A 65,995-nucleotide genomic window follows, 5' to 3' on the forward strand; every position below is an offset into this window, starting at 1 on the left:
GCATTGCATTTTATATGCGTGGTTATCAGCTTGCTGCCAAAATCATATGTACGAATTTCTCTGTACTTTAAAATATCCCCCCTTACCTTATATTAATAAAAACGCCATTCTTACTCGAGTTTGTTTAAGTCAAGTTTGGTCTAGTAAGTTAAGTCTTTGTTCACGCTTTGAATGGGGTTTTGAATTTACGAGTATAAATACAGTTATTACCAAATCGAGTAGCGTAAGTTCTTTGTTTTCCGAGTTAGTTTTCGAAACAACTAAGCCGAGTTTGAGGAGGTAGAGAAATCTTCGGTGAATATCATGGAAAATCCCTGGGTGGACTTAGCGCCAAGATATTTCGAAAAATCGCATTTAATAGAAACGCTCCTTCTAGTTGATGGTACTTTCATTAGGGCCCAACTAAATTTTCCAAGATTTGTTTAGGACGGAAATAATAGGAAAAGAGGAGGCGGGGTGGATTTGAAATGAAGTAAAGTGGCATATATCAGGAGGCGCAGCAAATAAGTGAATGCCCGTTGCCAAAATATTAAACCGGCGAAAGAAAGGCGGCTAAGGGGAATATGCCAACTTATAGTCCATACAACTGACATGAAAGGGTAAGTCCTAGTCTCAGACCACGCATACTTCTCGAACAATATCTGAAATTCGAGAGCCGGGGCTTTGTGTACTTATCCAACGTTTCCTGAGTTCACGCGAAATCCACTCTTCCTGTCCAAAAGATCCCGTCCTTTCATTTCGCTGCAAACAGGTTGTCTGCCTAGCTATCTCTTCTGTTCTGCAGTGTCGTAAAATATTACTGTGACCTGGTACCCAAATGAGCCAAATTTCAAAGAATTCAGAGATGATCGAAAATGAAGTCAGACATTTCCCGACCAGTCCGCTATTTCTCTGATCGGTGCTGCGTAAGCTTGGAACATACTACAGCGGACCGGTAGCCTAAACATGAGTGTAATGGAGAGCTCCTTCCAGAATATTCCTCTTCCCACCCTCTTTATAATACCATTATAAAGCCATAATATAACTGCAGGTCAAAATCCCCGGCTTTTGCATCCATAAAAGATGATTATTGTCCTTTTTATTCTCTCCTCCTTTGTACGATGGATTCGCCTATTTTATATTTCCTCAGGAATAGGGCTAGCTCTGTCTTGAGAGATTTTACTAATAGGTCGCAATTCGCGGCTCCTTCACTCTATCAATAAGTTCCACGTCACCCTGTATTGCCTTCTCACTGGTTCCTTCAGCACGAAGTGCCGTACTCACCTGCCGCCGAAAATAGAGTACCTTTTGAACTCAACTCTGATTTTCCAGTCTCAGAACCCTGCAAAATAGTGACATTTTCAGATGATCCATGAGTAGTCGCTGTTGTTGAAAACGAGTACGTATCAATCGGTGCACGTAAATTTTACAATCCGCCTACATGCACCGCAAAGTACTTCTACATGGCGTTAGACGCTAAGCGTATGAGTTTGGAAAAACCGAAGTTGCTGAACTTTATTTCAAATACAAAAAATAGTTGGTTTATCGGCAGAAGATAAAGACTGCGTATCTAAAATAAACTTTTATTCTATTATCAAATCCTTAAGCCCGTATGAACCCATGCAGCTCAACTGTGGGGATGCACTGCGAAATGTAAAGCTGAAATCATCAAAATAATGTAATCTGGGATGTCGCTAAACCCCTTTTGTATGTATGAAATGACGATCTGCAGTTGCACGCAATCAATGAAATGATACATCTTTGCGCTACTAAGCATCGCAAAAGGATTGAGTAACACATTAACGCCGAGGCTTCATCTCTTTGCGATGACGCAATTTATACAAGAACACTGAAGAGGCTTAGGCCACAGGACATAGTGGTAAACAATGTCTGAAAATGCATGAGTTATGAAGAAATATTACTGGCCAGTTTTAGTTAACTAGATTTAATGATAGGAAATGTATTTAATATTTTATCGTTTCAATAAAAAAAGAAAAATTTCATCAGGATGGATCCGCAGAACGCGAACTAATCGATTTAGTTAAAAGTTAGGGAAGAAAATTGGCTCGCAAAATGACCTCCAAGATAATGCCACTTGTCGAGCTATTTGAAGTGATTAGTTAAAAATATTGTAGCCTTGAGCGCAGGTCGTTCCCATATTCCTGAAATATTTTTAATGGGGAGTTACAAACCACCTTTGGGGTTACATGACCTTGGCGCGATTGGCCTTGAAGTTTTGGTCGTTAAACACATTTACGAAGAAAGCGGCTGATTAAAATATTCTCCCAAATATCGAGCAAATTTACATAAACCTGTTTTATTTACTTCGACAACATACAAGTTCGTACTCGTATATCTACCAAAATATTAAGTTAAGCAAAATTCTCCATAAGAAGCAATTCAAATATTCAAAACACTTGTGAATACAATTCAAGTTCAATATTTGCGCCGATACATTAATGCTGTTTTATTTCGTTTCCATAAACTCCAGCTGTATGCCTTTGATTTGGCTTAACCATGTTCACACCTTTTATACCCGCGCCTACTCGGGCACCGGGGTATTATAATTTTGTTCACATAACGGTTGTATGCGATTGCATAGAGGGATTAAAATAGATGTTGGTTTACTATTGGCGGCTTTGATTTACGAAAAATTTTCACATAAAAGTAACAAAAAAGTTATCGAGTAAGATTTGCCCGTGAGTATGGTAACTCATTATTTTCAATGTTGCCAACTGTCGTTCTAGAAAATTTCATTAAACCGCGCTCATACAGGGATACCTTGTTTGGTCCAACATCGCGAATTCTCTTCTGATGTTGCCCATCTTGTTCACACAGTTGTCAGTTTTCGCATTGCAAAGAGAGAGAACATAAAGGGTATTGACAGAACATCACAAGTAATGAGTTGAAGCAATAAATGTGTACCTGTGTGAACGTGGTCTTATTAATACTTATTGCGTACTTCCAATCAAATATAATTTTCACAGCTTGTCTAGTGCTGCCAACATGTGTTTATTTACACCAGTTTCTTCATCTATTCGCCACTGAGACCTATTTTGAGGCAAAAGATAAATCGTTCTACAAAAGTGGTACTGAAATGTTAGAGTGGCGCTGGAATGTTCTTGATGGAAAATACGTTATACTATACAAACGAAAAAAGGTTAGGTCCGGGACTTTTCAGGCTATGTGTTACTACCCTCTGGCCAAGATAGGTTGGTTTGAAAATGGGTGAAATCGGTCCGTAACCAAACTGTAAACAAACTGTTCGAGAGCACAGACGTGTTTCTTCTAATAAATTCTAATTTTCTTGCGAACTATATCCAGCTTTGCAAAGTCTCTTTGTTGTGCCAGAATAAGTGGTGATTTCTATACAAAAAAAGAAAAAATTATTAAAAAATTACAAAATCTTGTTCTTCGGTTTATCCGTCAAATGGATTGTTTATTTCGCAAAATTTGAACAAAGATGAGAATTCGCCTAGATCTGCGTATGTCGTACAACTGGAGCCAAAATCGTAGATCAGTGGATGACTCTACGAGAAATCAGTTGAACGGATACTGCTACCCATAGGAGAGCTTACGGCTGAGCTCGCAAGTCTAAAGCAAACCGTAAAATTTCTTGAAGAAAGAGTAGAGAGAGTGAAACGTGACTTTGCTAAATCGCCGATCTTGTAAACTCAGTGAGAAATATGGCTCTCTTCTTAACCCACTAACTCTTAACCCTAAGAAGTATCAGAAGCTTCTAATATTAATTATGTGCATACAACTAAAAATCTCGGAATCCTTTTCATCCAAAGATTAACTTGGGATAGTCACGTAAATTTAGTCGTAGGTAAGTTGTAGCCGAATGTGAAACACCAAAATGAAATAAAAGTTTTTTCCAAAGCGGTCGCCCCTTGGCAGGCAATGGCAAATCTCTAAGTATATTTTTGCCATGAAAAAGCTCCTCTTAAAAAATATTTCCCGTTCGGATTTGGCTTAAAACCGTCGGTCTCTCCATTTGAGGAACAAAATCAACACGCACACCACAAATAGGAGGAGGAGCTCGGTCAAACACCCAAAAAGGGTTTACGGGCCAATTATAGGTATATATAAGGTGAAGTCCAAAATAAAAAATACTGAACTAAAACAGAAACACCAGGATCCTTGTTCTGATAACTTCGAGTTTATTTATTCAAAATAGTCCTCCCCTCTGGCCTCGATACATTGTTTTGCGAGATCTAAAAGCTTTCGAAAGAGAGTTGCAGGTCATTGACCGGAATGTACTTCAGGATATGGGTACAAGCCTTTTGGGAGCCATATCAGGCGAATACGGTGAGTGATTGATGGTTAAAATGCGATTTATAGTCAAAACATCAGTCACAAGAGTGGATCGATGAGATGGCGCATTATCATGCAATGAGCGCCAGCTTCCTCCTTCGCGGTATTCAGGGCGAATTCGACGAATGCGATCCAACAAACGCTTCAAATCGCCAAGATAGAAAATTGCATCGACGGCTTATAATCGTAAAAATAAATGAACATCGACTTGATTTTTCACTTCTCCAAACGCGATTTTTTGGATGACGCCTCTCTGGGGCCTTCCATTCGACTCTTTGGCGCTTAGTTTCAGGTTCATGTTGGAAAAACCACGTTTCATCATGACTTACAATGTTGTAAAGGAAGTTTTCGTGTTTTATCGCCTCTGTAATGTGATCTTTCGAATGTTGAATTCTGAGCAATTTTTGGCCCTCAGTTTACTTGTGCGGATTGAAACGTGCACAGACGTTTCGTAAGCCTTAATGATCAGTTAAAATGCGATAAATCGATGGTTTGAAGATATTCGAAACTTTTTCCATGAATTTCAGCGATGATTTCGGTTTGATAAATGTACGAACAATTTCGATGGAGTTTTCGGAGATTTGTGATTTTGGGCGGTCCGTAAGTGCATTGTCATTTATGTCCTCACAACCATCTCTGAAACGTGTAAACCTCTCACAAACTCTGAAACGATTATTGATCCGAACTCATTTTGTACCGATGACAGAAATATACTGACACTTTAGACGCAATAACTTCGGTTCCGGTAAACCGAATGCTACCATGCTTTCACTGGAAGTCCACTGGGGATGTAGCTTCCAACGCACTAACTCATTAAAATGATGGTGACATCAAAAACATTTTTATGGCGCCACTCTTGTTTATTTTGGACTTCACCTTGTATACCCTATGATCAAAAAGTACCGGGAATGTTTAAATAAAACAAAACAGAGTTAAATTTCAGGCACATTTATTTTATTTCCTTCAAAATATGACCCATGTGAAGCAACACATACATATGTGCCAACGTTTAACCCTGTCCTCCATGCAGCACTGGTAAGCCGACGAAAGGATGGCCTTCAGCTCCTTCGTCGCATTCTCTTGGATCTGCTCTATGGACTGAAATCTCCATTCACGAAGTGGTAACTTCAACTTGGGAAACGAAAATACGTCGCCCGGGGCCATATCAGATGAGTACGGTGCTTGCACGATGGTATTTACTTGGTGTTTGTTCAAATAATCCAGCACAATTTGGGATTGGTGCGATAGGGCGTCATCATAATGCAAAAAACAAGAATTGTTTGCCCACATTTCCGGCCATTTGCGAAGTAAGCCTCTCTCAAACGCTTCAAAACGGATAAATAATATTCTTTATTGACTGTCTGACCCAATGCAAGATACTCATGGTGCACTATGCATTTGCAATCGAAGAAAACAGTCAACATCACCTGAGGGTATATATAAGTTGTATGGAATACTTCGCGCGCTCTGAACTACGCCATCGTTAATATGTTGTTGTGATGTCGCCAATTATGATGTAGTCGCGGTGATGGTTGAGAAGCAAGAGAGCTTTTATTTAGCTAACATTACAGGAGAATGGTTAGTCCTTAAATTTATGTACTAAAGTGTGTCAAGTAAAGACAGAAACATTTGTGAAAGGGGGTTATGCGTGTAAACTTACATAAGCTCAATGTATTGTTTGATTATATTACTCGTTATGTGTTGGGAGTTAAGGCAAAATACTACGTTTCTCATCTTTCTGACACAATCTACTCCATGTCCTTGGAGAAGCCTTTTCATTAAGCTTTCCCTCTTATTTTTGCACAAAATCTACTAGTCGAAAGTACCTGGGTACCTCGCCCTCAGCATAATTGTCTCGAAGTCAGTTAGAAACTCAAAACATTTCGCTGCTTGGTGCATGTGCCTCGACTTTGGAATTCTCTTCCCCAAAGTTTAGTATCTGTAAGTAGCATGGAGGATGGTTCCATATGTAGAAGTCCACGCAAGGGGGGAAATTTACCAATTCTAATTCTATTACTATTCACTTGGGACTGGCCAGGACGATTCTTCTGCATATGGTTCAAGCAGCTCACAACTCCCGCGATTAGCACAAGTATCCTCTGGGTAGCTTCCCAACCCCCCCTCGGGAGTGAGCTTAAGTGAGAAGGCGAAATATTCCAGAATAGCTGGGGTTGCAGTGAAAACATACACAAAGCCTCGGATGAGAACTTCCAACACTGATGACGACTACTGCAAACGAACTAAGGACTATGATTTGAAGGCATGCACCTGAAATGTCCGTCCCCTTAATGGGGAAGGTGCCTCTGCCCGGCTGGTTGATGTCCTTGTGAGAGTATGGGCTGATATCACTGCCATTCAAGATATGCGATGGAAGGAGCAAGGCAAGAAAACCATAGGACCTTGCGACGTCTACTATAGCTGCCATGTAAAGGAGCGCAAATTCGGTGTCGGATTTGTTGTGAGAGAGAGACTTCGTCGCCAAGTACTGTCGTTCACTCTGGTGGACGAGCGTCTCGCAATAATCCACATCAAAGCCCGTTTGTTTTAACATTTCGCTAATTTGCGCCCACGCCCCGACGGAAGAGAAGGACGATGTGACCAAAGATCCCTTCTATGAGCGCATGGAACGTTCCTATGAGCGCTGATGGAAGACACGCTTCCAGTGTTTTTGATGTACCTACGTGCGATCCATCGACTCGGATCATTATCTTGTTGCAGTCAAACTGCACACATGCCAAAGAATGTTCGACATCGAAAAGCTGCAATCACAACAGACATCCAGAAGATTCACCATTCGACTCTCACTCCTGCTCTCAGAGAGTACTGCCCAACAAACCGGCATGCACGAGCAATGGAGGACCATTCCTCGTTCTCTTCGTACCGCCGCCGAAGAAGAAATCGGATTTCGGCGAGCCTGAAAAAAAATTGGTATGACGAGGAATGTTATGCTGCCGCCGAAAGAAAAGATGCTGCCTATAGAGCCACGCTGCGATCGGGCGCAACGCGAGCCATGTGGAATCGCTACAGAGAGCTAAGAAAGGGAGGTATTATCCGACAGAATAAACAAGAGGCCGAAATACGTAAGTGCGAGGAGCTTGAGATGCTGGCCAACAGGAACAGCGCCCGAAAATTCTACCAGAAAATTCGGCGGCTTACAGAAGGTTTCAAGACCGGGGCGTTTTCCTGTAAGAACAAAGACGGCGATTAGGTGACTGACTTCCAGGGCATTCTTAAATTATGAAGGGAACACTTCTCGAACCTATTAAATAGTGAAAGCTGCGCATGTCACAGAGAATGTGAAGATCCCGAAACCCCAATCGTTGACGACGAAATTGTCGTTGCGCTACCCGGCCATGACGAGGTGAGAATAGCTATAACGCGTCTAAAGAACAACAAAGCCGCGGGCGCCGACGGACTGCAGGCTGAGGTGCATGCATCAGCTTTTTTTGCAAGATATGGTCGGATGAAAGCATGCCTGCCGATTGGAATTTAAGTGTGCTCTGCCCAATCCATAAGAAGGGCGATCCTGCAATTTGTGCCAATTACCGCGGGATTAGTCTTCTAAATATCGCCTATAAGGTTCTAGCGAGCGTATTGTGTGAAAGGCTGAAGCCCACCGTCAACTAACTGATTGGACCTTATCAGTGTGGCTTCAGACCTGGAAAGTCTACCATAGACCAAATTTTCACAATACGCCAAATCTTGGAAAAGACCCATGAAAGGAGAATCAACACACAACATCTTTTCGTCCACTTCAAAGCTGCATTCGACAGTACGAAAAGGAGTTTCCTGTATGCCGCGATGTCTGAATTTGGTATCCCCGCAAAACTAATACGGCTATGCAGAATGACGTTGCACAACACCGGCAGCGCCATCAGAATTGGGAAGGACCTCTCCGAGCCGTTTGATACCAAACGAGGTTTCAGACAGGGTGACTCGCTGTCATGTGACTCCTTTAACCTGATGTTGGAGAGCATCGTACGAGCCGCAGAACTTAATCGCTCAGGCATAATTTTTTATAAGAGCATACAATTGTTGGTGTATGCCGATGATATCGACATCATCGGCCTTAACAACCGCGCTGTTAGTTCTGCCTTCTTCAACTGGTTAAAGAGGCAAAGCAATCAAACAATCGGCGCACGTCACTGTTGACAGTTATGATTTCGAGGTTGTAGAATACTTCGTATACTTAGGAACCAGCATTAACACCGAAAACAATGTCAGACTTGAAATCCAACGTCGAATCTCTCTTGCCAACAAATGCTACTTTGGACTAAGTAGGTAGTTGAGTAATAAAGTCCTCTCTCGACGAACAAAACAAACACTCTACAGGACTCTCATCATGCCCATCCTATCGTATGGCGCAGAAGCGTGGACGATGACAACATCCGATGAAGCGACGTTTGGAGTGTTTGAGAGAAGGATTCTGCGTAAGATTTTTGGACCTTTGCACGTTGGCAATGGCGAATATCGCAGGCGATGGAACGATGATGAACTTTACGACGACATAGACATATCGCAGCGAATAAAGATTCAGCGGATACGGTGGCTGAGTCATGTCGTCCGAATGGATACTAACGCTCCGGCTCTGAAAGTATTCGATGCAGTACCAGCTGGTGGTATCAGAGGAAGAGGAAGGACTCCTTTGCGGTGGAAAGATCAGGTGGAGAAGGACTTGGCTTCGCTTGGAGTGTCCAACTGTCACCGGTTAGCACGAGAAAGAAACGATTGGCGCGCTTTGTTAAACTCGGCCAAAATCGCGTAAGCCGTTGTCGCGCCAATTAAGAAGAAGAAGAAGTAGTAGCAAGAATACGTTTAGACGCAAACTTCAGAGATATATTAGTACTAAGGGAGATCATTTTAATTTTAATTGCCGGGCTCCAGATACAGAGAATTGTTCACAAGTGTCTGTAGGCTCCATGTTGCAGATACAGACACCAACCACGTTTCACAGCCATATAGTAAGACGGATTTAACATTCAAATTAAAAATGCATAGTTTGGTATGCGTTGTGAACTGGTTGGAAAACCAGGTCTTTTTGCGGCTTGCAAAAGCTACTTTTTTCGTTGTCGCATCGAGAACTAGATAAGTGAAACTGTCTACGTTATCAATAGGTTCTCCATAAATTGAGAACCTCTTTTTGTAGCAAGGTGTTGATTTCCATAAACTTAGTTTTCCCGATATTGATTCGCAATCCAACGTTTTGGAGCTTAGGTCATTAAGTTTGCTTTGCATGTGTCCCCCATTCCGTGATAAGTGTGCAATGTCATCGTCGTAGTCAAGGTCGTTTAAATGCTCCATACTAATAGCATTCCAGAGAGTTTCCCTACTTGAGTTGGTATCGATAGCGCTGTTTAAAACGTCGTCAGGTTCAATAGGCCAGGAGAGGGCACCGTCGTGTAGCACTCTGCATTTGAATTTCAAGTCTTGGGCTTGAATAATACTAGAGATTTTATCTGGGACTCTGCCGCTTAAGGGCGTCCCAGATACTTGATGTCACAACCTATTGAAAGCCTTCTTAAAGTCCACAAAGACGACGTGAAAGGTCTCCTGTAATTCATTTACATGGTCTGCAATGATTCGGAGAACAGCTATTTGGTCTACACATGATTTTCCTGGCCCAAAAACAGCCTGTTGCTTACGAAGTGTGCGATCGATCTTATCGCCTATGCAATTTAGAAATACTTTGATTGGGATTTAAGGGCCACACAGAGCAGTGTGATATCCCTCCAATTGCTGCACTCCGTTGGGGCTCCTTTCTTGGAACTTTCACAAGCATCCCCTGCATCTAGTCGTCTGACAGTGTTTTTAACTCCTATATAGACTAAAGAACAGAATTCGGGTCCATTTTTAGCATCTCTGCTGTGATTTTCCATCCCGCTCGATTTTCCAGAATTCGTGCTTTTTGTAGTGGTTTCAATTTCATCCCTAGGTGGGTGTTGGGAGGTAATGTGAGAGATTCTTTGATTGCAGTACGAGGGTTTCTCCTGCGGTAGCACAGGATCTGCAGATGTTGATGTCACAAAAACTTCCTCGAAAAGTTCTATCCAACTTTAATCATAAGTATTTCATAAGTAGTGTTAACTTGATTTGTTTTTCTTTGAAACTTAAAATATGTTTGTAAAGTTTACTATGAAAGTTGAGACCTATTGTGACCATCACTTATAGTTATAAGGTTTATCTTTGCTGTGTTAGGGTTGAATGATTACATAAATAAATAAATAACCACACCCCCTTCATATAAGTCCTGCAATTCTCAAAAATGAAAAAATGTATTATTTCTGTTACAAGTTAAACAAAATTACTCCAAAAGAAAAATCACGCAAGTGAAATTCTCAAAATTGGTGGTGCCTTAAAAAGGATTTGACCGTCCGTTTCTTTTTGTTAAGATTAAATTTCCGTTCGTTGTTTGATGTTACAAAACTATAAATCACATTATCAATGAGTTTATTTGACTCCAAAAATTCATAAATTAATAGGAGTGCGGATGCTGCTACATAATTTATTTTATTTTTGGGCGGATCAGGCTATTTTATTCATTGATTTTATTTATACGCAAGAAGTTAATGTTGCATAAAAAATTGCTGAACTTTCATTAAAATTTGATCAAAATAAAAGCTAATTAGGCTTACTCTCAAGTTGGTCTTGAATAACACTTGCATCCTGTATATGAATGTATATTCTCTCGCCACATTTCTCCTGTAAAATCTAGCAGAAGGCTGCCGCAACATAACGACCGCTCGGGATCTAAAACTTAATTGCGTCGATTTTCCTTTTAATCGAGTAAATAAGTAACATCCCAGTAAATACTTCATGAGATAGGAAAAAATCTAATTTTGTGGACCATTCCACCGACAGCAGGAGATCAGCAACAAAAACAGTCGGTGGATCATTGATGATCAAAAATATATAAATTTAATCACGCCAAAGAACAAGAAAAAGACATTAATTCTGAGTTTAATTATATTTCATTGATTTAAGAAAATAATATACGTTTATACATATATTTCAAAGAGGATTTAAATTTGAAAATGAGGTTTATATTGAAAAGGAAAGTTTTTTTGCTTTTAGTGAAACTCGAAGGTTAGTATTTGTGTTCCAATTAAATTTAACCAATTTTGATTTGTAATATAATTTGAAGCAGAGCAGAGCAGGTTTGGGATAGAAGAGAAGTATTATCATTGCAGAGTACTGCGTCGGGCGATGTGCATTGATCCAGATTTGCGTCTGTAAAATCTGTAGATGGAACAAAAAATTTAATTGATAATTATACAATCACATTAATTTACTTTTGAAAAATAAGTTAGCAAATGCATTTAAATAATAACTCACCTGGCACAGTTGCACAGCTTGGCAATGCCTGATAAACTGCATCACAAACTGAAATACAACAATCGGCTTTTGGATCTTTTATACAACGGGTACCGCCTGCAGTTCCTCCGATGTTACCAACTGGATGTGGTAACAAACCAGCCGATGCAAGACCAATTATGGTCAAAGCTAAAGTATTTATAAAAAAGATTTGCTGTTTCAATAAAGTGAACGCTTAAAAAGGATATCAACAGGCGGTTAATTTACCTGAAATTATTAAAACGGCGAATTTCATTGTTATTTGAAAATGTGACAAGTAAGTAACTTCAGAGGTTTAACTGTGAATGAATATTCCATGGCCATGGGTATGGCTTTTATTTAAAAAAGTGTGCTGTGCTGAACACCAACACAAACATAACACCTTTAAGAAAATGCTATTCAAAGCCGCATGCAGAACAAACAGCAACACCTGTTTCCATTTTAACAGTCGACCTTTTTTATGCACGCTCACTTTGTTTATAATACCAAAAAAATGCATTTATTTAATTTAAATAATTTGGTCATTTTTGGCACAAAACCAAACAAGATGGAAAATAAATATTTTGGGCTGCGTGATCTGGTACTCAAGGCATTTGGAAGGATTGCACTGAAACAAGCTGAACAAACATTTTGGTAGCAAAAAATCAAATATTATATAGGTACGTGTAACAAAATTGTATGTATTATTAAGTATATATCTAGTTTATGTCAGTAATTCTTAAATTTAATTCATCGCTCTGTGCAGAAAGTGAAATTTTCAATTTGACAATCTAGGCTATACTTCAAGCACAATAGTTTGAATTTAAAAATAATTTTAAATCTTGTGCGAGGATGCCACATTATTGGCATTGCATTTTATATGCGTGGTTATCAGCTTGCTGCCAAAATCATATGTACGAATTTCTCTGTACTTTAAAATATCCCCCCTTACCTTATATTAATAAAAACGCCATTCTTACTCGAGTTTGTTTAAGTCAAGTTTGGTCTAGTAAGTTAAGTCTTTGTTCACGCTTTGAATGGGGTTTTGAATTTACGAGTATAAATACAGTTATTACCAAATCGAGTAGCGTAAGTTCTTTGTTTTCCGAGTTAGTTTTCGAAACAACTAAGCCGAGTTTGAGGAGGTAGAGAAATCTTCGGTGAATATCATGGAAAATCCCTGGGTGGACTTAGCGCCAAGATATTTCGAAAAATCGCATTTAATAGAAACGCTCCTTCTAGTTGATGGTACTTTCATTAGGGCCCAACTAAATTTTCCAAGATTTGTTTAGGACGGAAATAATAGGAAAAGAGGAGGCGGGGTGGATTTGAAATGAAGTAAAGTGGCATATATCAGGAGGCGCAGCAAATAAGTGAATGCCCGTTGCCAAAATATTAAACCGGCGAAAGAAAGGCGGCTAAGGGGAATATGCCAACTTATAGTCCATACAACTGACATGAAAGGGTAAGTCCTAGTCTCAGACCACGCATACTTCTCGAACAATATCTGAAATTCGAGAGCCGGGGCTTTGTGTACTTATCCAACGTTTCCTGAGTTCACGCGAAATCCACTCTTCCTGTCCAAAAGATCCCGTCCTTTCATTTCGCTGCAAACAGGTTGTCTGCCTAGCTATCTCTTCTGTTCTGCAGTGTCGTAAAATATTACTGTGACCTGGTACCCAAATGAGCCAAATTTCAAAGAATTCAGAGATGATCGAAAATGAAGTCAGACATTTCCCGACCAGTCCGCTATTTCTCTGATCGGTGCTGCGTAAGCTTGGAACATACTACAGTGGACCGGTAGCCTAAACATGAGTGTAATGGAGAGCTCCTTCCAGAATATTCCTCTGCCCACCCTCTTTATAATACCATTATAAAGCCATAACATAACTGCAGGTCAAAATCCCCGGCTTTTGCATCCATAAAAGATGATTATTGCCCTTCTTATTCTCTCCTTCTTTGTACGATGGATTCGCCTATTTTATATTTCTTCAGGAATAGGGCGAGCTCTGTCTTGAGAGAATTTACTAATAGGTCGCAATTCGCGGCTCCTTCACTCTATCAATAAGTTCCACGTCACCCTGTATTGCCTTCTCACTGGTTCCTTCAGCACGAAGTGCCGTACTCACCTGCCGCCGAAAATAGAGTACCTTTTGAACTCAACTCTGATTTTCCAGTCTCAGAACCCTGCAAAATAGTGACATTTTCAGATGATCCATGAGTAGTCGCTGTTGTTGAAAACGAGTACGTATCAATCGGTGCACGTAAATTTTACAATCCGCCTACATGCACCGCAAAGTACTTCTACATGGCGTTAGACGCTAAGCGTATGAGTTTGGAAAAACCGAAGTTGCTGAACTTTATTTCAAATACAAAAAATAGTTGGTTTATCGGCAGAAGATAAAGACTGCATATCTAAAATAAACTTTTATTCTATTATCAAATCCTTAAGCCCGTATGAACCCATGCAGCTCAACTGTGGGGATGCACTGCGAAATGTAAAGCTGAAATCATCAAAATAAAGTAATCTGGGATGTCGCTAAACCCCTTTTGTATGTATGAAATGACGATCTGCAGTTGCACGCAATCAATGAAATGATACATCTTAGGGCTGCTAAGCATCATCTCTTTGCGATAACGCAATTTATACAAGAACACTGAAGAGGCTTAGGCCACTGGACATAGTGGTAAACAATGTCTAAAAATGCATGAGTTATGAAGAAATATTACTGGCCAGTTTTAGTTAACTAGATTTAATGATAGGAAATGTATTTAATATTTTATCGTTTCAATAAAAAAAGAAAAATTTCATCAGGATGGATCCACAGAACGTGAACTAATCGATTTAGTTAAAAGTTAGGGAAGAAAATTAGCTCGCAAAATTACCTCCAAGATAATGCCACTTGTCGAGCTATTTGAACTCATTAGTTAGAAATATTGTAGCCTTGAGCGCACGTCGTTCCCGTATTCCTGAAATATTTTTCATGGGGAGTTACAAACCACCTGTGTGGTTACATGACCTTGGCGCGATTGGCCTTGAAGTTTTGGTCTTAAACACATTTACGAAGAAAGCGACTGATTAAAATATTCTCGCAAATATCGAGCAAATTTACATAAACCTGTTTTATTTACTTAGACAACATACAAGTTCGTACTCGTATATCTACCAAAATATTTAGTTAAGCAAAATTCTCCATAAGAAGCAATTCAAATAATCAAAACACTTGTGAATACAATTCAAGTTCAATATTTGCACAGATACATTAATGCTTTTTTATTTCGTTTCAATAAACTCCAGCTGTATGCTTTTGATTTGGCTTAACCAAGCGTAAAGATCCTTTTTTATCAGACGTCAGAGATAAAATGTCGTCTCGAAAAAACAGCATTTGCGGGAAGCCGTGCCTCTTATTTATTACCTTTTAAAGTACCGCTGAAACGTGAGTGGGTGTCACATCAATTGAGGGAGAGGGATATCGAAAGACGTTTGGTGTCGTGTGAGATGCATCCTGAACGGCGAAAAAGAAAAGGTTTTCGGCATTGCATCATGACTGGCGATGAAGACTGTATCTATTTGATAACCCAGAGTGCCGAAAACGTGGGAGCCTTAAAGGTGAACCAGGTGTTTTGTGCATCGGGTGCGATCAAAAGAGTGTCATCTATTATGAATTCCTTAAGCCATGTGAAAGCATCACTGGCGTTCGTTACGGACTGCAGCTAATGCGTTTGAAACGAGTTCTCAAAGAAAAGCGGCCGAAATGTGACGGTAGACATGACTTCGCTGCATGGTAATGGCAGACCACACGTTGCTAAATAGATCCAGAAATATTTGAAGGGACTGAAAAGGGAAATCTTGCCTCATCCGTCGTATTTCCCAGACCAGTCATCTTGGACTTACCATCTGTTCCGAGTCAGCACTCGTTGGGAGAGCGGTTCACTTCTTACGAGAGCATCGCAAACTGGCTCAATGAATGGATCAAAGTAAAAGAACTCGAAGTTTTCGCCAGAAGAATCCATATGCTGCCTGAAAGATGAAGTAAAGTTGTAGCTTCCAATGGCACATCCTTCACATAATATCATGAGTCGTTTAATTGTTTAAATATAAATTTACCAACAGAAGGGGTGTTGGTTTCCATCCGGACAACGCAAGGCTACGTCTGCAGTGACTTGCCAAATACTCCGAGAACTTGGTTGGGAAGCTTTAAGGGGGTATTCTAGTGTAGAGGCATGAATTTGAGATGTTTTTGCGGGTGCCATTAATAAAATCTAAAAATATTTTTAACATCCATTTAATTCCATCCATTAATCTTTAACAATAAAAAAGTCAAAAACATTAAAAACTGAAAATCGTATAAGCTGTTAAAGTGGGGGGTCCAAAAAAAACATGGATCGCTAAATTTGCCATGATTGCATTAATGATCTGAAAGAAAAAAATTAAACAGATTATTAATTTAGATGAATGCCACAATCGTACTACTTAAGAAAAAGTGGAAAGTTTTGCTAAATTGCGACCGACCGAAAAAATATTACATTTTTTCTGCTTTTTTGGACATTTCTGAATTTTTTAAATAAATACGAGTAATAAATAAAATGTGGTTTCGAGAAAAACGCGTTAAAAGATTCGAGTAAATTACGCCGAGTATCAACCAACCTTGCCAGTTTTAATTAAATAATTAAAATTTTTACGAATCCTTTTGACAGAATGTTCTTAAAAGGTTAAAAAAATAGATTTTTTCATATTTCTACACTAGAATACCCCCTTAATGCAGCTACCGTCTAAGCCGCCCAGGAACTAAGCGATTACCACCTTTTCTCTCATTACAAATCTTCTTGAGTGATAAGAAATTCGAATCAAGAGAAGATTGTGAAATTCGATTACTAGAGTTTTTTGGCAATAAGGATCAAGACTTCTATGAATGAGGCAACACATTTTGCAACAAACAGGACAACAATAAAGATCAAGACTTCTATGAGTGAGGCAACAAATTATGCAACAATACGGTGCCTGTTTGATCCTAATCGGACAATCCTAAACATCTTAAATAAAGTTTTGAATTTTACGCAAAAGTAAAGAATTTTTGTTTCCCCAAACTAATATTTCTGTGTGTTCCAAAGGCTGACTTACATACGAGGTGTGTTCAAAAAGTATCGCGAATTTTGTGTTTTTTTCAAAAATTATTTATTTAATCTTTAATATCTACGTAATACGGTGGCTCTGGCATCACTAGCGCGTTGTTTTTGGCCAAAAAGTCGCGCACAAGCAACGATGTGTGAGCAGAGGCGTTATCGTGATGCAATCGAAGAAAACGGTAAGCAAAACTTTTACATTCGACCGAACTTGGCGCGCCTTTTTCGGTCTTGGTTCGTGCGGCAGCTTCCATTGAGATTATTGAGCTTTGGTTTCCACGTCTTAACCATAAACCCACGATTCGTCAACAGTTATGACTCTCTGGAGCAAATTTGGGTCGTCGCGGATAGAGTCCAACATCTCATTAGAATGTTCATGCAATGCTGCTTTTGGTCGAAATTGAGAAGTTTTGGTACGAGTTTTGGGGCGACCGACTTAAGCTCAAAAATACCCGTCTCATGAAAAAAATCGAATGGCACGAGCCAATCGATATGTCAAGGTCCTCAGCAACTTCATTAACGGTGATTCGACGATTGGCCAATACCATTTTCTTCACCTCATCAATTTTTTCGCCTGTTGTTGAAGTGGTCGAGAGTCCGGCACCAGCACGCTTTTCGTCGTTCACATTTTCTCGGCCTTCTGCGAACATTTTGTACCACCGATAAACGTTGCTTTGGTCCAAAGGAGCTTCTCCGTATGACACAGTCAACATTCGGAATGCATCCGCGCATTTAATTCCGTTTTTCACGCAAAATTTGATACAAGTTCTTTGAACCATCTTTTTAATAAGTAAAAATCGAAGACAAGCCGAAACACGTGCAAGCAAAGCAGCTGTCTAGAGTTAACTGAACATTCAAAATGGCCGAACTCGTCGGCATGAGCGAAAATTCAAAATTCGTGATACTTTTTGAGCACACCTCGTATTGGTTAGCGCATTTGTGCAGATTTTATGTTATCCTCTTTTTTCTTTGAATTTTCAAAAATTCAATTCACCAAAATCATGCAGTTTTCACGCTAAAAATCTTTCCTTTGATGCCTTTCTCTTTGACGTCATCAAATCCCCTGAGATTCCAACACTCAATGAGACTCTTATCTATTCAAAGCTTGTACTCGTATACGTTGCCCTTGTTTTTTGTTTTTTCTTCTTCTTGGTTTTCTCTTTTTACCACATCACTTAAATTTGATTTAAAGTACTTTTCTGTAAAACGCCGATAGAAAAGGTGCGCATTGCATACTGCACGGCGAAGGGTGGGAGATGTGTTGAGATACATACGACTGAGCAGGAAAGCATAGAATGGAAGAGGAGTGATGGCAGTGCAGAAGCAGCTGTCAAGTGCCGATAGACACGAGTGTTGCACGGCGAATTCGTATTTCCCTATGCAACGTTTAAGGCAACTAAAATGACTGAAAGTGTGCGTGGAGCTGTCTGCTAGAAGATTGGCAGAGTAGGTTTCAGCTGCTGGAGGAGACTTAAGACATTATGCAAATGCCACTTTTTACATACATACGCACATAAATATACCCCGGCAATGGGATGCACTCTTACACATAGAACTTAAGGTTTGCTGAAGGATTCTTTTGAAAATACATATGCGTTGGGATGTGATATGTGGGCAGAAATGGTTTTGAAACTACACTTTGTCATAGGGACTCAAAAAATTATTATTTATGGTATATGCGTTATTTTGAGCTTTGAATGCATTAATAAAGTACATAGTATGGACATTTAAAAAAAATTTTAAAAACCAAAACCATATTCGAGGAGTCAAACTACATAATATAGCAGTGAGCAAAGAAACATACTGGTAAGGTCGTGAAATCTAGAAAATTCTTTATTTAAATACGAGGCGTGGAAAAGCTGGATTTGGGTAGTGAAAAATTTTAGCATACAGAGAGTGAGCCCTTACAATGCGAGAGATGAGGTGTTGTATTACTTCCATTTGAAAGGAAAGTACGAATGTTCCAAGAGAAGTGGTGGAAAACCAAAACTTAGCGCTAGAGATGTTCGCGAATTCAAAAATTTTGCTATAAATAAATCAAATAGCCCTGCTTAAATTAAACACTATTAATTTGAAAGCTTCTACGCGTTGTGTGTAACAAATTTTGCCAGCGGATTCCAGTCTTGAAAAGGTAAATCGAGTACCATACGACACAGACAGGTCAGACGGCCATATTTCACCTGATTTTGTTTTGCAAAACGAACTGCCGTAAGACTTGTCAAAATTACGAAAAATATAGTAACTGTTGTAATGGCGCCACCTTATGTACTCTATTCGCCTTGTGTTTTATGTCCGGATCCAGCAGTTTGACGTTCAGCCGGTATTTCAAAAGTAGTGACTTTACTTTACTTTGCCACATTATTAAAAAGGTCGCAGATAGCTATGCGCCTTCAACTCAAATAGAATATTTTGTGTTGCTGCCTAACACGTAATTCGTAAATTGCTAATATTCTTTTATGGGCCTATACACTTCATGAATATGATAGCCCCGTCACAAAGGGTTCATCCTGTCCGTTGCGACAATGTATTTGACTGACAGCAAAATAGAATATGCGTACAGTCCAATCGTGATAGTCCGACACATACGGGATTATCAAATATTCCGGACTACCGAAGGTTCCATTTAATCAATGTTAATTCGAAAATTATGATCTAAATGCATAATGCAAAAATAATCTTTTTATTAATATCTCTTTTAGTGGGAGAACAAAAACGTAACTGCTAAACTTAAAAAAAAAATTACACGAAAAGACAGAAAAAAATCACATCAACACCGTCAGAAATCGCGAGAGAACTGGCGTAGTTCAAATTTAATGACAGATACGATTTGACCGGGAAACAAAACACAACCCCCCTCTCCTGCTCTGCTACGACTGATCAAAATAAAATAATGCCAATTGCATCCATAGACGTTATGAGGTTGTCGGATTACCGAACGTGTCGGATTAAGAAATGTCGGACTATCACGATTGTACTGTATTTTGTCGAAAGGACCACATACATGCCGTACGTCATGCCAGAATGCACAAAATGGGGAAACTTTCTACTTTTGCCGTACGGCGAAAATGAGAACTCTTTAAAAGAGAACAATTTTGTATCGCGCAAATTTTTATCGATAGTGTTTTTTATTATATCAAATTAAATGCAGAAAATAAATGGAATTTAAATGAATTGAGTCAATTCAAATTCTTTCTTATCTTTTCAATAAAAGCTTGAAAGATTAGTTTAGGCTTAACCAAGTTGCCCTGCGAAATGAATGTTAGCCCCAATCTCGAAGTTATGATCGCACTCGCGGCCTATGGCTACCACAAGTTCTATTAAATCTCATTTTCGCTTCAATAAGGAGTAGTTTTATAATATATTTCACAACCAATAAAAACCTGTTTATACACAATGAAATATAATATTTGCTTTCACGACAAGAACATCTGCTGCTTTTTTGTTCATATGCGGTGGCATACTTTCATGGTGGCACCACAGTACGTTTTACATGTCCCGTAAGTCAAATTGCGTTGCCGCAAAGGACGCAAAGGACCCATTGTGATAGCCCTATAAGACAGGGTTCATACAGGGTAACTTGTTGCTTGTTATGCTCGTGCTTTGTCAACACCCTTTCTATTCTCGTTCTTCGCAATGTTGTTTCTGACTGTAGATTTAGGAATTAGGGTATTCAGAATTTTCAAGAAATTGAATTTTTTTGCATTTCTGCATTTGCAGAATTTAGATTTTTTTAAGTATAATAACTTAAAAATATTGTGTAAAAATTTGAAGTGAATGCGACAAATACTTTTCGAGTTATTCAACAATGAACAAAGGGCGCTCGGGCGCTCCGGATTCGATAGCAAAACTAAATGCGTTTTTTTGATCACTGTAACTTCAAATTTATCTTGATTTTGTAAAACATAAAAATATGTGCCTGTTCGAAGGATTATTTTTCACAAATTTCGATTTTTCTTAAACAATTAACTGTCGGTTGTTTTCTCGAAAATCTGAAAAATATTTCCTAATTCCGTCATATTATTAATTTAAAAAAAAAAGGTTCGATTAGGCACCAGATTATCTATTCATAAAACTAATATCTCTTGTCCGATGGATTTTAGATGAATACCAAGGACTCGTGAGATGATCACCACAACGGACTTCTAGAGAAAGTAGCTCCACACAAACAGCGATAACTTTTGCAATTATTTATTTCTTTTTTTTTTTTAGTTTTGCTAAAGGTCATTTCCATTGTGACGGGTGTGACCGTGTAACTGACATTTTTCGTTATAATTTTAGAACTTAAAACTGTTACTTAAATTAAAGAACACTAATCCCTGCCATGTGAACATTAAAGTTGTTTGATACCAAGTACATACTGAAAATGCATCATTTCCGACCATAGCTGCCATTTGAAGACTGTGACGGGTATGACCTTACATATTTTAGCTTTCAACAAAACTTTACTTTCATTGAAGTTTTTGTAAAATTTCCCAATGAATGCGTATAGAAATGTTGGAGAAGCACATTGTTTGAAGTCTTTCTGGTTGTATGTCATACTTACTTTTCTAAAAAAATCATATTTTTCTTAAAAAAAAAGCTTAAAAAAATGGACGGGTGTGACCACTCTATGTGACGGGTGTGACCTAGTATGAAAATTCAAAAATTTTGCTGAACTAAAACTTTTTATTGAATCCAATTATGAATAAAAACACGTAAAATAACATTTCATTTTTTTATTCGCTATCATTGACATCACAATACTCTAGACCTGTATTTTTCAAGGAAATTTGTTTAAATTCAGATAAATAGGAATAGTAAGCATATACAGAGACCGCATCTGCTCTTTTAAAGGCATGCATTTTTTGAAGGTTCTTTATCATTTTAACGCTTTCCCATCTTTCGTTTAAGAAAGAACTATTCCGATCGATGCCGTCTTTTGATGCGTAAAAAACATTGATCTTATTCAATTTGTGTCTTGCAACAAGATATTAGATCTAACCCAGGCGCATGCTGTAAAAATAGGCAATTGTGGATGCTTCCAATGTGCACTTTGTATTTCGTCTTGGAAAAATATTGAAAAGTTTTCAGCGAAATCTACTTGCAGAACCACTTCGTTTTGGTTTGGTATCGCTTTCCTGTCTTTTAAATTGATCTAGATTTAATTGAAAAAGCTTCAAGAATTCTCCTACAGCTGCTTCCTTAGCAATTATATTCGTTTTTTATCTCTTGTTCTCTCTAAAGCCAAATGCAGTTCATATTTTTCTTTATTGTTTTTAAGTTTTTTCCTTTGTTCTCGCTTTCTGGTTTTCGAATCCATTAAAAAAACAAGCACTTCGCGTTTATGTGACGGGTGTGACCAAGTATTTTATATTACTGAATTGCCAAAACGCGAATAAAAAATTAGTAAAATGTCACCAAACTATTTACTACGCATACTTTGTTATCATTGCAAAGTATCAAGTGATTATAATGTACGGTACCAATTTACTTGAACTTTTTCAATTTTTAGTGGGACGAGTGTGACCGAAAATTTTAAAGTTTTAAAAAATCGATAAAAATTTTATTTTACAATGTACCATCTCGAAACTTTGAAAGAATCTAAACAATAGCATATTATATTCAAATATAACGTGGTTTTGTCAATAGTCATAAAGGAAGAACAAGAAAATGTAAAATAAAGACACATCGCAAAAAGAATTTAAACTCACTTTTCAGTATAGGCGAAGTTCACAGTGTTGCCAAACTTATTAAACTTAAGGCAAAAATATAGTTTTTGATTTTCCCATATATATTATTCTCTGGCAGACATTATTTGACTGAATTTAACTAAAAACAACTAAATTAATTGTTTTCTGCATAGGGCCGTTTTAGATGGAATTTACCTAAAGTCAAGTCGAAACATGATGTATTAATGCTAAGTTTTTATTTTTGTAAAATAAAGCAATTAACTAGCAAAAACAAAAAAAAAATACCAGTCTAACGGTTAGACGGGATAGAAGTGAAACCTTCCGTAAGACAAACTGAGAGAGAATAAGACGAAAGCAGCATTAGGAGCGGGATAATTATAGGTTCATTATAATATTGCTCTAAAGTTCATATTTTATTTTCTTCATTTTATTTTATTCATCCTCAATGTTTTCAATTTCAACAAATGATACGAGTGGCTTATGATAGATAAAATATGATACAAATGCTTTGGTTTCGATGTTGTCAAAAAAAATACCCAAACGGACCGAAGAAACAGACTTACAAATTTCTTCCATTTTCGTCTACTTGTATTCATATAAAAATTTATGTCTCTTCCCACCAAAGCTAAATGTATTTGTATATTTCTTCTTGTATTTATTCAAGGCCGAAATCCCGGCGGTACTGCCATACCGGGCTAACCCGTGGCAGAGGTGGAGCAAGCTCCTAAAACACTCCGCCCATTTCCAAAAATCAGTTTAACATTTGTTGTCCTCCGATGGAGGATCTATCAGATGTTAAACTACACTTTGATCTTAGCCATAAGGCCGAGAAGCGATAACCATACACAACCAACAAACTACCTAGTCATTACATTTTCTAATAAACCTTTTGAGAATTACACGCTCACAAAAATTAATGTACGAAATATTTATACCGATTCACTTAAACACGGCGAGCTGTTTGATTTCATGTTCGTGCCTGTGTATGTGCATTTGTGCGTTCATATCGCCACAGTGCATGACTACCAGTATTGGCTGAGCACAGTAAGAAAATGCATTCGAGCGTATATATGTATGTATGTACGTTAGTGTGTTTGTACGATTGTGCTCTGCGCTCAGCTTTTTGTCGATTTTACTGTGCGCTGCGCAGGTTAGGGTATTCTTGCAGAATATAAAGATGATTCACACACTGTCGACCGACTGGGTACAGTTGTCACAAGTGATGATATTTATAATTTTTATATGAAAAATCAAGGCGAATCTTTTGAAGGTGGTAGCAATAACACAGCTGATTTGTTATTTTTTTCTTCCGCCGTGTACAATTGGAGGTCAACAAAAAATTGAATTACGAAACGTTTTACTTAGCTTAGTGTATGAATTCACCTTGGAAAAAATTCAATTTTCTTCTATAATCAATTTTAATAAAAAAAAACTGTTTTCAATAAATAATCAGAAATGTCCTACAATGCAAATTTCAAAAAAAAAAAAAAATCCATTTTCGTCTACTTGTATTCATATAAAAATTTATGTCTCTTCCCACCAAAGCTAAATGTATTAGTATATCTCTTCTTGTATTTATTCACGGCCGAAATCCCGGCGGTACTGCAATACCGGGCCAACCCGTAGCAGAGGTGGAGAGCAATTCACTAAAACACTCCGCCCATTTCCAAAAATCAGTTTAACATTTGTTGTCCTCCGATGGAGGATCTATCAGATGTTAAGCTGATAAGAACAGATACCACACTACCTGGTCAATAGATTTTAAATAATAAACCTAATAAACCTTTTGAGAATTACACGCTCACAAAAATTATTTATATCAACATATAATATAACGCTTCGTAACTAAATAACTTTTAGGCCAGCATTGACAGCATGGCGCGGTAGCCGAGCGACTAACAATGTGAGCTTCCGACCCAAAATCCTTGGTTCGAATCACAAGAAAAAATAAAAGTTATTTTTATTTAGTTCGTCGCTACGTTTATATCAACATATAATATAACGCTTCGTAGCCAAGAGGGTCGCTTTTTCGTTTCACTTTTCCTCAAATCACTCCCAACGATTCTAAAGAAGTTTTCACTTCAAAAATATTATTGAAAATCATAATTTTTTCGGGCATCCGACTATCCCTAACCCCTTAAAAACTAAATAATTGCTAGCAACAGAGCTGCCCTGTGTGAACACGGTTTAGGCCGAATCCAAAATAGCGCGTCAGCTGTTTCCGTCCTGTGCTCGTAGGTGCTCGAATGAAGACTGGTCTTCCAGCACTTGGTTATTCCACGCCTTTCTTTTTGTGGTACCAATTCGCCTTGCTGAAGTGCCTTCCTTGAGAAAATGGAATTTACGGCTTAAAAAATGGAATTTACTGCACCACCCTAAGTAAAAGCAAAGGCATATTTCCATCATGTGAAGTACTGTTAATAGATATAGATGCATTTCGCACACAGCACAAAAAAGAGCTCGTGGTCGTTTCTACAATCTTACCAAGAAAACGTCTTTTTTAGGAATAGGACACTTTTGAAGTAAATGAGCGATATTTGCCTTTTTGTTTATCTTAGAAAGTTTACTTTGTTTAAAATAAAAATGTATATTATTTCAAATTTCGTGTAATTGGTTGTTTTTATCATTATTTTGAATCTCTTTATCACAAATCTATTTTTCCAAAAAATGAAAAAAATGTGTGGCGCTGTACCATAGTGAGTCGCGTCGCTCCACCGAAACCCGAATAAGTTGAAGGACAATAGACTCGTGTGTGCGTGCATATGTACTTATGTATAATTTGATAAGAGCAACTCCAGTTGAATTGCCTCTCAACTCCATTTGCATGTACGAGTACTTATAAGATGGTATATTTACTCGTATGTACATACATGTAAAAGTGTAACTGTGCTTAGAAGTAAGTTCGTTGCCGTACTAGCGGAGTTGCATGTCGTTAAGAGCTTTTAATGCGTTATCACATTTGCAAGGGAATTAACTTTAATAGTTCGGATAGTCTACTTTATTTTGCATATAATTAGAATAAATGGAAATGCAAATCTGTTTCAGTTAGATTAATACCGGTATACGTAATTGAGCATGGTTCATGAAAATCTAGTAAAATTAGAGCAAGTTTTAAGCGGACAAAAATCGGTTATATTAAAAAAAAAAAATTCCCCCACGCCAGCCATATTGAGTCTCGTTTGATTGTGTCGAATGAGGTTTAATTGACTTATATAGGCGGGTTGCCTGGCATATTTGTCGAGCACATTTGCTCATCAAAGCACAGCCTGTGAGCATGGGAATAGCTGAAAGCCTTTCATTAATGTGCTTGATGTGGTTCACTTTCAATAATCTATCGTTAAATGTCGTTATCTAAAATGACAGCACCACAACTAGTCCAGTCATTTGGTAAAAAAAAAGAGAGTTACCTGGAAAGTTTTCCGGGAGTTTTCAAACTAGGTAATTTTTATAGATTTTGGCATGCTCTTTTCGAATTTCAACTTGCCACCTTGTATCTGCGACTCCAGCGCCGCCATATTGAAAAAATGGTGCCTAAAAACAGTTTTTTTACAATATGTCCATTGCGACGCATTTAATGAGAAAAACATATGTATACAAAATTAAACTAGAGATAATTTCCTACTTTTTATGTAATAACGATTTTTTTGTAAAATCAATAGTTTTTGGCGTATGAACGCCACGACATACATCACCACGTTGTTTTGTATACATATAATATTTCTCTACAATAATCTTCTAAAGGGTTTTTCAATTGGCGCGGGTCGATTTTGGCGCTCTGTGGCAGCCAGTTATATTAGTTTTGGTGACATCGGCCAAATCTTTTGTTTATTATTCAATTGTTTATGCCAAATCATCATGGCAAGCTACACGATTGAACAGCACTTTCAAATGATAAAACTTTATTATCAAAATGAGTGTTCATTAACGCAAACGTTGCGCGTATTGCGTTCATTTTTCGGTAGACGTGGAGGCCCTTCAAAGTCGACTCTTCAACGTTTGGTGGCCAAATTTGAGACGACCGGGTCAGTAAACAATCAGCCAACACCCGGACGTTGAAGGAACGCAATATCAGCCGAGAACATTGCCGCGGTCCGTGAAAGTGTACAGCAGAACCCGAGGCAGTCTATTCCTCGCCGTGCACAAGAACTTGGCCTTTCGCAGACTTCAACTTGGCGAATTTTGCGTCGAGACTTGGGCCCGTACAAGATCCAACTGACTCAGGAGCTCAAAGTTGATGACCATAGAGAACGCCGTTTGTTCGCTGGCTGGGCTTCGAATCGTTTGGAAGAGAACCCCAGTTTTGGCCGAAAAATCATCTTTAGTGACGAGGCGCATTTTTGGACGAATGGCTGTGTTAACAAACAAAATTGCCGTATATGGGACGACACCAATCCACTCGAGGTTCACCAGGTCATAATGCATCCTCAAAAAGTTACCGTTTGGTGTGGATTTTGGGCCGGCGGCATCATTGGTCCGTACTTTTTTGAAAACGACGTTGGTGCAGCGGTCACCGTCAACAGCGAGCGCTACACAACGATGATGACCAATTTCTTATGGCCCATATTGAACCATATGGACTTAGACGACATGTGGTTCCAGCAGGACGGCGTTACGTGCCCCACAGCAAACGCCACGATTGACATTCTGCATGAACGAATTGAGGGTAAGGTTATCTCTCGCAGGGGTGATGTGAATTGACCACCAAGGTCATGCGATTTGACCCCGCTAGACTTTTTCCTGTGGGGTTTCATGAAGTCTCAGGTCTATGTAAATAAACCACAATCGACCGATGCTCTAAAGGTGAACATAACACAGGCCATCGCTCAAATTCAGCCGGATCTATGCGGAAGAGTCATTGAAAATTGGACCGCTCGGATCCGTTCCACCGTAAGAAGCCGAAGCGGGCATTTGAATGATGTCATATTCCACACTTAATGGCAAATATGCGCTTTTCAAATAAAAAATAATTTTGTCAATAACTCACACACAGCTTGTTTTATTCCATTTCAACACCTACCCACCGTTATTGAAAAACCCTATACTTATACTTACTATAGCAGGTTTTAGAAAAGCAGGTATAAGGGTAATGTGTCGCCTTTGTTGAAGGGTCCCTTTCTCTCTCGACCTTCAACGAAACATCTGTCGGTAGAACTGAAGAGAAGTATCTAGCTTAGACTGAATCTTCAGTATACGTCTAGTGTAGTTTGTGTTTTTAAAGACATGGCTTCTGATGAAAGAAATTGTTTTAGTTGTGATAATCCATTATTAGAAAATGAAACAATTGAAGTGAAGGAAAAAGGATTGTAGAGTTTTCGTAAATCAAGTGTTAAACGAAATGCAGATGACGAGTTTTCAGTCTGCGACGTCTTGATCGGTGCCCAAGACGAACTCGCAACGCCTGGTCCATCAGGAAGGGTAAAACGCAGGAGATTGCACTAAATTTTCGAAAGTGTGCATCACATGGGCATTAGGCTTACAGGGGACACCACGTTAAAAAAGACGTGCCGCTTACTCTACCTCCAGGTGGTGTGGAAATGAGATTTTTTGGAAAACGCATATTAAAATTTACTTTGTGGCGCTCATACACCAAAAACTATTGATTTTACAAAAAAATCTTAATAACATAAAATTTAGGAAATGATCTCTAGTTTAATTTGGTTTTTAAGCGACATTTTTTCAATATGGCGACGCTAGCATCCCAGATACGTCGTGGCAAAGTTGAAATTCGAAAAGAGCATCCCAAAATCTTAAAAAATTATCCAGTTTCAAAACTTCCGCAAACCTTTCCAGGTCAAACTATCAGATGACTGGACTAAGCCCGCTGGCTATTTTTGGAAATAATTCCATTAAAAGGTAAATAGCATAAACTTAAAGATGGTTAGAAGAGGTGCCGCTTCTTAAGTACACAGAGCTTAAACGGATTAATTTACTTATATTAAATAACATAGATTTTTTACTTTTATGGTATATGGAGCATACAATTCTTACAGCTGTTTTAAGAACGTGAAATTTATTTTGTATGCTGATGGGGATACTTAGGAGATAATCTGCACCGAAGTATGCACCTCTTTTCTTCACCGACGGTTCCAAGATGGAATTAGGAGTCGGAGCAGGGGTTTTCTCTAAATCAGCCAATTTATCTACCTCCTTTAAACTGCCGAACACTGCTAGTGTTTTTCAAGCAGAAGTCTTTGCGATATTGCAGGCATGAAAAAAGCTTAAAGAACGCGGGAGCGAGGGAGATATTAACATTTTCTCCGATAGTCAAGCCGCGACTAAGGCTCTGACGACGCCATGGTGCAGCACGAAATTAGTAAATTCCTGTAAGGAGAAAATCAAATCTCTTGGGTGTGCAGGTAACATTTCTGTGATATGGTTAATTATGTAAAAAAATTTCAATCGGCATAAAGTAGTTTTACTTTTCCATTTTTTTCACAAGTTCACCTGTTCAGCTGACGTGCTTTCCCCCTCTACCGCGCAGCTGACTATTTGTTTTTTATTCTACTAAATGTCAACAATACATGAAAAAAGTTTCAGCCGGTATAAAATGAGTTGGTAGACATTTTTTCGACACGTTTCGTACCCTCCCACAATCAAACCCACTGCGGGTGCGCCACTGACGTTCACTTTCGTTATTTAGGAAAGCTAAATCACAAGTGTAGTCAAGAATTTAACAGTATAAAAACGCAGTCCAAAATCGACCCCTGTCTACCGGACTATTAACTGAGATTAGCCCTGCAATTACGAACGATGCGTCGACAGAAATTGTGCGGAAGCCGCAGATGCCTTCTTCACAGCGTACTCTAGCTGCGTTACGGGGTCATAGACGTCAACCAAGGTTAGATCCTATTCACAATTTCGCTGGCGATCCTCTCAATTTGATAGATGTGTTTTGTAACTATTCCCACAGCGATATCATCCGCTAATCCAATGACTTTCGTTCTGGGAGCATATCTAATCGAAGTACCAAGTCTTACATAACATTCCTAGTAGTAGGCCTAGAACTGATCCTTGGGGGACCACTGCTGTTACATTGTACTCCGCAATGCCTTTGTCGCTTGTAAACCTGAGTTTATGGTCCGAAAAATAGCTTCCAGTCATTCTGTTAATATAGCTAGGAGCCCCTGCTTTTATGAGGGCTTCTGAATACGCCGGCAGCTTCTGTTGGTTTCTGCTGCTAATTCCACCACGCATTTGACTGCATCCACTATTGAGCGGGATCTCCTGAAGTCGAACTGGTACATGGACCGTATACCTTTATCTTCTGAAGTCAGCAAACCATCCTTTTTTTGTTTTTGATGGCGCGTAGTCCCCATAACACGGCATTGCTTCGCTTGTACAGTATTTTTGCCCATCAAGAAGCAGTGTAAAATTAAAACACGAAATTCTTTTTGATCCAAATCCGTTTTGAAAATAACTAGCGAACTAATGAATAGAATAACTTGGAGTTTTAACAGCGGACTTTCTAGGATTAGTACTAACTGAAAAAGAGGTGAATGCAATAAAACTAGAGCCATCTATGCGTTAGGCTTCGGGCTTTTCAGCCCATGTGTTACCTGCAAATAAATAAATATACAAAAAAAAAACACAAATTCTGTGAAAAAGGACCTTTTTTCAATTTCTAAATAGCTTTATGACATAAACGACTGAAAAATAATTTGCTATATCGCCACCACGAGAACGTTTGAGCTCATCGTGCCGGAGCACTAATTTTTAGCAAATGCTTTCGAAGCATTCGAAGCTAATTAATGCGGACCAATGTCTTCAAAACGCCAACCCAAAGAAGTTTTGTGTCACAGTCACAGGCGAAGCAAAATTATTATACATATTTATTTTGCCTTTTTTATAATAAATTTATATTTTGATTTCTTTCCAAATTTACGATAAAATAATTTTTCTCATTACTTAAAAAGTTGTAAATTCATGTCTAGTATGTCTAAAATATTGTTTGCTCAACCCTTTTATGCCTTGCGGTAATATATACCATTAGTACCCTGAAATACCTCCAAGTGATCGGAAATCAAGTTGCATGATTTGCTCATTTCCTTACTGATCTTGGCTTCCTCTATGCGTTTCAGCTCATCTAATTGTTTCTGCTCTTCTGATCTCGCAAAACATAGTCCCCCAGTTTGAGCACTTTTGCGCTTTTTGTTTTCCTCTGTATCACACCTACGCTCTGAAGCAATTAATATGGGTCGTTGCGTGCAGGTAAGCTTGCCTGTACATGACAAACATGTCCCACTTTTGACTGAGAATTCTTCAGACTTGGAACAGCTTGAAGATTTGCTTAGTATCTTGCAAACATTGCGAATTTTTTCCGTCTCATTTTCTATGTACTTTCTGAGTGCAGGCAAAACCACTTTGTCCATCTTTCCATCGATCATGTCTTGCAGCTCTGCCATGGCACGCGTGAATGATTGCTTTTCGATGACAATAACTTCAGTAAATTTTTCGATTTCTTTGGCCAACGCTTCTATATAAGCCAAACGCTCACATTTCTCCGCGTAACGCCGTTGATAATCCAATAAGTCGACGTGCATCACCTCTACACGTTTTCTCATATCAATAATTGGCCCGATGAGGGGCTCCTCAATAATTTGCTTACACTTCTTTATGAAATTAGAATCATTTAGAAGTTTGCAAAATAATTCATTTGACGGCTCGAGCATTTCGCAAAACGTCTCACACGGTCCGCTATACTCCTCCCAATTCCTACTTGCAGACACCTCCTGACGCTTGGAATTGCACTTATGGACATACTCAATATGTTGTTCTAGCTGATCTGCAAACTTCATTTGCCGTTCTTCCAAGCGTGCCAACTTCTTCAATTTGTCCGAAATCACTTCGATTTTCTCAACTTTAAATGGCAATGGTGATATTCTGCTCTTGTGTAAAATTGATTGCAAACACGCACCATCCAGACCATCTAATTGCATCTTTTCGTATTGACAGTCGAGTTTTTTCAGCAGTATATCGAAAAAGCTATGCAGAATCGATAGATTGATACTCGAAATTTTCGGTGTGCCCAAAGCCAATTGCAGCATTTGCTCCAATGTCACTTCGATATGAGTTGTGGTCATTTTGAGTTTACCAACAACTATGATTGGATATGTAGAAACTGTCAACCTCTGAAAAAAATGCTTCAAAAAGATATACAAATGTTTGCGCCCGTTGCAAGTCTCAAATGTGTTTTTTTGAGGGAACTTTGTTTTTATTATTCGAAGTCATGTTTGGCATATTGGCATATCAAGTCAAGTAATATGAGAAAAAAGGAGTCAGTACAAAAAAAGAGTGCTTCAGATATTCCTCTGCACTACATAACGAAAATATGTTATTTGCTACACCCGTTTTAGGGTGTACCGCTGAACTGCTTCTCTTATTTGTGGTGTGCAACAGTTTTATGCCGCCAGAAATACAACCGGAGGTTTCTCATTGGCTGCCAAGAGGCGCGTCCGCTAATAGAAAAAACCTTTTCTACCATTTGGGGTTTCAAACTCGGGCACTACTGATTGGTAGCGACGCACGTACACATTCAACCATGGCAGCCGCCAGCGGCAGAAGTAGAGAAAAGATAAAGATGACTGAATGCAGATGCAAATTAATAATTAGCAAGCAAAAAAATACCTAGATGTTTATAAGATTTATAATTGATTATTAATTTATTAGTAGAATTTCATGATTTTGTGATGATTTCTTATGTATGTAGGAGATCGGTTCACTAAGTACCCGTGTTTGAAGGCAGAGGGCGTTCCTGACGGAAGTTGCTGTTAGCATTGTGTTCCGCCATCTATAAAACGACGGCAAAACAACGTTTAGACTGATTGACAGGTTAGTTTGAATTTGCCAGCTCTTCGAGTAAGACGAGTTGCGTGATTTTCACTAAGATGGAAAAAGAGCAGCCACGAGGCTAATATTCGGTAATTCGCTTTCTGTTTTTGAATGAGAAAAAATGCGAGGAGTTAAAAGTAAAGTTGGGCACTGCCTATGGGGACTCTTCGCCATCTATGACCACAGTTAGGTATGGGTTCAACGAATTTAAACGAGGGCGAACATCCGTTTTTGATGCGGACCGACCAGAATGCCCGGCAGATGTGGTTACGGAGAAAACCATTCAAAAAGTCCATGACATGATTCTCGCTGATCGACGAATAAAAATGCGCGAAGTAACAGAGGCCATAGGTGTGACAACCGAAATGGCAATTCAAATTTTATATGATAAGTTGGCGATGGAAAAATTGTCGGCCTAATGGGTGCCGCGATTGCTCACAAGCAACAGCAAGCCGATGTGCCTGTTAACTTCGAAGCAGTGTTTGGCGCAATTTAAGCGAGATTCGAAGGAACTTTGTGCCGAGCTGTCACTGTAGATGAAACCTGGGTTCATCATTACACACCAGAAGCTAACCAGCACTCAAAACAATGGATTTCCCACCGTGGATCTGCCCCAATTCAGGCGAAGAGAGCCCCAACGGCCCGGAAAGGTCATGGCGTATATTTTTTGGGATGCGAACGGGGTCATCCTCATGGATTTTTTAGAAAAAGGAAGAACGATCTCTGGATAATACTACAGTGAGTTAGTGGACCGTTTTCACAAAAAATTGAAGAAGACACGGACGCATTTGGCGAAAATGCAATTTCACGAATGCAATGAAGGAGCTTTTTCATGGCAGAAATACACTCGGAGGTTTGCCATTGCCTTCAGAGGGGCGACCGCTATTAATTCAAAATGTTTTTCTTAATTTTGGTGCTTCACCGAGATTCGAACCAACATTCTCTCTGTGAATTCCAAATGGTAGTCAGGCACTGGCTTATTAAAAGGTAAATTTTGCTGGAATTTTCCTTAAAGGGGGCAGCTCCTCCAGACAACAATTTTTTCAATCTTTTTTTGCGAAAATCTGAAAGTATTTATTATCGTAAAATAAACTACATATTAATATTAATGCTTAAATAAATACAAAAAAAAATAAAAATAAAAAAATGGCAGCGCCATAGCTGCTCAAACGAGACTCCTTTAATTTGCGCCGTGGAATGTACAGCCTCTTATAATCAACTGAAATCAATCAGACGAAAAGTTTTCATTAAAATGAGTAATTCCGCGTTGCACTCATCTATTTTTAATTAAAAAAAGGAAATTTCAAGTGAAAAAGAAAAAAATTACACTTTTTTACAAACAAATTGATCAAAACAATATTTTTAGCGATATTTAATATAACTTTTGAGGTACATACAAAGCCCAATACGTTAAGCAATATCCCTGCAGATTTTTAAGTTGATATCTTGATTACTTTTTGAGTTATATCCGACAACGCCGAAAAAACGTATTTCGAGAAAAAACGCGATAAAAGTTTTCGTTCGACGCTCATCACTTCACTGACTTTATACCGACTTTTTAGACTAACTATTAAGCTTAAAACATTGAAAAGATATTCTTTAAATTGTAAATGAATTTTTAAAGCAAAAAAAAAGAACAAACAATGGAAAATTGCAAAGTGATGGAGGAGCTGCCCCTCCTAATTTAATAATATACGTTTATTGCTAGTATTGGGCACACAGTTTATTACGTATGGAATAATGTTTTCCCAGGACACTGTGTTTTTTCGGGTGCTATAAAAAAAAATAAAAAATATAATATACCATCCATTTTTTAATAAAATATTTCTTAATGTTTTTAAAAACATAAAAAAATTAAAAATCTCAAAAAACGAAAATTTCAAAAAGTTATAAGTTGTTGAAGTGGGGGATTAACAAAAAATGGCGCACCACACCTACCACGGTTGCAAGCGTTCTAATAATCCGAAACAAAAAAATAAAAAAGGTTATTAATCATGATGAATGCTGCTATCGTACTCACTACAAAAAAGTCGAAAAAAAATTTGTTTGGCAAAATTACGGCTGCCCGAAAAAATGATAAATTTATTTACCACTTTTTGTTATAATATATTACTTTTCGGAATTTTTAAAAAATAGTAATAATTTTTATTTGGTCTTTAATAATATTAGCACGATAGATATATAATGCCATGAAAAAGCTCCTCATAAAAATATCTGCCGTTAGGAGTCGGGTTGAAACTGTAGGTCCCTCCATTTGTGGAACAACATCAAGACGCACACCACAAATAGGAGGAGGAGCTCGGCCAAACACCCAAAAAGGGTGTACGCGCCAATATAGATATATAATTATATTGAGATATATATATATATTGAGAAGGCTCGGTTAGGTAGAACCTGAGAAATCAAGGTAAACATTTTGAAATATAAAGTTTCGAAAAAAACGCGTTTAAAGTTTAGGGTGCAATTACACCCTGCGGCGTTCCAGCCAAGCCAGTTTAGAAGTCGTGACACTAAAATAGCTATATCTCTGGAAATAATTAAAATTTTAACAAATCGTTTTAAGCACATATTCTTGAAAGGTTAAGCTTTCAGAATGTAAAAAAAACGATGTTTTCCAATTTCTTCACTAGAATACCACCCCCTTAAGAAAATAAAGGAAAATAGTAGATTGTGCGTGGTATGGGTGTATGTTTTCTGTGGTGACGCGGCTGTTCTATGTTGGTAAGCTCTTGTGGTGCATAGACAGGCTGAGATGGCGCAGTCGCCACATAGATATATCTGTGCCTATCCAGATTCCTTGTAATACCCTCGAGCACGAGTGGACGCGCATATGAAAATGTAGAAACAGAAATGCTTTCTTTCCTATAGGATTCCCAAAACCATAGAAAAAATTTCATTTATTAAAATAAATTTGTGAAATATGTACATATACAAAGAGCTTTGAAACAGTTTCCTCTAACTACTACAGTGCCAATATTCTCAATTTTACTGCTCAACCCTTGCGATACAGCAGTCCATCGGTGCCCTCTAAAAACTCATACTTCTCATGGCATGTTAATGTGCAATCATCTATTGAAACAACAGTTGCAGTTGCGGCTCCAGCATCAATGTTTTCTTTCGTAATCAGCGTAGGAACTACATTCGCAACATCCATTTTCTTTGCCTCTTCTTTCTCTGTCTTGCATTCGCATACTCGCGGCAGATGTGTTGGTTTGAAAGCATGTGCATCTGGTAACATACCAGTTGGATGAACTCCTCTCTGGATGCATACATTTCGATCACCGCATGATAGACAACGCACTCCGGTGGTGATAGTGCCTGGATATTTTGGGCAGTCCACTGCATATTTCACGCCTTTTACGTGTCTATCGATATGTTTGAAGTTGAGCATGACGTAACGCTTCAGTGCAGGAATTTGTATTTTATCCAATTTGAAGTCTAAGATGTCCTGAATTTCCTCCATCGCACCTAAGAACGTATAGTTATGTAGCTCGATTTCCGCTCGTACCTTTTCAACCGCTAGCAGACTAGCTTCAATCAATGCGAATTTCTCCACTTTCTCTGCGACATTTGCTATTAACGTATTCATGTCTTCATTGAGCGCTGATATTTCTTGCTCAAATTGAAATAGGTTCAAAACCATGGGTTCAGCGAGACGACGTTGTAGCTTTTTGAGAAAATCAATATTGCTAGTTAGATAGCAAGCGATCTGTTGATCTTCTTCACAAGCAATACACCGACTCCCTTCCAAATCTTTCATTTTTTCCCAGTCCTTGATATCAAATTTCATTTGCGGCAATTGATTGAATTTTCTTGCGGTATTTATATGATCATTGAGCTTGATCTGCAATTCGTCTACGGACTTTTCTAGCTCGACGATATTATTTAATTCGGGAGCAATAATAGTCACTTGCTTATCGTCAAAATTAATCGGTGTTGATTTAGATTTATTTAACAATTCTGCCAAACAATCAGATTCCACGCCGCAAATGGAAACTGTATCATTCTGACAACCAATTTTTTTGAGAACCACATCGACTAGACTATGCAGAACGTGGACACTCGTGCTCGTCAACTCTGGCGCGCCCAACGCGATTTTAGTAATCTCCTCTAACGTAAATTGGGCCTTTGGCGCCATTTGGTAGCACTACTGAAATATTTCTGTTGGCGCGTGTGAGTATTTACTTTAATTTTTTAAATTTGGAGTGAATGATACATTCAAATATTTGATTATTGACTTTTCCAAAGTGTATTGAATCAAAGTGAAATAAATAACTGATTTATGCCCACTTAGATTTCTTTAACTACGACTACCGAGCGACAGAAGCTTGGAAATATTCCTGTAGCTCCGTAGAATCAACCATCATACGGCCAGACTGAGTAAGCTTTTATCTAAAGAACACTCCTGTCCTTCTTTCTTGAGGAAAGACAACGGAGAATGGACAAAATCCTCGGCCGTTACAATAGATTATCTCATAACACACATTGCTCAGGCAACACAGAATATATTGAGAACAATATTAATAGTGCTCAAACATTCAACTTGTCACCCAAACAATCAACCATATCGTATCCCAAGATAGAACTCTATGGGCGATGAAAAACTTTGAACCGTACAAAGTAGCCGGCCCAGATGAGATATTCCGTGCCATGCTGTGGAATACTCGAGAAACGACGATTCCTTGGCTTTTTCAAAGAAAGTCTTATGCTAGGGCATATTCAAAAAAGCTGGAGGAGGGTTAAGGGGATTTTTATCGCCAAAGCGGGTAGGCGCGGTTATGATACAGCGAAAGATTTCAGACCCATCAGTCTATCCTCAATTGTTCTGAAACTCATCGGTGAAGTAGGCAGCAGTACAGTAAAACGCTCTGTAAACAGGGGAATCCCTCAGGGAAGGGTCTTATCCCTTTGCTGGTTATTAGCTGCCAACAATATCCTTACCAAATTCAATCGAAAGGGAATTAAACCAGTGGCGTATGCGGATAACATAGTGTCTATGGTTTCAGGAATGTTTCCAACCATAATCAGTGAGATTATGGATGGAGCTCTGGGATTATTCAGCAATTGTGCCACATATTGTTGCTTAAGTGTAAACCCGAGCAAAACTGAACTGATGCTATTCACTAAGAACACCAAGATATCACAATTAAATGGCATTAGTCTTATGTCATCTTAGGTCCCAAACTCAACTGTAGCTCCAACGTAGAGGGTCTCCAACCAAGACTATTCAATTGGTCCTACACAGTCATTGTAAGGCCCATATGCGCCAGTCTTACTGAATCGCTTATTGTACTAACACATCTCTTACCATTAGACTTACATATAAAAAAATCACTACTTGCAGCGCGGTGAGACTCAGAGACATGGGAAGCTGGGAGAGCTGTTTGGTAACTAACTTCAAATTACTCTGATATGGGTTGCCGGTCATAAGAGCATAGAGAGTAATGAGATGGCAGATGAGCTAGCAAGAAAAGGTTCGGCATTAGACATAACAGAAGCGGTGGCCGTTGCCACCCCCTCCATTATATACTATATATAACTGGCGCGTACACACTTTTTGGGTGTTTGGCCGAGCTCCTCCTCCTATTTGTGGCGTGCGTCTTGATGCTGTTCCACAAATGGAGGGGCCTACAGTTTCAAGCCGACTCTGAACGGCAAATATTTTTTATGAGGAGATTTTTTATGGCAGAAATACACTCGGAGGCTTGCCATTACCTGCCGAGGGGCGACCGCTACGAGTATTAGAAAAATGAAAACAAACGTCTCAGTCGCACAGCTGTCCCAAAATCCGCACCAAAGATTAACTTTTTACATTGACATTTTCTGAATCTCATTTGCACTGAAATCATATGTTCCAAAATAGCTCTCGTTGCTAAAAATGATGTTGCTCTTCCAACTAAGTCAGCGATTCTAACTCGTAATCATGGTTTTTGACCATGCCTCGCTAAAAAATCGCCAACGTGAAGCCTTAGAAAGTCAAGATTGTTATGCATGGTGAAGAATTGGCTGCCTCGGGTTCTTCTATACACATTTGCAGACAGCGGTAATATTCTCAACCGATCAGGTGGTCTTTCGACGAATGGTTATGTCAGATTAGTATAAATGGCTGTCCTTGCGAGGCACCTACTTGGACAAAAACTCAAAAATTTGTCTGTTGTGATACCATACAGAGGGAGCGAAGGGGAAAGGAGAAGGGAAGGAACCAGTCAGGTAGAACCAAACGGGAAGGAGAGGCTTTGGGTTAGAGGATGATGGCCAACGACGGTGATTTACGTTCATATTAACCGCTTTAAGCTGCTGATGCCTCTCCAGAAGTACTTAAAGCAATCCCAAGCCTCACGGCATGGACACCTAACGGACAATGTCTGGTAAGGTACCTACCGTGATGTTCTTTGACTTTCGCTACTTCCTGAATAAGATGGAAGTCAATCTCTTCTGGGCCACAAAATGCCTATGGGCTTATAACTGGAGAAGCCGTCCCCTTTCTGCCCAATTTATATCCGAAAGCTTTTTAAATTATGAAGAGGAATAGTAACAAGAACAATAACTAATGCAACATACAAAATTTACGTGCGAAAATCAACTAGTACGTATATAAATAATTTCGTAAGCTTTCACACGAGAGCTTATACTTAGTATTTATATTTTGGGCGTTTCGGAAAAGCTCGCGATCCCCAGCGAGCCATTGCCAACATAGAATCGTCTGGAAAAAAAGTATTAACATCATTCTTAAGGCTCAAAATTTCGCTACTTGCGGCTCATAACGCCCAGCAGAGCCCTGATATTCGTAATGGAAATTATTCTTCAAGTATGTACGGAATTTCGAACGAGTGGTTTTGTATTTCACAGAAAATTTACTTTACTTACTATTTCCTCCTTTTGTGGGTGGTCAGATTGAAGTTACTTCTTCCAATAGGGGTTTTTTACAGATCACGCGTGACTACTGCCAAACTAAATATGTAATTTTTTTCAGTATTCATTGACAACAACGTTTACAAATCGTACAATTTTATTGCGAAAATCGACGCTCTGTGCGTCAGGCCAACTTATGGTGTTCAGCGATGAGGCCCATTTTTTACTTAATGGCTACGAATTTGCGCTGGAGGGCAACCCGTAACCATTTAAGAACACCCGTTAAATCAATTGATAACAGCCGTTTGGTGCGACCTATGGGCTGGAGGAGTTATCGGCCCTAATTTTATCAGAGATGAGGCTGGTACCATGATTAACGACTTTTTGATGCCGGAAATTGAAACCCGCGATCTTCACAACATTTGAACAAAGCTCGTGAAAAAATTGATTTATTGCGTCGTCGCTTCGGTGAACAATTTATCTCGTGACTCGCGACCATGGATTGGCCACAAATATCGTGTGATATCACACCTTTGGTCTTTTGTTTGTGAGTGTTTGTAAAGTCTAAATTCTTTGTGAGCGAATATAATAGATAAGCCAATATAATAGGACTATGAATAAGTTCGTGCAGTTTTTTTCGAAATTTGAAACTTTATTGACGTAAAATGGTTACAAATTTAACATTCAAAGTATTGTCCATCGCTTGCTACTACTTTTTCCCATCTTTCTGGCAATTCACGGATTCCCTTTGTGAAAAATTCGGTCGGTTTTGCCGCAATCCACGAATCGATCCATTTTTTGACTTCATCGTAATTACGGAAGTGCTGGTCAGCCAGGCCATGTTGCATCGATCGGAAGAGATAGTAATCGGATGGCGCAAGGTCTGGACTATACGGCGGGGGGGGGTAGGACATCCCATTTGAGCGTTTCTAAGTATGTTTTGACCACTTGTGCAACATGTGGCCGAGCATTGTCATGTTGCAAAATAACTTTGTCGTGTCTATCGGCGTATTGCGGCCGTTTTTCTCGCAGTGCTCGGCTCAAACGCATCAATTGTCATCGGTAGACATCCCCCGTAATCGTTTCATTCGGTTTCAGTAGCTCATAATACACAACACCCAGCTGGTCCCACCAGATACACAGCATAACCTTCAGGCCATGAATATTCTGCGCCGACGTCGATGTTGAAGCATGGCCAGGGTATCCATACGTTGCCCGACGTTTTGGATTGTCGTAATGGACCCACTTTTCATCGCCAGTCACAATTCGATGCAAAAAACCCTTTCTTTTGTGCCGTTGAAGCAGTTGTTCGCATGCCATAAAACGGCGTTCAACGTCTCTTGGCTTCAATTCATACGGCACCCAATCTCCTACCTTTCGGATCATTCCCATGGCTTTTAAACGTTTGGAAATGGTTGATTGATCAACTCCCAAAGTTTTTGCAACCTCTTCTTGCGTTTGAGCCGGATCTTGATCGAGCAATTCCTCCAATTCGGTATCCATGAACTTTGGCGGCGCACCCTCGCGTTCTTCGTCTTCCAAGCCAAAATCACCACTTTTAAAGCGTGCAAACCACTTCTGGCACGTTCGCTCAGCTAGAGCATGCTCACCATAAACATCCACCAAGATACGATGACTTTCGGCTGCTTTTTTCTTCATATTAAAATAATGAAGAAGAATTCCCCGCAAAAACACATTATTTGGCACGAAATTCGACATTTTCAAGTGTGGTAAAAATATTGTTGTTTACGCTTCAAATAAAAAACTTATACTGACGTTTGTGCCTTACGACAGTAGCTCTCCAATGAATGTTTGGAAATGTGGATCGATGGAATAATAATCAAGTTACGCCATCTGTTGTAAAACCGCACGAACTTATCGATAGACCTATTAGACTGATTTATTTTAGGTACTATTTTAAATAAAGGATAGTTAAGTTTTAAGGGCCGGTGCTGATTTTGAATGAAATACAATTTTTTAAGGAAATTATTGTCATTTCTCTTTATTAGCTTAATTACGTATAGAATAAATTATCGGCCAAATGGCCGCCCAAATGGCTTCGACGACACACCTCCATCCGATGGTCCAAATTTTCGATGACGCTGAGGCATTATAGAGATTCTATGCCGTTAATGTGCCGAATTTTCTCATCCTTTAGGTCTTGAATTGTTGATGGCTTATCTACGTACACCTTTTCTTTCAAATAACCCCAAATAAAGAAGTCCAACGGTGTCGAATCACATGATCTTGGCGGCCAATTGACATCGCCGCGACGTGAGATTATTCGGCCATCAAATTTTTCGCGCAAAAGAGCCATTGTTTCGTTAGCTGTGTGACAAGTGGCACCGTCCTGTTGAAACCACATATCGTCCACATCCATATCTTTCAATTCGGGCCATAAAAAGTTCGTTATCATCTCACGATAGCGAACACTATTCACAATAACTGCCTGACCGGTCTCATTTTGGAAAAAATACGCCCCAATGATGCTGCCGGCCCATAAACCACACCAAACAGTCACTCTGTGTGGGTGCATTGGTTTTTCGGCAATCACTCTTAGATTATCATTCGCCTAAATGCGGCAATTCTGCTTATTGACGAATCCACTGAGGTGAAATGTGCCTCATCACTGAAGATGATTTTCTTCCAAAGTTGGTCATTCACTGTTGCCATTTCCTGCCACCATTCTGACCATTGACGACGCTTGAAATGGTAAAGAGGCTTTAGTTCTTGAGTCAATTGCACCTTGTAAGCGTGTAAATGCAAGTCGTTTTGCATAATGTTCATCAACGACGAGCGTGAGAGGTGCAATTGTTGGGCACGACGACGAGTTGAGGTGGACGGCTCTTCAACCACACTATCGCGAACAGCAGCAATATTTTCTGCAGTACGAGCTGTACGAGTATGCACTGGTGTTTTCACATATCCTACAGACCCGGGTTGCTCAAACTTTTGCACAATTTTTCCGAATGTACGCACATTTGGAAGATTAAATTGACCGAAAAAATCACGAAATTCGCGATATGCATTTGGTTTGAACGTCCGTTTTCATAATAAGCCCGAATAACTTTAACGCGTTGCTCGATTGTGTATCTTTCCATGGTGCAAATTGAGCTAATCTGAAATTAAAAAATGTTAAATCAAATGCAGAAAGAACTGGAAGTTTAGGTTTGGTTTACATTCTATATCGGCCCTTAAAATTTAACCACCTTTTACAATTAACTGCGCAGCACACCCTGCGAATTTTTCCACGCAATTGAAGGATGCGAATGTCGAAACGAATTAGTTTAACAGTATTGCCTGCTAACTTTTTAGCAAAACTTTTCTCTTCTTACTTTTTCTTTAGAATTTGCTCTGAAATAGAAAGTAGTTTTTGCAAGAAGACATCACGAATTTATTAAGTAGCTCAAGATGGCCGAAACAGGGTAAAAATTAGACAATACACATCATCTTTATTATTGCTTCTTGCCTGAATCGATTTCTTGTTTTTAAGCGCTTACTCTTTGCTGAGTTCTTAACAACTCAATTAGTTGTTACCATTTCCACTGTACTTCTAAATCCTTCTATATTTTTTCATGGAAAAATTTGTACAATTTGTACAAATATTTTTCAAATAGAATTAATCTTTCTTGTGTATTTCAGTAAGCAATTTTTTCCCAAAACTTCATACGTTCATAACGAAAAAAAATGTATTCGCCTTCGGCGCAGCATTTTACATTACATCAATTAGCGAACATTGCACTTGGTTGTGAACAAATGACTGGGGTCAATACCGTTGTACTGCATAGCCTGCTCAACCTGGTGTTGAAGAAGTTGAATTGTCAAAACGAAAAGGTATCGATAAGTGGCTATGAAGCCAAACAAATGGCAGAGCTTTTGGAAACAGCGCACACATCACCAATTATTTTCCATGAGGAGAACTTTGATGTCGTTTTAGAAAGATTTGAGAACTTGGATGAGTTAGAGAAACGACTCGATGCAGCCGAGGTGCAATTAAAAGAACATTTGCTGGGCATTCGTCGCTATTTGAGTAAACTTGAAAATCTAGAGCCTTGTCGATTTGATGAGAACGATTACTATGAACTATGTGAGGATTCTTGTAGCACACTCAATCCAGATGTTAAGGCTACCTGTGATATGCTCAGCAGAACATCCTTTCTCAAAAATATATTGCTACATATATATCATCCCATCGCCAAGGCATACTTTGCAATTGAAGACAAGTTAAACGCACTCCAAAAAGCGCTGTGTATGCTAATACAACGATTGGATTTAACTCTGAATAGCTTCGCTCTCATTAATTCAGTAGAAAGTGAATTTGAATGGAGTCGCCTCGAATTCGATAGGCTGCATCTGGGCTTTATTAAAGCTTTGAACGAGATACAAGATATACTCGATGCCAAGGTCGATAAGTTTCAAATAGTGCAATTGAAAGACTATATAACAGAACAATTCGATTTGATTTGGGATAAATTGAATAAATTGCTTAAAGAAGGTCGTTGCCAAGTGGCGAGTGCTATTATATTTGAAGATAGAAAATCCGGGCCAACAACAACAACAACAACAAAGATAAAACCAAAAATTAAATGTACCTGTGGGGGTGCCCATTTGTCTTCAATGCGGGAACAAAAGCTGCTGGATCGCATAAAACGTATAGATATTGAACGCGTAAAAGCTCTTCTGGAAACAAAAGGCCGAAGATCTTACTATCTGCCCATGTCATAGAAGAAAAGCGATTGCTATTGATATTCAGCTGGATATTCTCATTTTGTACGCTTACAATGATTTCAAAATTTTGCTGTTGTATTTCGTTGGTGATTATATAAAAACATTCGGGGAAAAAACGCTCATGTTTTAAATAAAATAAAAATTTAAAAACTATTGCCTGAATTCATACATTGCTGCATTTTATAAGTAAAATAGTTGTTTTCCTTTGAGTATTGATAAATATCGATATTATATATTTTATAAGAAAAAACGCTTAACGGACGTGAGTGTAAGAAATAGTAAATACGGCTAGAATGCTTATCTATATATATAACTAGCAAACCCGGCCCCCTTCGCTGGGCACACTAAAATAGAATAGATATGGTTTAGAACAGAAAATATATGGTTTTCATATTATTTATTTCTTTATTCTTTATTCAAGCGCTTTGGCATAAACAATATTTTTTGTTTTTCTATTTGTTTTTGAGTAAATATAAAATATAAATTGAAAATCAGGAAAAAAGAAGATTGTTTTTAAATTTCAAATCAACGCATATGAATAAACAATCGTCTTTTTTCCTGATCATCCATGAATTTTTCGTTTCAATTTATATGTTTTATTAAGCATTGGAGCTTTTTTAACCATTATCCATTTATATTTTTCAAAAAAAAAAAAAAAAAACGAAAAAAATTGTTTTTTCCACGAACACATAATTTCATTCGGATTTCACATTAAATTCTCAAATTTCGTAAGAAATTATTCACTGTTCCAAAATCCACTCCAAAAAAATTCACAAACAATTTTTACATGTTGCACTTACGTTTTTTCCTTATGGCATCCAAATCAGAAAGAAATATTGACACATTGTAACTCACACTGTCAATTTGACAGTTCAGTTCCGCCCCAAGCGTTAAAAAAGTAAGCGACATTATGGCTGGCTCAAAAGAACGCTGTACCCGTTCCCACTGCTCCGAATTACAACCAAACTTTACGAGACCCATTTTCAATACTTACTTAACAATGTGCGTAAGTTTGGTTTAATTCGGTGCAAAGACACGGCGGGTCCACGTTTTGGCATATATTTCCAGACCCTAGTCATCAATAGGTATGAAAATTACCCCGTATTAAAGCACTTATCAACAGCTTTCATTTGATACCCATATTGTACATACACAACCAAAGGTTACCCGGGTCCACGTTTTGACCTATATCTCGAGACCCCAGTCACGGAGCGGCATGAAAAATACTCTGTACTAAAGCATTCACCAACAGCTTCAATTTGATATCCATATTGTACAAACACATTCTAGGGTCCACGTTTTGGTCTCTATCTCGAGACCCTAGTCACGGAGCGGATGGAAATACTCTGAACTAAAGCATTCACCAACAGCTTCCATTTGATAGCCATATTGTACATACACATCCGAAGGTTACCCGGGTCCACGTTTTGACCTATATCTCGAGACCCTATCTACCAATAGGTATCCAAACTATACGGAAACCATCTTCAATACCTCCTTAACAATGTGTGTAAGTTTGGTTTAATTCGGTGCAAAGACACGGCGGGTCCACGTTTTGGCATATATTTCGAGACCCTAGTCATCAATAGGTATGAAAATTACCCCGTATTAAAGCACTTATCAACAGCTTTCATTTGATACCCATATTGTACATACACAACCAAAGGTTACCCGGGTCCACGTTTTGACCTATATCTCAAGACCCCAGTCACGGAGCGGCATGAAAAATACTCTGTACTAAAGCATTCCCCAGCTTCAATTTGATACCCATATTGTACATACACATCCGAAGGTTACCCGGGTCCACGTTTTGACCTATATCTCGAGCCCTATCCACCAATAGGTATCCAAACTTTACGGAAACCATCTTCAATACCTTCTTAACAATGTGTGTAAGTTTGGTTTAATTCGGTGCAGACACGGCCGGTTAGCGAACACACAAAAAGTTGACTTTATTTTATATATAAGATTTTTTTCAGTTTGTGTCCGAAAAATCCAAATATCTTACGGAACCCTATTTTTTTCCAAAATAAAATGTAATCCATGTTACTCGTGGATAATGTAGTTTTCGAATGGTGAAAGAATTTTTAAAATCGGTCCAGTAGTTTTTGAGCCTATTCGTTACAAACAAACAAACAAAGTTTTCCTCTTTATAATATTAGTATAGAAAAGAAGTTACATTTCCTTGGTAATCTTATAACTCAAGAACCGCCGAACCGATTGACACAAAAATTGTAGAGTTCTTTTCTATCTTTGAGGAGGTGGTTTGTGTGAAGTTTGATTGAAATCGGTGCAGCCGTTCCTGAGTTATGACATTTTATGTGAGTAATGGTTTCCTCTCATACGAAATGCCTGTATGGGAAAAACAACAACAAATACACAGCCGCTTATGAGCGTTTCTGTTGTACTGTTGTGGTTGTAAGTGTATTATGTTAATATTAATTTTGGACGAAAATATAATAAAAACTGGAGCATTCAAGGAGCTGGAAAAACATTTTTAACTTTATTTATTTTAGCATAATTTATTTAGCGTAAAAAATTGAAATGGAAAGTAAAGAATCAAAGTTTAATTACAAGTTTTTATCGGCTCTTTCAGCTTACCTGTATATATGTAGGTGACCACCACAATCAAATTTTAAAAAAGTACAGAAAAGGCTATTGTGACATCTTTAGAAAGTATGTTGAATGAAAAAAATCAACTAATTCAACTGTTTAAACATTTTACGAGTTCTATAAAGAAAACTTAATATGAAAAATTTCTTGCGATATAAAAAATGGGAAATGCTAGTTTTTATTATTTTCTTTCCACCACAGAAAGTGGCGGGTTCGACGGACTGATTTTAATTTACTCATAGACATAGTTGTACGAAAATTGTTTTGTTAGAGAAAAATGGAAGCAAATTGTCATGGCGCCTTTGTGGTACCGTTACTTTGCGCTCAGCGAATTTGACAATGAGTTACGTGATTTTAGCTCCAGTATGGCCAGATTATTATTTTCGTTACTTGATTTAGCATTTTTTTTTTTGGTATTTAGTCTCGGAGTTTAAGTTCGTTCTCCATGACACTTTTCTAGCCTGTTCTAATTAAAAGTAATGTTTATAATTTTGTAAAATATAAATTTAAAAAAAATTAGTTCAATAATTCACTCAGTTTTATTTAGCTTTACTTGTATAGCCTTACTTTAGTATTTTCTGATATTTTGTGGCTTATTTTTACAATGAATACATCTCTTGTTGCCCTATGGCCCACTAAGGATTGATGGCCGGAAGACACAATTACACCTCTATGATTTTAATTCGCATTCAATAAAATCGCACGCTTTTTAAAATGTGTAAAGAGGTTTTCAATCTTAAGAAAAGTTGAGAGAAGAATATTTAATATTCTTGCCTAACCTTAAATGGAGCCAAAAACTAAATTTGCACTTTCAAATTATCAAATTTTATGAGTCAAAAAGTTTTCATTAGCACTAAAATCTTCTTAGAGTGACCTTTTTTAACATTTTTTTGTTTAATAACATAGTTTTTTTTTAACCTAAAGTTTCGGTAGCTTTAAATTAAAAAAAAAAAGAAAAAAACAAGAAACTTACAAATTTTTGCATTTTGGGTATAAAAAAGCACTAAATTTATTGCGAAGAGCAAATGGTTGGCAATACTGCACAACTCAGCAAACGTGACGTCACGTACGCTCTGATGGGCGCAATCTTCTTTCTATCATTCTTGATATTTAAGAATATACAGGCTTTCCTAGATTAAGTAATTTCTCATAAATTTGATTATATGGCATTTAAAAAAAAAAATATTTTATTCCGTCTGGCCTAATATCAGAAAGGACTGATTTGGCATTGAAAATATTACCATTCTTGCTAACGACGAATCATACGTGTGAACTTTGTTGTTACTTTCACATACAAAGTATTCGTTAAGCGAGCAGATCCCAAAGATAGCGAACCACGAAATGACGAATCAATAGCGTCTTTTGAGCCGAGCTTCTTCAAGCAGACTCTTTGCTCGGCAACAAACAATAACAACCTGCTTCGAAAACATAATATTGGGTAGTCGAAAAAGTCTTTTTGTATTTTGTCAATAGATGACGTTGGAGTCATCTATCTCCAGTGCTACCAATCACATTGTGTCATATCATATGATGTTAGAAAGGTGACATTTTAAGCTTCATTTAACCAAAAAAACATTAAATTCGGAGGAGTTGAAAAAAAGTTATATGTAGCTGTTCAAAAATGAGGGAAAATAATGAAGAAATTCGCTATATTTTGAAATTTTTGTATAAAAAAAGGAAAAATGCCACGCAAGCCACCAATAAAATTTGTGAAGTTTACGGAGGCAATGCTGTATCAGTTCGTGTAGCACAACAATGGTTCGCTCGCTTCCGTTCTGGAAATTTCGATGTGAAAGATGCACCTCGCTCCGGTCGACCTATCGTTGAAAAAGTCGATGAAATTATGGAAAAGATTGACCAGGACCGTCACATAAGCTGCCATGACATCACCAAGGCACTAAACATTCATCATCAAACGGTTTTGAACCATTTAAAAAAGGCTGGTTACAAAAAGAAGCTCGATGTTTGGGTACCACATGAATTGTCTGTGAAAAATTTAATGGACCGAATTAGCATCTGCGATTCTTTGCTGAAACGAAATGAAATCGAACCATTTCTGAAGCGAATGGTAACAGGAGACGAAAAGTGGATCAAATACGACAATAATGTGCGAAAAAGATCATGGTGCAAGGATGGTGAAGCTCAACAAATGGTCGCAAAGCCAGGATTGACGCCTCGAAAGGTTATGCTGTGTGTTTGGTGGGATTGGAAAGGAATCATCCACTATGAGCTGCTCCAGCCTGCTCGAACGATTGATTTTATACTTTACTGTCAACAAATGATGAGATTGAAGCAAGCAATCGAAAAAAAACGGCCAGAACTGATCAACAGAAAGGGCGTCGTCTTCCATCAGGAAAACGCTAGGCCACACACATCTTTGATGACTCGGCAAAAACTGGGAGAGCTTGGCTGGGAAGTTTTGATGCATCCACCATATAGCCCTGGCCTTGCACCATCGGACTACCATTTGTTTCGGTCAATGCAGAACTCCCTTAATGGAGTAAAGTTGGCTTCAAGAGAAGCCTGTGAAAATTATTTGTCGCAGCTTTTCGCCGAGAAACCACAAAAGTTTTACACTGATGGAATAATGTCTCTAGAAGAAAAATAGCAAAAGGTGGTCGACCGAAATGGTACATATTTGGTTTAATAAAGTTCATTATATATATAAAAAAAATGAGTTGAAGTCAATATGTCGATTATATTCGAAGAGTGATTCATGGAACTGAAAACTTCCAGGTACTTTTTGAACAGGAGCTCATTTGTATGTACATATTTATATGTGTAGATATGTATGTAAAAATCCGCACAATGTTGTGTTAGTGACTTCCTTACTTATGCTGTTATTTTAATTTGTTATTTCGTAGTTAGAGTATGCCTGAAATCGGTAATAACAACAACAATACCGCAGTTGATGTGAATGACGATGACAAAAACAAGAGCCTCAGCTGGGCTGGCAGTCATTATGACAACGTCAAGCTTAACAACGGCAGCCAGCCGGCAGAATGTCAACAACATTCAAAATCAACTAATAAGAACATGGCACATACGCGAAAAGTTGATCCCTTTGAGTGAGCCGATTTTCAGAATTCGCATGCAATTTGAATGTACGAGAAGAGTGTGGTGCCAAAAACAAAAAATTATGATAGAATATGCGAGGATATTTATGTATATAGGTATATATAATTGGTGCGTATACCCTTTGTTGGGTATTTGACCGAGCTCTTCCTCCTATTTGTGGTGTGCGTCTAGATGTTGTTCCACAAATAGAGCGGCCTACATTTTTATGCCGCCCCGAGCAGTAGAGAATTTTTTATGAAGAACCTTACCAGGGCAAAAATACAGTCGTAGATTTTTCATGGTCTGCCAAGGGCCGACCGCGAACATACACATATACTTAGAGTTGCCATAAGTTCTGTTACAATTAAGTCTGTTACAGATAAGAAATTAGAATACTTTTCCAATGAAGTTAGTTTTATTTAATCAAGTACACGATTGCGTCATTCAGCTGTTGCAGCATGCACGGTTTCCATGGATATTGACGTTGCTGCTCGAACCAAAGCTGGTTTGAGACTCTCCAAATTTATGTGTGGTCTTTGACAGGAAATGTTCTCCAATTCCAATCACAAACTGTAGTCCAATGGATTTCCAAGATTGCCTATTTTCTGCGGTTATGAACCCAGGAATATTGTATTTTAGCCACTGCTGGGTTATGAGCTGGGGCGGAATCTTGCTGGAACATCGAACGAACCCATTGAAGAGATTACTGCTCAACTATTTCGCCATGCCTTCTACAACATCCGCCTGGTACACTTTTGCTCCGGCCTTTACAAGACACTCCCCACCAAACCATGACGGAGACTGGATGGTGATCACGCTGAATCCTTGGAACATTAGTTTTTGCGTCTTTAGAAGTTCTAGTATAGATTTTGTCGTTTTGCTTATTAAAAACTTCTGTATCAGTGAAAATTTTCTCATCTATCAAAGGAATATTTTCATGGCCGTTGACCGCATGCCACCGAAGAAACTGCTTGCATCTGTCGAGTCTAATTTTCTGCAAGCGCGTCATCAAAATATGACCAGTTAGCGGCTGAAGGCTTTCATGTGGAGATCATATCATACATTAGTCTTTATATGGATCTGGTCGATACATTCATTTCCCTGGACATGGTTTTCTGCTTTAAAATGGGATTTCTGCGAATTCTTACTCGAACGGCTTTTATGGCTGCTCTGGTTCGAACCACGCGAGGACGACCACTTCTTTTTCTGCCTGTCACTTCAAGTGTTTGGGAAAAACGATTGATCGTACGGTAAATAAAATTTCTAAATATTAAGTTTTTTGAACAATTCGTAAATCTCACTTGTACTTTTACGACACTCAAGTAATTCAATTCCCAGCTCCCTTCTCCATTGTTAACAAGCGAAATTTGCCACGCAACTGAGACGAATAAATGAAATAAAATTAATAAAAAATAAACCTTTTCTTGAACGTTGTTTTTTTTATCATTCCCGGGCATGGCTTGGGACTGAAACTTGATGTTAAAAGGCTCGGCGGCTCGACGCCGACTGCCAACTAGCAGTGTGAGACACTTTTATTTTTATGCCACAGAATGAAAACAAATAATTTCTCTAACACTCACTGAAATAGAAGTGTATACATCTCAGTGGCAACATTGTATGATATCTGTAAGACGTCAAGCCCGGCTGTAGAAGTACAGTACCTTACAAAGGTTTTTGCAATTTTCTTATCGAGTTATGAGATGCCGAGTTGAAGGAGGGCTAGCTCTATATATTGTATTTGTACCTATAGCTTCTGCGTGTACTTGCATCTACCACATACATAAGTGCTTGGCCGATCTTCTCGAATTTTCAGTTTGTGTTGTGTGCTATAAATCGAGGGGTCTGCAATTTTAATCCACCTCGGAACCAGAAATAATTTTAAATATTTTATGAAAATCCTCTCCATGGCAGAAACAGTATGTAGATACGAGTGAGCACAGAACCCGAGACTAACGCAATGGTCTGCGTGCACAACGCTATCGGCTCTGTCGATAGGTATACATACATATGTATATATGCATGTACCTATGCGCCAAAATTTCGATTGGAGGCATTTATTAAGTGCGAAACCAGTTTGAAACTTTTTTATTTTACCGTAACACTTTTCAATGTCGAATTATTAATTTTTTTGTTTGATTATTAAAATAAGCTGAACCTTTTTGCATGCCTACATGCGAGTATGTCACCGCCACAAGCATATCTTACAACATTAAGCTTGAAATTTTTATTTGAATAATTTTCATTATAAATCAACATCATTTTGCCAGCGAATTTGAGGATCAACCGAAAATTTGATTAGTGTCATGCAGATTCGCCCTTTTCGAATTAAACTCAATTCACGACATGAGCATAGCAATTTCAGATTTTGGTGTGACCAAAAGTATGGAAAAATTAATGAAATGAAAACGAGAAGTTGCCCAATATAGTCGTTTAAACAAATACATACAACACGTACACACATACATACATTCGTACACACGTACAGAGTTAATTTCATGTCCATAAACCAAGAAATTTTCAACTTATTTGTATTGATGCAGATGAGGATACATTTGATGGGCGGATCGAATTACAGTAAATATTTTAGCGACCGCAAAAAATTAAATGACAGAAGCGGAGAATAGAGTGAGTAAGAAGAAGTGCGGGAGAATTGAAATTCGACACTTTTTTATACAGATGCACTGTGTTAAATAACTATAGCAAAAGAACTTATTGACCAGTTTTGACAATTTATTTATTTAATATTGATGGTTTAGTATATTTTTTTTTTGCGAAAATATCGCTCATTCTCCTTCAAAACGGAAAAGATTCAAGTTTTACGCTTTTTGCAAATTGAAATTCATTTGGGTTAAAAGGAGCGTTGTCGATTAGGAGGAGAGCTTTAATTGTTAATGCGTTCTCCTTTATAAACGATGTGACTTTAAAAAACAACCAGATAACCTTAAAAATCGTACAAAACTTAAAAGGATTATTCAGCTGTGGAACAAATGACTCATGAAACCATTGCTTGAAAATAGTCGACGTCATCCAGGCGGATTTCGAGCTCTTATAGTCGGTGGGACACCGAAAGTTTTTAAAGCAGCGTGGATTCTTCGCCTTTCCAATTACCAAAAGCTTAAGATTGTGAGATCCAGTGGCATTTGAACAGCATAAAAACGTGAATCGCTGCTTCTCGGACTTTTCCCCTGGGGCTCTCTTCTCCAGACGAAACAATCTTTGCAAAACCAAACGCGACTGAAATACTTTACTCCTTAAATGCAATTACGAATAAAATGCCTATTTATAATTAGGGGATTCCCCAATTTCAGAATTACTTGAGATCAATGTAAACTAATTTTAGTCAATTTACAAAAATGTCTGTTCCCGTTTTGGGGTTTTCACGCTTTAGAGCGTTCACGTTATCGAGCGTGCGCTGTATCGGATATTTGCATGTGTAGATATGTATGTATGTAAGGGCGCCTAGCAGATCTCGACTATGTAGACGATGTCTATTTACTGACACACAACTACCTTGACATGGTAACAAACATCCAAGCAGTGCAAGAATCAGTTAAAAAGGCTGATCTGTCGTTCGATATCCAAAAAACTTTTTTTTATAGTTTTAATCTAACTCCGAATGCTAGAGTTTATTTCTGATTTTTATGAAAAGCTTGTTTTTCATTTTGGTGTTTCATGCATGGAGATTCAAACCTACGTACTGCGAATGACAGCCACGGAAAGGAGGAACCTAAATTTTCATATCGCCTGCGAGCGAGAGAAGGTGTTTTTATGAGCTCTACGCTCAGTGGTTTACCATTGCCTGCCGAGGGACGACCGCTATTAAGTACAGAAAACCCTTTCCATCATTCGGGGGTTTCAAATTTTCGCACAGTGGGTCTCGAATTGGAGTTCAATCGTGGTTTACGGTTACGGTGACAGCTTGATTATGAAATACGAGGTGTATTCAAAAAATAAGGGGAATTTAAATTTTTCTCAAAATATGCTTAATTTATCAATCGTCGCAAAACGCCATCTTTTCATGGGTCTCTTCAATCTTGGAAACAGGAAAACACACACAAACTGGTGAATATGGTGGCTGTGAATATGGTGGCTCTTCCATTGGGACGATTGGGCTTTGGTTTCGATGTCATAACCATAGGTATACCCATGATTCGTCACCAATTATGACCCTTTTATGCAAATCTGGTTGGTTTTGGCCAAAATTCAGCAGTCCGAAAAGATTGCATGGCATGAGCCAACCACGATGCTGACATCCTCAGCAACTTCGCTAATTGTTATTAAATGATTCTCCATAACAATTTTCTTCTTTTTCTCAACATTTCCATAGGTTGTTGAAGTGCTGGGGCGTCCAGCGCGACCGTCGTCATTCCCATCTTCTCGACATTCTGTGAAAAGCTTGTCCACTTGTAAAACTGTTTTTGACTCAGAGTACTCTCACCGTATGCCACTGTCGACATTTCAAGAGTTTTTGAGCACTTAATTCCCATTTTTTACACAAAATTTGATGCATCTGTTTGATCCGTTTTTTTTTTCGATAGCAGAAAATCGCCGAACAGGCAAAACACTTGTCTTATTTGTGACTCTCGCAAACTAACTCACCATGCTTTATTGCTAAAATCGGGAACATATCTTCGAGACGAGTGTACCAACATACAAAAAAAATTATTAATCGTAAGCCGAATTTGAAAATTCACCTAATTTTTTGAGCACACCTCGTATTATTATTGTAAAGGTTTTCCAATAACAGGTGTTATTTTGCATAGCCTATCGCTATCGAGAGATGATTAACGTTTTTTATGGCCGGATTATTGATGGTATTGAAAGAGAAGGTCTACACCAACAGCCCAGGATCGATTCAAGACCTCAAAGATGGAATTCGTGAGGCTATCGAGGATATAGGGTAGCCACTTTGCAATTTGGCTATGAAAAATTTCATGAAAAGGATATTGTCCTGTAAGCATGGTCGTAGTGCTCATTTGCCTAATGTTATTTTCCACTATTAACGGCATACATTCCTCTTCATAAAGAAATAAACATCCGATCATTTATATTCGAAAATAGGATTTTTTTTTAATATCAAAATAAGACCGCTTGTTGGAAAACCCTTTACTATAACATTATTTACACTTGAATGTCACCCACAACTATTTGCTGTTTTGGCTTCGCTCAGTTTGTACCACTATTATTTTGACAATAGCTCTTTGTAAATTATTATTATAATAATATTTTTTTAACCAAGTTGAAAAAATTTTGTATGCAACAAAGTTCACTAGAAACTTTTCGTTTCACATTGTCCAGTAAAAATATTCAGCACGAAAGTTCCTATTTATGAAAGCCATTTGACAACTAAACTATAATGACTGTCACCCACATAAACTAATACCAGCTGCTGCGGCTGCGAATGTTTGTGAATTTATGCACGTTAAATAGTTTCCACAAAATTTGGTTCGCCAGATACTAGAGAGGACCACTTTTTTTATAATAAGCAGATGCATACGTAAATATGTATATGCATGTTTTATTACGCTACCCAGTGGGGGAACCACAATTAGAATACCGAATTTGAAGTCTGACTAAAAAGCTAATACTCATTTTGAGTTAACAATTAGGAATTAGATTTTCAGTGCTTAGAAGTAGTCCATCAATTGATATTGACATCTTCAGCCTTAACAACCGCGCTGTTAGTTCTGCCGTTTCCAAATTGGATAGAGAAGCAAAGGGAAGGGGTCTCGTGGTAAGAGAGGACAAAACGAAGTACTTCCTGTCATCAAAGAAACAGACGGCGCACTCGCGTATTGGCACCCACATCACTATTGACAGTTAAGATTTCGAGGTTATAAGAGACTTAGGCTCATATTACGAGTTAGATACGATCTTCGATATTCGTTGGTTGTCGAAGATCGAAAATCGAATATCAATTTGGTATTATGAGCGGTGCAGCCCTGTCGAAATTTTCGTTGAATACCGAATTTAGAGTCGAATGCAATTTTGCTTTCGATTGTGTTGCGTATTGTGGGTAAACTTGTTAAAATGTAAATTGTTTCCGATTATTTATGGTTTTATAGTACCCAAATAATAAATATATACTAATTTTGTTAATTTTATGCAGGTCGAAAGTCGTGAGTACCAAACAGCAATTAGAAAGGCTAGTTTCATTAATGGAAGAGAATCCACAATTCGCAAAAGGGATTTGCACCAAAGTTCAAGCAGCAAAAAAATGGTAGGAATTTACAACGGAGCTGAATTGCTTGGGACCACCAGTTAGAACGGCAGCAAAATGGATTAAGGTTAATAATGGTTTTTTTTGTGATGTTTATAGAAATAGATTTTTATTTTCCCTTGGCAGGTGTGGGCTGAAATACGTAGAGGAACTGAAATACATATTTCTTTCGAATGACGAATAATTGAATAAAGAAAATGTATAACAAAAATAGAAACTGTGGCGTAAAGGTTTCTATTTAATACTTTTTAGATTTTTCTATAATATTCTAAGAATTTCATTTCTTATGCTGTATTTGCTATAAAAATGTGCTTTTCTTTGTTGCAGATCAGCCTCTGTACTACTAAATTGTATCCATCTTTGGCAAATATAATTTTCCAGGACATCTATTATTTCCGATAGCACAACAGACACAGTGGGCTTAGCAAGTCCTAGCATACCTTCATTACCAATACTCAATTGGTACGATCCCTGAGCATAAAATCGCAGAACTTTGGCTAGCTTTAAAATATTTGGAATGGATTTGGCTCGAGTGCACTGCTGCAACTGGTTTTATATACTAGACAGTAGGTTCATAAACGCCTCTTTAGATAATCTAAAGTTCTTTAAAAATCTGTAAGGAAATTTCTGTAATATTAACTACGTCAACACATTTTGAAAATTCTAAACATACTCAGTGGAAGCCATTTCTAGGGGGTTGGATGCGCCCCTCAACTGCTTTCTACTTCTAGCTAGTTCCGCTAATCTTTCATCGTCCGATAAATCGTCGAACCACAACTCCGTTGTACTCATTTTCACAAAAAATACTTTTTTTAACTTTTAAAAATGTTGTTAGCAAAGAATTTCAATACAATCGGTTTTTCTTTTATTTTGATTTGCTGTATCAGCTGAGAAAAAATTATCTATTGTAAATGCGTCGAGCGATCGAAATTCACAATAGTCCTATTCTTCAACGAATGAGCACCATAATACCAAATGAAAATTCGTTCGATCAGCAGTTTCGACTACAGTCGAAGATCGAATGTTGCTCATAATAAGGGCCTTAGTTTATTTAGGAACCACCATTGACGCCAATACCAATGTCAGCCGTGAAATCCAATTGAGTAGAGGAATAATATATTCAGTATAGTTATTATATTAGTTCTAATGGCCTCACATTTTCGAGTAACACTTTATTTTAATTTCTGCACGAGTTGTGGTGATAATCGGCTTCAAATCAGCCGAATTTGCTTTTATAATCGTTTTGCGCATCCACATTTGTGTTTTTGCTTAACTACTGTCCAAATATCCCCAATAGAGTTGGCATCGGTTGTGAAGGTTAATCCAACATTTAAGTCCCTGTTTGCTGTTTTCACTTCACACATCTTGCGCTTCGATGCTTGGGATTTTCGTCTTCTTGTAAAATCCAAGGTTGGCTAGTGCTTTCAAATATCTTGGCTGCTGATGGCGTTGACGCTTTTCCGTAAATTTAATTCATCAAAACTGCATTCATATAGGCGGTAAACACTACCGCCAAATTCTTTTTGAGCTATCAGCTCCAAAAATTAACCTTATACTTCGTTGAATTTGCCAATTATCGACAATACACCCGGACCGTCGTATGCAACCGTTCGCCCAAGAGGAAGATTTATCAGTGAATATTGCGTTTGCCCAATTTGGTTCAGAATTTGCTTTGATCCAGGCAAGTTTGTTTTTTTTCCAATATATGATAATGAGAGCAACGGTTTTTCCTATGTGCTCCGGAATTTTAGGTCGTCTTCAAGTAAAAGTTCTGGAATCATGTATTTGTATACATTAACATTATTTTTCCTTAAAACTGCTTCAGCTTCACCCAACGCTAAGTTCGGTTTTGTCACAAACAAATCAATAATCTTTTGGTCTTGCTTTGAGGAGATGCTTTGTTTTAGGCCTCGTCCGTGGAGGTCGTCAACGTTTTTAACTTCATTGCACCCATTTATTTATGAACGCCTTCGACTTCTTCCAATATTTTTCTTCAGATGTGTACATAGGGCCACTGCTTCAAACCATCTTTCATTCTGCAAATTGCACATGGCAGCATTTAATATTGTTTTAACCGAACTCTAAGTTTGAATTTTTCCGGTCACGTTTATGTGCATACATAAATGTAAATATTCAAGCATAAAAAGCAAATATAAAGGTTCAGATGATAAAGCAGGCTAACTCTGTCAAATGCAGTTTTTTAGATTTAAATCTACATTTGTTTAAAAGGTTTAAAAACTTCCTAATTTTTTCCAATTAAGAGACACGAATGTGTAATTTTCCATCATGGCATTGATCTGTCTAAGCATAGGCTGGGCCAAGAATACTGACATGTGACCTTGCGACCCGGTTATTTTTGTCACACGCCGATCGTAGTTGCTGGAGAGAATCACCAATAATGGGTGTTCTAACCGTGTACTTCTGACCGCTAAACACTTATGTTATTAGATTTAGCATAGCTTCGAGTCTGTTTTGCAGTAGCTGTTTGCTAATCCTCAGCTATTCTGCTTTTACAAGGTTAAGGATCACACATCTTGGTTTTCACTTTTCCACTACGCTTGAGCAAAATATCAGATTTTAATATTAGCAATCGGCTGTATTCCCTCTTTTCTGCATTCGCCTCCTCCTCAATTGCTACTGCAATGGATCAGTTAAAATTCACGTCCAAGTGAGCCCTTTTCCTCTTGGAGTAACCATCCAACTTAAACCAATTTAGCTTATGGTTTGTTTCACGTTACTACAAAGGTTAGTTACTCAGAGAGCTCCTTCTTTTCTTTGTGTTGTTCGTCTTGATGTTGTTCCACAAATAAAGCGAACTACAGTTTTAAGCCGACTCTGAATGGCAGAAATTTTTTGTGATTTTTATGACGAGGTGTCACTCTCTCTCTCCCTCTCTCTCTCTCTCTCTCTCTCTAAACCATTGTGTGGCCTTTGGAAAGCCGGTTAGTTAGTTTAAGATTTGCAACATCCGCAATTTTGTTCAGAAAAGCGAAACCGAGCAATCTCAACTCTCTTATACACAGAGCCGTGCAGCCGCATATAAGGTGTTCGACTGTTTTTTTCACTTCTATATCCTGACAGCTTGTGCAAGGTCATTGATGGTGCCCCTATCCTACTGGCATATTCTCCTATTAAACAGTGCACAGATAGGTTATCTACTACGATTCTTAAATCTTTCCTACTTAGTTTAAGTAGACTCTTAGTGCAGCCATTTTCCATTCGGGCCACGTTTGTCTACCGACAGCGCTAGGGTTTAACTGTTTCCAGTGTGTTCCTGCAGTAACGCTGTGTCTGTCTATTAAAAGCTTGCATGTTGCCAAGGGCATGGGTATGTCGACCTTGTTCTGACTAATTTGGAGCGAGGAGTCCAGTCTAGTTTTGTTTTCTGAAATTGTTTCAAAATACTGTGCAAGTATTTTTAATAATTTGTAACACTCTTTTACTGGCTTGGACGAGTGTTGATAGGAGTGATTTCAGAGCTGCCTAACTATCGGAGTAAATGAAGATTTCTCTAACTGTGACTACGCTTTTACGCTGCAATAATCAGACAAACGAAGGGATATATTGGTGCCTATAGTTTCGGAATATACACCACCTCCCAATTGACATTGAGTTCTGAGCCATCAATACGAGGGTGATTCAATAAGTACCCGTGTTTGATGACAGAGGGCGTTCCTAAGGGATTTTGGTGTTATCACCGTATGTAGCCATCTATCAAACGACGAGGAAACAAATTTCAGACTGATTAATAGGTTAGTTTGGATTTGGCAGGTTAGGTTAGTCGTGATTATCGCTAAGATGGAAAAAGAGCTTTGGATGCTGTCTATGGGGACTCTTCGCCATCTATGTTTAACCATCCGTCTACAGTTTAATATTGGCTCAACGAATTTAAACGTGGGCGAACATCCGTTTTTGATGAGTAGCAACCAAGACGCCCGGCTGATGTGGTTACCGAGGAAATCATTCAAAAAGTCCACGACATGATTCTCGCTGATCGACGAACGAAAATGCGCGAAGTAACAGAGTCCATAGGTATGTTTACTGGAACGGCAATTATTATTTTACATGATAAGTTGGCTATGAAAAATTTGTACGCGATGAGTGCCGCGATTACTCACAAGCAACAACAAGTGGATGTGGCTGTTTACTTCGAAACAGTGTTCGGAGCAATTTAAGCGTGGTTCGAAGGAAATTTTGCATCGAGTTGTCAGCGTTGATGAAAGCTGTATTTATCATTACACACCAGAAACTAAGCAACAATCAACACAATGGATTTCTCCCGGTGAATCTGCTCCAAAAAAGTCAAAGACAGTTCCATCGGCCGGAAAGAATATGGCGACGATTTTTTGGGATGCTGATGACGTCATCCTCATGGATTTTTTAGAGGAAGGAAGATCACTGGACAATACTACAGTGAGTTAATGGACCGTTTTCTCAAAAAATTGAAGAGACACGGTCGTATTTGGTGACGAAGAAGGTGCTGTTTCACCACCATAACGTCCTAGCACATTCATCCGGAGTTGTCGCTACCAAACTCCCTGCAACTTTTCCTTTTATTTCAACCGAGGCAGTCATACCCGAGACAGAGGCGGATTTTTTGAAAGTTCGACAAATCCTGTTGTTTGCCGGTGCGTTGGCAGAAATGTATATTTCTAAAAAAGGACTATGTTGAAAAATAAAAAGAAATATTTGAGCAAATGGTGTCTTTGTTTCTAACATGGGTACTCCTATATTAGTATAGACTGACCCCATTTTCATTCTTTACCACAGCATTTCCCCAATCCTAATTTCATTGGAAGGCATAGAAAAATTTGCTAGATTCTTCATGAAATTTGGATCAGCCTCAGCTGATGTGATAGTCACAAAATGTTTTATTAGATGTGTGGTCAAAAGGGTGTGCCATATAGCGTTTGCTTTTTGAACCACCTAGTTTTTTGAGAATGGTAACACAAATGACATGTCAAATGTGTTCATAATTTATTTAAAGGTTTGACATTTACGAAATGGGACGCTATAAGCTTGAACGAAATTGGGAAATATTGAAAACCTATTTCCAAAGTGGTGAGTCTTCTTCTTCTTCCACGGTTACAGTAAATGGCGAGCGTTACCGTGACATGCTCAACGAGTTTTTGTTTCCAAAAATTGAACAGAATGTCATGGACGACATTTGGTTTCAACGGAACGGTGCAACTTGTCACACTGCCAAAGTTACACCCGAACTTTTGGCTGCCGTTTTTGAATTCCTATATCAATTGGCCGCCTCGGAGCTGTGACTTAAGCCCGTTGGACTATTTTTTGTGGGGAGCCGTTAAGCACAAATGCTATGCGAACCATCCAGAGACGATTGATGGTTTAAAACACGAAATCGAAGTTACCATTCATGAAATTGGAGCCCAAACAATCGAAACTGTGCTTAATAATTGGGTTGATCCAATGGCCTACTGTAAAGCCAGTCATTTATACAATATTATTTTTCATTCATAAATGACAATGTTCAATCTTCAAAATAAAAAAAAAAAAGTTTGAAAAAATATTGATTCATTTTCTTTTCATAGCCGATTCAAAAAGCAAATTTTACATGACCCACCCTATATTTGAACTTCAAGTCCGCTTGAAATCAGAAAACCTTCCAATCGACGTAATACTAATTATACGTCAATGGATTTCTTCGCCGGCCATCTAGCCTATGTGTAGGGTTATTCAATAGGTGCGCTTCAACTTTTTTCCGATAGGGAGGGCGAACGACGCAATATTTTTTATTTTTCGCTTGTCATTTGTAAACTTCATTAGTATACATTTCATCATGGAACGTTACACACTTGAGCAACGATTGCAAATCGTGCAAATTTTTTATGAAAATAATCGTTCTGTTGCTGCTACTTTAAGAGCATTACGGCCATTTTACGGTCCATTTAAAAAGCCGTCCCGTTTTGGGGTTATGTGAAGTCATTGGTCTACAGTAACAAGCCGGCGACGATTTGTGAGCTCAGAGCCAATATTGAACGCGAAATTGCTGGAATTTCGGCCGATTTATGCAAAAGAGTCGTCGAAAATTGGGTTCAACGATTGGACTTCGTAAAACGTGCACGTGGTGGTCATGTAAAAGAAATCGAATGTCATACTTAAATGTATATGTTCAAACCCGATAATAAAAAAAAATTAGTTAAAAAAGTAAACCGTTTGTGTTTTCTTCAAAAAAGTTCAAAAGTTGAAGCGCTCTTACTAAAAAACGCTATATATGTGTACAAGTATTGGTTGCATCAGTATACCATACATACTTGAAAGACCCTGTATGCATCAGTATACACATACATATATACGAGTACATAACTTTGCAAAGTTTCGCCCGCACTTTTTAGCCTTTCATTTGTAGTAGCAAACATTTTGCCACAGTCACTATGCATGTATGTGTGAACGTATGTATGTAGGTGCACATTTTTTCACTGGGGCAACACGAAAACTTTTTGATTTTGGCACAAATTTCGGTGGCACAACAACGTGCCGTCTCTACAACAACAAACGTTAGTTGCTACACATTGTTGCTGACAGCAAGCTGAGTATAAATACAATGTCGAATTCGCGTGTCAGCCTATCAACGCCAAGTGTGGAACGTGCAACCGTACAGTAGATACTTCAGTGATTATTGCATTGTTGTTGGTGTTGCTACTTTTCGCTTGTTTACAGTGTGGCAGCAGTGTGTTGCACAAACTTTCTATAATTTGTCCCTTTGTGCGTTGTTTTCTACACATGTTGGAGTATGTATGTATGTGTGCCCGCGTGTCGGATTTGAGGCGCGCAAATGGAGTGCAGCGAATGCGTGGTTTTTTTTGCTGTGCTACCAGCGTTCGCTCTGTTCGTGCTGTTGGCATCCAGCCAAAGGGCTTTACACGTTAACAATGCACACAGTTGAGTAACAATTGCTGTTAGCAATACATACATACATTCACACTGTGTATGTCGAATGTTGTTGTACCAGCCGTATTTTCATTTGTTACTTATTCACTTTTGGTTTGTTTTTGTTTCCTACGAAGTTTTCATATTTTCAGCAATTGCAATGCCACAGTCACCCCGAGGGGACAAATACTAGGTGTGAACTAGAATACTTCCTAAAAGAACTAGTTTTAGACCAGATTTTTAGGAAAATCGACGCCTTGTGAAAAGTGCTCATCGCTCGCTCAGCCCAACTTATGGAGTATATCGTCCCCTTAGTATTAAAATAGCCTATAAATTTTTTGATGTTTTGAGAAAATGAATTTCAAACTTTTTGTCGAAAGTAGCTCTCACTCAAATCTCGTTATGTCTGTAAATATTTATTATTTTTTGACTGACGTTTTGACCCACTTTGTGGAACTAGAATTTGGAAAAATTTTGACCACATATAAAATCGACGATGGAGAATCCAAAAATTCAATAAAAAAATAATAGACTATGAGCACATAGGCTATTGTTATACTAAGGGAACGATATAACCATTAAACTGATGAGGCCCACTTTTTGGCTATTGGCTACGTTAATAAGCAAAATTTCCATATTTAGGTGGAAGACCAACCCAAAGTCATTCGAGAACAGCCATTACATACATTGGAAATATCCATTTGGTGCGGTCTATGGGCTGGAGGAATCATTGGCCTATATTTCTTCAAGGTCGAGGCTGGCGCCAATGTAAAAGTTTGAAGCCCGTAATCTCCACAACATTTTGTTGCAACAAGACGGTACTACTTGCCATGCAGCCCGTGAAAGATCGATTTGCTACGTCGTCGTTTCGGGACAATTTATCTCTCTTCTCGCACCAGCGGATTGGCCGCCAAGGTCGTGTGATTGACATCTTTGTGATTTTTGACTTTTAGAGGTGCGAATGAACCAGCTTCGTTTGAGTGCTACTTCAGTCCAGCTTCATTGGAGGTCACCATTACAAAAGTTATTTACGAGATACCGACCGACTGACCGAAGTCCTCCAGCGAGTCATTCAAACTCGATATTTACGGATGGCCGACACAGTTGCGGCCAACATGTGAAAGAGATTATTTTTAAAAAATAAATTTCATGAAATGTTTTCACACAAAAATAGTAAGGATTGTCCAATCAATTTGAATTCCCTTTGTTTTATTTCAATTTAAAAACCGATACCTCTAAATTGGCCACCCTTTACATAATCCTCTAGTCATCGCAAAACGCCTATAGACAAGACTCAAACTGCCTTATCTAAAAAAATTAAATAATTTGTAGCTAAATTGTCCATTTTACTACTGGTCCTATTCTGATTAGTAACGAACTAGTACGATTTCTTCTACTAAATAACAGTACCTGAACTAGAATTTTTGCATTAAACCCTGCAGGGAATATAAATGTATGTTTGCTATATGTGTTTGTGCGTGTGTATATGAGAGCACAGTTTTTGTTGTGAGTTCGAGTACCAAATTGCTTAAATAACTTAATAATATTGGCCGAAATCGAAAAGTAGATACGGCTTAACATTGAGCCATTGACCTAAAAGGTCACACGACCAGAAACCAATGGTATGGGCTTTCTTTCATTCATAGAGAAGTAAATGGTGCGGATATAAAATTTTATTGTATTGGAATTTAGTTAGAAAGGAAGAGCTATGAAATATTTATATTTATACTGTACGTATACAAGTATAGTATATAAGGTGGGGAGAGTGCGGAGGACTGTATGCATTGGCATCACAGGAGCAGGCAGTGGTGCCCTGAATATCGTTTTTCGCTTACTTCCCATCGGCTTTCACGTTATTTGCATCGCTGCTCAAAGTGCAATCAGGTGAAAGGAGGTTGGTCGCTGGAGGTAATCTCTCAAGAGACATGCTACCATTTTTATGCAGTTAACACCGTATTTCTGTGATCTCTCAACGTATTTCAGATCTCTTTTTCCACAAATTGAAGTTTAAGGATCATGCCAGGGCAATCTTTCCAGATATACAGGATTAGAACGAGGAGAAAATCTGCACGGAAGCCGGTACCTCTCTCTTTACTGCCGGCTCCAAGATGGAATCGGATGTCGGAGCCGGGGTTTTCTCTAAGTCAACCGATTTATCTATTTCCTTCGAAATACCGAACACTGATAGTGTTTTTCAAGCAGAAGTCTTTGCGATCATGCAGGCATGCAAACTGCTTAAGAATCGTGGAAGCGAGGAGATTTTAACATTTTTCTCCGATAGTCAAGCCGCGATCAAGGCTCAAACGATGCCATGCTGCAGATTCAAGCTAGTAAACTCCAGTAAGGAGTTCCAGGTACACATTTCTCTGATTTGGGGTCCAGGACATAGAAACATTGAGGGAAATGTAATTGCTGGTGAGCTCACCAGGAAAGGGACTGAACTGGTCTGAGAGACCTCGTGCGGTCATCGGCATATCACTGACTGTTGTTAAACTTGTTTCTCTCCATTTCTTCGTGTGCTCTTTCGAAAACTCTGTGGCCCCAGTACAATAGACGCAGAGCTCTTAAAGTTCTGGAGACTCCACACCATTTCCAAACTCGTAGTTGTATATATTTACCGGACGATTTGGACGATCGACATACCTGCAGAAAACTTAGGTTTACCATTTCATTGTGGAAGCCGTGGATACCTCAAAAAAGGAGGCAGTTTAGCACTTTCTCTGTAAATGTCCAAGTCAAGTAGCAAATACACAGGAGGCATGCACTAGGTTTAATGAAAAGTTTTTATTTCTGATTAAAATGAGATTATAGAGAAAACCACGTCTTTGGAAGACCAAAGATTTCTTCTAAGAGCACATGGAACGTTCCTATGAGCGCTGCCCCCGCCCCGACATAAAAATCGTACTGAGGACTTGAATGCCGGGATGAGCTACATCACGCTGCGTAGCTGTCTCCTGATGGAAAAATACGAAGCCAGATAAATCATGTTGCGACAGATGGAAGACACGCTTCTAGTGTTTAAATGTACTTACGAACCGGGGCTCAACATCGACTCGGATCACTATCTTGTTGCAGCTAAACTACGCACATGCCTCTATGCAGCAAAAAAACGTACATTTACTTACGCAAAGAATTTTCGGTATCGAAAAGCTGCAATCACAACAGACAGCCAGAAAATTCACAATTCGACTCTCACTCCTGCTCTCAGGGAGTACTGCCCAACAATTCGGCTTGCACGAGCAATGGAGCAACATTTCGCACTTTCTTCGAACCACCGCCGAAGAAGAAATCGGATTCCGGCGAGCCCGAAAAACAGCTGGTACGACGAGCAATATCATGCTGCCGCAGAAATAAAGGCTGCTGCTTCTAGAACCACGCTGCGATT

At 38.5% G+C, this 65,995-nt stretch overlaps 3 protein-coding genes, 1 non-coding gene and 1 pseudogene across 4 annotated transcripts; 1 reads left to right on the forward strand and 4 right to left on the reverse strand.

Moving 5' to 3' along the window:
* Positions 1 to 23,073: 23,073 nt before the first annotated feature.
* LOC129243342 (U2 spliceosomal RNA) lies at positions 23,074 to 23,255 on the reverse strand (annotated as a pseudogene).
* Positions 23,256 to 23,993: 738 nt separating this feature from the next.
* LOC129243176 (U2 spliceosomal RNA) lies at positions 23,994 to 24,188 on the reverse strand. The gene has a single exon (XR_008582257.1). It is a non-coding gene; the product is annotated as a U2 spliceosomal RNA (small nuclear RNA).
* A 6,074-nt stretch (positions 24,189 to 30,262) lies between these two features.
* Positions 30,263 to 31,608, reverse strand: LOC129241433 (uncharacterized). Its single transcript, XM_054877734.1, has one exon. It carries the CDS (start codon positions 31,496 to 31,498, stop codon positions 30,380 to 30,382), a length of 1,119 nt encoding a protein of 372 aa, XP_054733709.1. The 5' UTR covers positions 31,499 to 31,608; the 3' UTR covers positions 30,263 to 30,379.
* Positions 31,609 to 35,097: 3,489 nt separating this feature from the next.
* Positions 35,098 to 36,399, reverse strand: LOC129241289 (uncharacterized). The gene has a single exon (XM_054877539.1). It carries the CDS (start codon positions 36,382 to 36,384, stop codon positions 35,239 to 35,241), a length of 1,146 nt encoding a protein of 381 aa, XP_054733514.1. The 5' UTR covers positions 36,385 to 36,399; the 3' UTR covers positions 35,098 to 35,238.
* A 6,317-nt stretch (positions 36,400 to 42,716) lies between these two features.
* On the forward strand, positions 42,717 to 43,992 carry LOC129241328 (uncharacterized). Its single transcript, XM_054877587.1, has one exon. The coding sequence runs from the start codon at positions 42,786 to 42,788 to the stop codon at positions 43,821 to 43,823; it is 1,038 nt and encodes a 345-aa protein (XP_054733562.1). The 5' UTR covers positions 42,717 to 42,785; the 3' UTR covers positions 43,824 to 43,992.
* The last annotated feature ends 22,003 nt before the right edge of the window (positions 43,993 to 65,995 follow it).

Source organism: Anastrepha obliqua, chromosome 3, assembly GCF_027943255.1.
Source record: "Anastrepha obliqua isolate idAnaObli1 chromosome 3, idAnaObli1_1.0, whole genome shotgun sequence".
Classification (NCBI taxonomy): Eukaryota; Metazoa; Arthropoda; class Insecta; order Diptera; family Tephritidae; genus Anastrepha; species Anastrepha obliqua.

What these genes read in the sequence shown, in the direction of transcription:
- LOC129241328 (XM_054877587.1), top strand. Translation starts at nt 42,786, where the DNA reads ATGTATTCGCCTTCGGCGCAGCATTTTACATTACATCAATTAGCGAAC.
- LOC129241289 (XM_054877539.1), bottom strand. Translation starts at nt 36,384, where the DNA reads ATGGCGCCAAAGGCCCAATTTACGTTAGAGGAGATTACTAAAATCGCG.
- LOC129241433 (XM_054877734.1), bottom strand. Translation starts at nt 31,498, where the DNA reads ATGACCACAACTCATATCGAAGTGACATTGGAGCAAATGCTGCAATTG.